Source organism: Antennarius striatus, chromosome 1 (genome assembly GCF_040054535.1).
Source record: "Antennarius striatus isolate MH-2024 chromosome 1, ASM4005453v1, whole genome shotgun sequence".
Taxonomy (NCBI): Eukaryota; Metazoa; Chordata; class Actinopteri; order Lophiiformes; family Antennariidae; genus Antennarius; species Antennarius striatus.
Window position 1 is genome coordinate 31,038,845 of NC_090776.1, and position 60,935 is coordinate 31,099,779.

A 60,935-nucleotide genomic window follows, 5' to 3' on the forward strand; every position below is an offset into this window, starting at 1 on the left:
GGTTCAAGATTTCATGGTGGGTCATAAGAACAATGGAATAAAATAATTTGATTTACTCTGTTGTGGCAGCAATCAAGCAATAAGATCAACTTTTCACAATTCCACTTGACACTGATGATGACAATGAAATAGTTTGATCTCAATCTCTGTCCTGCTTCAAAAAAGAGGACAGAGATTTTGTGACTGATACCAGATATCAGTCAGAGTCGGTCAGTAGGATCAAGAATGAGTATCTTCCTCCGTCCATCCTCTAACAACTGCTGGAACCGATGTGTGAGATGTGACTTACACCTCGGATGGGGACAACCACATTCACACCTGCTTGCTTACAATATATGTGAAGCAATTCATGCATATTACATGTTTTGCATGTTGACAAAACCCAGGCAAACAGGCACCACACAGAGGGGAACGCTGTAGACTACACAAGGGCACACAAACGATAGCTTTAAACCCGCTCAATGTGAGGCAACATGGATCAATAACACGTACAAAGACAATAAACTACTTTTACTGTACATAACAAAACTGATTCTGTTCCTACCTTTACAATATTTATAGATCCTGGCACACACTCACACAGAAACTATGATGAAAACACACAAAGAGGCAGAAACCGTTCTTACCTGACAATCCACGTTGCAGTAGTACGCTTGCTTACATTTGCCACACTTGAAAAGGTCTTCCCTCCTGTAATGACGAACCAAAGAAAGTCATTCTAATCCACCACACCCGTGTCTACAGAACTGATTAACAATGTCTTCACCATCAAACCTTTTGGGTGGAAATCATATTTTCTTGATTCCATTTCCATTTCTAAAAGAATTCATCAGCGCAGCCACCTTTACCTGAACCAACATTTACAAACATGGACACACCTGCCATTAAAATGAAGCCAAGAAGTTTGTGTCAGTCCTGATTTCTCCTTTGTGAAAAACCTTTTCAGTGGAATTTACACACGTGTACCGAGGATCTAAGGTCACCATTACAGAGGGCCATGTTCACCCCATTCATTGCACCCATACCCCCCTGGCCTTCTTACCCTTCGCCCCTCCCCTCTCAGAGCACATGGGCAGCTATATTTAGCCCCCTACCCTTTTACTGCTTGAAACATGTTAACTACATGTGCGTGAAGATAAGAAAGGGCTAAACCTGAAAAGATACCAGTGTACTCCAGCTGAACTGTTACTGACACCTTCAGCCTACACACCTACACACCTACACAGGTACATCAGTAGGACCCTGGTGTTGTAGGCAGTCTGTCTGAACACGTCACTCTGCTCCACTTCTCTTCATCCGTTCATCAGATCATGGAAGCCAAAGGTTTTCCCTCTAGCGCGGAGGTTTGAGACTTTATGGAATAACCAGGCCCAAGTCCCCAGGTGAAGCCCCCAGGTGAAGTCACCAGGTGAAGTCCCCAGGTGAAGCCCCCAGGTGACGTCCCCAGGTGAAGCCCCCAGGTGAAGCCCCCAGGTGACGTCCCCAGGTGAAGCAGCTGCATGGTGTGAGTACGGTAACAAGCTGCAGGTGCAGCTTTTTTTTTACATGCTTTGAGGCTCTTCTCCCTCCGCAGCGCCTCGAACCGATGCTGCGGTGTCAGCCAGGTGGTTCTGCTCTGATCCGGTTCGGCTCGCAGCAGCTAACCGACGGGCTAACCTAGCTAAGATCAGCCCGCACCAGCCTGGACCCACCGGAGCCGGTCGGGCGAACACCCCCCCACCCTGGACCCACCGGAGCCGGTCGGGCGAACGACCCACCGGATCCGGTCGGGCGAACACCCCCCCACCCTGGACCCACCGGGCGAACACCCCCCACCCTGGAGAGCGTCATCCGTACCTGGTGAAGCAGTGCTCGCAGTGCGCTCCTCTCTCGTTCACCGTCAGCACGTAGGAGTAGGCAGGGCAGGCGAACACCAGCTCCCCCACCGCGAACTGCCTCAGCGCCCGCAGGCCTCTGCCCTTTCCCGGGCTCAAGAACCTCTCCGTACCCTCTATTCCCTCGTTCTTCATGGTTTCTACCGTTGCCAGCTCTTCGTCCAGACCACACCGCCGCCACCTGCGCCTGCCTGGATCATCCAGGCTTGAGGATCTTCTTCTTCTTCGGTTCTCCGCGTCCGGCGCGGTGCTCATCGCCATCTGGTGGACAGACGGTGACATCGCTGCACTGCGTGTTAACTTCAGTCCACGATGTTTTCTCCGTACTTCTGACAGTAAGTCTAGATTTCGTTGTTTTGAGTTGAAAATTTGACTGCTAGACGAGTTGCTGTATAAATAATTGTCAGCTTTTTAAATAACATTTGGGGAGACGGAACAGTCCACTAGATCTGGGGGTAATCTGGATCTTTCATGAATACAGTCAGCAGATTTTTTTCTACTAATTTCAGGGATACAATCTGCAGCTGTAGGATAAACATGACATGTAATACAGACAGAAGGTCTTCCATGCATCAAAATATGATGTGGATCAAAGTATTAATCTAGCGAACCAGAATATTTAAATTTGTAAGGATCAAAGATCCACTTTTGTGAGATCACATTACCAAGTAATAAAGTTAGATCTACAACTATGATCAAATCAAAGCTGAAACTGTCCTGGTTTTAGTCATATCCCACATATCCTCTAATGATACTTGGCTAGATGCTTAACTTTTATGGAAATTTAACTTTTGTGAAATACTAATCATGCCAGTATAATTCCAAAACACAGGGATAGGTTTCCAATGTTAAAGACTTATATTATGTATTGTAGGATTTTTAAATTTAGATGCAATGACGTAATTGGTTAAATTAGTTCTCTTGACAAAAGTTATGACTTTATGTTCACCAGCATCTGTTAGTTTTCCTAACTACACTTTGTGTAGTTACACTTTGATGGAACCTGGTGGAAGAGATGACAATGTGACGGGGAAGAACACATGAAAGTTTTGAAGAAAATCCAAATCCAGGGATTGTTTCAGAGTTTTTAAAAATGATTTCAAGATGTACTTCCTGTAACTGTGATGAAATAGATGAATCAATTAACCTTTTATATGCATATTTGAATATCTACTGTCCCATCACTGCAGACCAAAATACTTGACACTGTTTAGTTTATTTACATATACAGTATATAAATGATTTTATTTAAGTTATTTATTCTCATTCAAAAGTGAGTTACTGCAGCATCTATAAAACAGGAAACAGAAGCGCTGTAGAGTCCGACAGCCAAACTCGGAACCGCAGCAGAGCACACAGTGTACATATGTACATACTGTACACACACAGATGTGGGTATATACAAAATATACACTTTTACATGTGTAACTACTTGTGCCATATCACCTCCCACTGTGATTCAATCAAGCCACATCACTTCCCTATTAGCTCGAGTCCGTCCTCATTGATCATCATTTATCAGTCATTATGGATGATGACACTCATACATGTGTAGGCTTTCTTATGCCTTGACTCATCCACTGTCGACACCACTCAGCGCTGAGCTTTGTGTGTCAGCGGGGCTCGTCACGGATCGGAGGGCTCTTCTAGTCAGAGGGGATGTGAGGCGGTTTGACTCTAATCCACCTTCTTGGACCAACAAATCATGACAACTCCTCACCCTGTTTAAGGGAACACTGTGCATGACCTCTGCACCCTTTTTCTTGTTCAACTCCAACCATAATCAATGATTGTTTCCTTCCAAAACCACAATGAAATTCCATTTGCTCAGCAAGGGAGACACTCTTCTTAACTGAGAGGAGTTCAGTTTCACAGCCTTTTTTTTAACACTACAGTAATTAAAACAGTTGACTTCAAGTTTGGCATTATTCTTCTTTACTTGAAATGCTGCGTTTAGCAATGTCCAAAGTGTAACACACAAACACACACAAAGGCAGTTGTTCCTGAATTAAAGTTTTACCAGACAGATTTAAGGATAACAAGAAGTGTGTCCATTACAACACTGACACGGAGTCCGCAGGTGAGGCCATCCCCCCTCTGATGTCCTACAAGTTGAATTCAATACAACACACTGTGGTGACACTGTGCATCCAACGCTGACAGACTGGTTCTCATTCTTCCTCAAATAGAGAAAAAAAAACAGGAAGGAAACTTTGGCACATTGTGCTAAAGATGTAAACATTTAATCATCCTGGACTACTTAATTAATACAGTCATTTCTTTTGTGAACAAAATAAAAAATAATACAAAATAAAATAGAAATAAGTTCATTTGCACAAGAATAAGACTAGTTTTAAAAAGAAGAAGTCTTCCAACAACATGTATGAACTCTTGCAGCAGACAGAACTATCACGGTCACTCAGGTGTGTGCAGCTTGTTCACCTGCATGTTCAGTTTTCACTGCCCGGCTGATTTGATGGCGCTGAACCAAAGGTTCAACGCCAGAAAGACCGGATTTAAAAAAGTGATTATGATTTTTTTTTTTTTAAATGAAGAGAATCTAACTCTCTAGTGTAAGAAGTTTAATAACTGGAGTTCCTTTTTCTGTCAATGATTATCAATTTACTTGCAGAAAGTCTGACAGTAGAGGGCGCTACACACCTGTAAAAATATTATAATTCGTACCCTCACTGACATGGGAATCTTTAGGGTCCCGTTTAAATATTCACCAAACCCACATTAAAGATGTCAACATTAAATGTTAACAGATGTTAATATTTGAGAAATGCTCCACGGCGAACAGCATGTCAGAATTATGCCAATTATGCCATTTTTGACAGAAATGAATGAAATGCCATCTCTTTATACAGATCTTTCTAATCACTAGAGTGAATTTACTCAAAGGTTTGGACCAACCAGTAACAATTAGCAACTTTGAAACATTGAGGATAAGCACTTGGGAAGGTCTTGAGCTTGTGAGAGAAGCAAAGAAATAATTTACAAAAAACATTCCCGCAACCAAATGATCTGAAATATCCCTTTAGTTAGTGTGGAAAGATGTCATGTTATAGTCCTGTGTCCTGTACTGCACTGTACTCCACACCTCTGATCGGATTGCACATTCTGTTTGGATCAACAACTGAGAACTGGAATTTTCATCTACAATTACTGACTTACAACATTCTAGAAACATGAAATTAAGACTCCAATTTATTTTAAAGTTTTTATATCAAATGGCATTAAAGTCCACCTTACGATTTATCAGTAAATCCACCTTGTGATTTAAGTCAAAACGAACTAAAATCCTCACTCACGCACCAATCAAGTCACAGGATAGGCTGCTGTTTCCTCCCCACTTTGCTTTACAGTTGAATTAATGTATATATTAAGGAAAACACTAGGTGCAAGTTACACAACAGCAGAAAACAAAGCAACAGAAGAGGATGGAAAAATGTCAGACATCATGGCACACTTCACCAGCTGTCTTTGTCAGTATCCGCATTTTGGCGAAAATTTAAAAAAAAAACATTTATAAGAAAGCAAGTGTAAAAGAAGTACAAAGAGGGTTTTTGATATTATTTATAATGTCATTATCCTGTCTAGAATGAACTACAATCAGAACATTTTATAGTCCGTTTCTATTGTACAGAATGTACTGTTCAATGCTTTATATTTATGTAGTAGCTTTGAGCCTGCCAAGTGATGACTCACTCCAAGTCTAATAAAAACGTACTGAACAGAACCATCGTTCCCAATCAGCACAGCCGACTGTGGATTCAGGAACATTCTGGGGCAATAACAAAACTGACATAATGTTATTTGGTGACGTTGAATTGCTGTTATACTAATAAAGTTATTCCCATTTGTATTTTCATAACCATAAACTGAGCAGTCCAGCGTATTTCAGAAAATAAACTTGGTAATGATCAATGAAGAACACATTTTCTTGCACGTTTCACACGGTTTCTTTTGCATGACATCAGTTCTGCTGCAGGAATGAGAAAGCAACAACAACACGGACGTTCAGTGACGTTAGCGTGTGATCACTGGTGTCTTCTAATGCTGTGCCGGGGCAGGAATGGATCATCTGAAAGTACAGAGATAAATATTTCATGTCTGTGTAACGTGATCTTTGAAATGTGATCCTTTTGCTTTGTGTCAACACTTGTTTGCTCTAGAGACAAAACTGCAACTCAAAATCCAAGCTGGGTATGATGATAAGAAAGAAATGTCCCTACAGTGAGACGCAGGTGGAGTAAATGATCCATACAGGAAAAGAAGATGTAGAAACTGTACCATACGGAGCAGTTAGAGAGCGTGTGAAGAAAAACTTTCTTAATCACTCCTCTGGTATTCCTGAAACAAAAACATCTGTTTAAAATTTGGTTCCTTTTTTTTTTCTTCTTTTTTTTAACACAAAAGTAAACAAAACGGTGGATGGAGATGTTTTCTTGGTATCGTTTCTTTAAAGACATGATGGTTTAGAAGTGATGATGCTGTAGATTGCTGTAGCAACCAGTGCAACAGCCTGAAGACGAACAGTAAATCCTGAGGGTGGGCTTCAAGACACTTCCTGGTTTCAGGAACTGCACTTGCGACCAAACCAGTCTAAGGCCCCATCCAACTTAGACAAAAAACTCGTCTTTGAACCTTCTTTCCTTCCTGCAAGACCCAACCTGCAGGTGAACCTATAGAAAACAAGCACAAACTGCTGTCTTCTATCCACCCTCCTTTCTCTGTGTGATCCTGTAAACTAATGAGAGTCACATGAGAGGAAAAGCTCAAAGCATCAAGTCCATTTCCTCCCTTCACATCACTCTACATCGAAGCTTCACCAGAAACCACAAAGTCTGTGTGGTTAAACAAAGAGCATCAGAGGGGAGCACCAAAATCCAATTCTCTCCGGCACAAACAAACAAGCAAACAAACAAAAAGAAAACTCCCAGGAACCTCCAGAGAATTACCAGCAAGAAATAAAAAATACATTAACAAAAATAAAATAATTATTAACTAAAACATCAGAAATCCATTTTCACCGGCAAGTAAGACAGAAAAGAAAAATTCACTGATCATTTGCATCTGGAACCATCAATGAGAAACACTGAGGTATGTATTTTGGATGGAAAGCCTCTTCATTGCTTTTATCCTCATCAACATCATCAGTTATGACAAGTCCAACCAAATACAGCCAGGTTCCTTTGAACGCCATCACGGTCTACAAGCCCCTCCCCCAAAGGCCGTGGCTCCTGTTGATTTTTACTTTATTTGAGGAGAGGTGAGATGGGGGAGAGGTGTATAGACGGGACTGACTACATCTCTGAGGAGGAACGAGAGGGATCCAACAATCTTTGAAGTCTTGTCTTTGTCCTCGAGTCTATTTCCATCTCTTTATCCGGTCCTCGAGTCGGTTGGGTCTAGATCCAATAACCACCGCTGTCGGTAGTTGCCCCTATGACTGTAGATTGAGGGTGAATTTCCACTGCTGATTGAGGTTCGGGCTGCAGACCTCCACAGTGAGGCCGCCCATCCGTGCACTGCGGCTGTCCAGACAGAGGTTGCTGCCCACGTGACGAAGCTTCGAATTGGACTCAATCTGCTCCCATTTCTGGAAACACACAATGAAATAGAAAACATAATATGCAGCACACAAAATGATCCACGGCATGCTGACTGAACAAAGCAAACGCACCTTAAGCAATAAGAGCAAAGCGTACCTGTCTGCTGTCGTTCTCTCGACAGCCCTGCAGTTTGATGAGGGAGCCGGCCGTTCGCTCCACCACCGTCAGACACAAATCCATGTGCTTCACAGACTTGTCTTTGGTCAGGGCCCACTCCTTCAAAATAACATGCGCATGTAAAAACACATACGTGTCTTCTATGTAACCTCAGCACTGAGTCATGATGTCATCTTTATCTTTATGACACAATGCTATGTGCAGATGACAGAATCAATGTTATACCCTCATGAGAACTCATGATGGCTGAAGAACCTCGGTGTAATTTACATCTCTAAGTCAATGAGTGTGTTTGATGACGATGACTACATGTGACCTTTAAAACCTGAATCCTTCCACATCACCTTTGTGCTCTCACCAACCAGTGCCACCCAGGTGCTGTTTGAGTAAAGACTGGACAAGCTGACCTGTGTTCGTCGGCGCAGTGACTCTACCTGGTTTCCCCCGGCGTTGTGGCACTCGTAAACGCCCACCACGCCATCAGCAAAATGGCCCAAGGTGTCCAGACAGTTTCCTCCCTGCTGCAAGGCTCCAAAGGCTATGTCCTGATGATCCGGGACCCTGGGCACACAGTGGGGGTACACCGACTGTTTTTTTAAGTCCTTGCAAGGTCGTCTTAGCAGTTGAGTTTTCTGACACGTTATATAACAATATCAAATCATCCTGAGCTTCGTGTCAGATTTCATTGAACGCTCTCGTTTTCTTACCGCAGCTCAGGGTAGACGTTGTCCAGGTACCACTTGAATGGCTGGCAGCCTAATCTCTTCTTCATCTCCAAACGGCTCTGGATGCTGAGACAGACAGGAGGACACACCAAGAGATTTACAGGTTTGATCAACTATGGCTTCCAAAGCATTTCCTCATTTTAAGCGCCTTATAGTTCTCCTGCTCTGAAAAGACAGACGAGGCACAGAGCAGGTGAGACGCAGCATCCGTGGGGAAAAACAACATCTCAACTTGGTATAGAAGGAAGATGAAGGTCACATGATGAACACTTCCTTTGGGAGCTACAAATGTCTACAAAAAATGCCAGGATGTCAATCAACCTGATCAGCATTGATTGCCATTCCCAAATCCCTTCCACCTCCATAACAAGGATGTAATTTGGTCATTTTTTATTTGGTAATCGCTCCAATCTCAAAGTCCTATTTGTGTACATCCTGTTCTCTATGCTGACACAGGTCTCCATCTTCACACTCATCCTTCCAGCGTGTCAAATAATTCTGTAGTCGTTTTAGCAGAGCAAATTGGGCAGACTTTATGTCCTCCTTTGAACCATAGTATTCATTCAATTCATTTCATTTATTCATTTATTTCAGGCAAGACAAGGAAAAAACAAAAAACAAAATGATTAAATAAGCAAATAAATAAGCAAAGATCATAACTCAACTACACAATTCTGCCTGAAAGGGAGTGGGAAGAAGAAAATGTATTTAATCCCACCCCAGCTCCTGATCCAGAGATCAACACACTGAGCTTCACTGCTGCTTCCTTCAAGGACAACCACACAATAATAGCATCATGATGGCGTCACCATGGGCAACATAATTATCACATTGCAATAGCAATTCACACAACAATGTAAGGAAGGCACGATATACCAACAATGGTAATGTACAATATACCAACAGTGGTAATGTACAATATACCAACAATGGTAATGGACAATATACCAACAACGGTAATGTACAATATACCAACAATGGTAATGTACAATATACCAACAATGGTAATGGACAATATACCAACAATGGTAATGTACAATATACCAACAATGGTAATGGACAATATACCAACAATCACATCCATAACCAAACTTCCTTCAGGCTGAGATGCCTATCAATTGCAGTCTAATCAATATGTGCCTGGCGTTTTTATTTTTATGATCTGGCTGCTCTCTGAAGAGCTGACGGTACTTACTTTCCATACGGTACATTTCTCGCTGAAGGGACGGCTGCGTAATAGAAGTTTTTGTACTCATCCATCCACACCTCTGCTGCTCTCCTTGTGTTCCTGAGGAGAGGAAGCAGAGGAAGTGTGAAATCCAACCGGCTGAACTTATTATGTATAGAGAGACATTACACCAAAATGACAGAACACTCTCCTGTTCTCTTCCATACGTTTCTCCTACATCTCTATGGCCAAATAAGGGATCTTTGTGGTCAAAGAGACAAATGTGAGCATTTTTCCAATTACTGTATTCTTTTGTCACATGTGTTGTCAAGCACACAACTGAAGTCCAGTGGAATTTGAGGCATTTCCATTTTGTCCTGTAAAACCTGGACCTGTCAGACCACGTGTCAGCTAGAGGGAAAGACACCTCACATCTCCTACATCAGCTTTTCAAAGTCTGTCACCTCTGTGACAGGAAGGAAACGCTGGGCAGACGTTCGTTTATCCCACTCAGCCTTTAATTTGTCTTTAAAATATGTCCTGTATTAAGCGGTAGAGAACAAACACCCCAGAAACAAGTCGCTATTACCACAGGCCTTTAACAGAGGACTAGGACTCCAGCTATTTCCAATACATTTCAAAATATCAATTTTTAGAATATCCCTGTTTTATATCGACCCATCAGCGCCTCAGCAGACACAATGCATCACACAGAAGTCTAGAGGAGCTTTTGCTCTTTGATTGCACAAGTTGGCCCAATTGTTGGTCCTGTGAACATTATAGCGAAATTACCAGAACAATTCCTATTGTGGGTCAGAGGTTCAGTCTGGTGGCCTCAGGTTTCATCAGCTGCAGAAACAAGAAGAGTGTCTAGAGCTTCATTCAGACTGAAGGTAGAGATGTGGAACTGAAGCAGATATAAAGCATTGATGGAGCGTTTTAAAGTCTGAGGCTGAGAATACATCGGCCCGGTCCATTAATGAGTGATATCTTTATCTATTGAAAAACACTGCAGATTCTTTTGGGTGTTGACTTTTGTGTAACAGACATGGCAGTGAACACCAGGAGAATCCTCAGCTGAATCCCACTCAGAGCTGAGCTCAGACACAGTTTGGTCTAACGCTGTGGTTTCCCTGGAACCTTTCTCAGTTTCATCCAAATCAAGGTTCTTTCACAGTTTTTAAGTGTCAAGATGTGGGATCGTTTTCCTCATTTGCTTCCAGATTTACCTCCACATTCTCAGCTGCTCTATTGAGCAAAGGCATCAAGAGACTTTTGGGTATTTTTAACTGCAGGTGACACACTGCAGTTATCAAAAAAGAAGCACCACTCGACACCTGCAAACGCTTCACAAACAAAGCAATGATAAAAAAACTTCAACGGGGCTCCATGTGTTGGTTGTGATAACTCTTATGAGAGACACACATTCTCTCTTAGGTGGCAGGGCCTGTTTCTAGGGGTTTGAACCTGTAGCTGGAGATAGTTTCAAAGATCTGAATATTACATGAACATCCATGTAATAATTTTTAGTGAGAATATAACGTGTCATGGCTCTAAACGGTTTATTTTGAAATCTTGATACAGTACAATCTATTTTCCCACTTGTGTCCTGGGGCCTGTATTCAAAAAACTATGTGTGTATGACTAACCAAAACATGTAACCACATACAAAGAAAGTGTAAAGAGTGTAAAGATCATTTCCTCACGTGTGGACAATAAAGTGGATTTAATCTTTAATGTTAATATAATATATAATATATATATAGAATTTGAGGAATAAATGAATGGATTCACATAAACATGCTGATGGACATAATGTGTATCTGTGGATCATAATGAAGCCGTTATGTCCAGTCCCATCATGAATGATGTTTGGTCCCATTTCAAACAATCCGATGCTCTGTTAACTCTGTAGAGCGGCTGACCATAGTACGACTAGTTTGTGCATGTGTGTGTGTGTGTGTGTGCATGTGTGTTACCTTGCAAACACAGTCCCGCTGCCCCCAGGGAACGTGTATGGATGTTGCTTTCTGAAAACATGACCAACTCTGCTGCAGGGGATGATCTCCAGACTTCCGCCACACTGCCATACACGAAAAGAGATCTCTGAGACACACACACACACACACACACACACACACACACACACACACACACACACACACACACACACATCATTAAACAAACTGTTTCTGTGATTTACTTCATTAACTGTACAAAGTGCATTGTGTCTTTCACTGAATTTAACTGACAAAATCTGCACCTCATGATTCTTTCCGATGTATTGACATTCATGTTTTTCTGATGTCATATGTTCTCTACCACATTGTTTGTTCTTGCTTCAGTGTTTAGATGAGCAGGGAAGAAAAACCCTGTCGGACGTGTCAACTCAGTTGTGCTTCACTGTTTTTTTCAGACATGAATCATTGTGTTCATTCTCAACAATCCCCCAAATGCATTCAAAGACCACTGGGAGACACAGACGTAATTTGTCTGAACTGCGAGTAAATAACCTCTATTGCTTTCCGCTTCACTTTTTATCTGTTCATTTATGTGAAGTAAATAACACAGATGTTAATTAGAGAGCATCAGAGGTGCTGCTGGCTCTCTGGGCTGAGCTAAGCTAAGCTAACTGCCTGCAGTGTGATGTGAGCTCAGACAGGAGATCTCTGGTATTTTATCCAACTGTCACAACAGGAATACACTTGTATTTCACACAAAGTATTTCCTGTCTCTTCCAGAAGCGCCACATGTTACCGTGTGGAAGTCTAATGACCATAACTGTGGTGAATACACTTTTTGTTTTCCTGAAACGCTTTCCTCTTTATTCCATGTCGTTGACTCATTCCAATCCACACGCCATCTCCTAACCACCATCATCCATTAGCAGTCCTTCGACTGACTTCATGCTCTACTGTGACTCTAGTCAATCTGTATTTGCATCGAAGTGACACTCACCCAGGTTTTCTCCTCCCCATACATCCATCATCATGTCGTACTTTCCCAGCAGCTCAAAGTATTCCTTATCCATGACAAATAGACCTCCTGCTATCATCGGAGTCCTGCGTGGGTGGAGGGACAAAGACAGTGCAGGACTGGTTAGTAGTTGGCAGAAACAGCCGAACTAACATGTGTCAGTTGTGTATGTGTATCGCTGTGTGTGTATCACTGTGTGTGTGTGTCACTGTGTGTGTGTATCACTGGGTGTGTGTATCACTGGGTGTGTATCACTGGGTGTGTATCACTGGGTGTGTATCACTGTATCACTGGATGTGTATCACTGTATCACTGGATGTGTATCACTGTATCACTGGATGTGTATCACTGGATGTGTATCACTGGGTGTGTATCACTGGATGTATATCACTGGGTGTGTATCACTGTATCACTGTATCACTGGATGTGTATCACTGTATCACTGGATGTGTATCACTGGATGTGTATCACTGGATGTGTATCACTGGGTGTGTATCACTGGGTGTGTATCACTGGGTGTGTATCACTGGGTGTGTATCACTGTATGTGTATCACTGTATGTGTATCACTGTATGTGTATCACTATCACTGGGCGTGTATCACTGGGTGTGTATCACTGGGTGTGTATCACTGGGTGTGTATCACTGTATCACTGGGTGTGTATCACTGGATGTGTATCACTGGGTGTGTATCACTGGGTGTGTATCACTGGGTGTGTATCACTGGGTGTGTATCACTGGATGTGTATCACTGTATGTGTATCACTGTATGTGTATCACTGGGTGTGTATCACTGGGTGTGTATCACTGTATGTGTATCACTGAGTGTGTATCACTGGGTGTGTATCACTGGGTGTGTATCACTGGGTGTGTATCACTGTATCACTGGGTGTGTATCACTGGATGTGTATCACTGTATCACTGGATGTGTATCACTGTATCACTGGATGTGTATCACTGGGTGTGTATCACTGGATGTGTATCACTGTATCACTGGGTGTGTATCACTGGGTGTGTATCACTGGGTGTGTATCACTGGGTGTGTATCACTGGGTGTGTATCACTGGAGTGGATCTGTCAGGGGTTAGTCTTGAGGACATAATTATCCAGTTACATACATAATACAATTTCCTCCGGGATTAATAAAGTATCTATCTATCTATCTATCTAGAAATGACAACAGGCCCTGTGGAGAAACACACTTCCACTGTGAACATACTTACTGCTCTCACGCACAGGTGGGGGTTAAGAAATGTCAGGCCTGTGGGGTAGGATGTGGAGGTAATCGAAACATTTCTACGGCCACAGTAGAACACTAAACCAACAAGGCATTTATGGAATAACACATACGCTGTCCTGAAGCAAAGAAGGGAAAAATAAATGAAAGAGAGGAGAACATATTCAACCAAGGGCTGGCCTCTCTTGCTGTTTAATACTTTAAGTGCTGACAGATGTACTTCTGCTGCATTATCATTTTCAGATGACACTCTCCAGATTACAACATGCAGCTTGAAACATCTATCACATCCTGTTTCGACTATTTTTCGGGCTTCTGGAGTGTCTGTCTTACTTTATGGGGGCGATCGGGTTGCCTTGTCTGGCTCGTCTCTGATCCGGAGTCATGTAATCCCATTTAAAGACCAAATTCCAATCAAAACCTGGTAATAGAAGAACACACACACAAGTTTGATGACATTATGTTGGTTAGATTATACTGGTTTTGCAGTTGCTTCACATGTCTCTATGAGCTGGTGACTCATCAAGTTCCAAATCTTAAACCTGATCATGTACGTAGTTACAATTTACACTATTTAAAACACTACAAAGCATAGGACAGGATGGTAAACAGCTCACCGGAAACAAGAACAAACTTATGAGATATACACTAAACAGACGTGGCTTCATTTCCAGCTGCTAACTGGGTCTGTCTGCTAGGCAGTGCTGAGCAGGTAGAGAACAGTCGGTTTGAAAAGCTTTTTAGCTGAAACAGCTGCCTGCTGCGATACAAACTGGTAGGAGAGGAGCGGGCAAACCCAACCCCCAAAAACACAAAAACAAAACACAAAAACTGGGTCAATGAAACCACATGATGAGCTGAAAGAAGGGAGGCAAGCTGCAAAGCCAGGTGTACATGATCCGTTCATTCATAGTGACTGAAATAACACCAATTTAGGAAGTAAATACACAACTTTTTTTTTCTGTGTATCTCGACAAGTGGTTTCAGATATTTCTTCCATCGCAGTTCAGCATTTCTTTGTGAGACGATACCTCTCATCACTCAAAAATGTCATTTAAAATGTGAACTTCTACAAACTTGGAGCTTTGACAACATAACTGACGATGGTTCATAAACTGATTGTAGCCTTTAGAACGAGCATGGGAGGCAAACGAATTGTTGAGGCACTGGAGATGTGTCTAAAAATAGCATTAACAACCTTCAGTGAAGAATATTTATGAAATAGAGCACTGGGTGCCAAAGCAACCATTAAAACACAGCATTGTCAATAGATTATAATGGAATTGTCTAAAAATATTCCTAACACACACCCTGTTGTTGAGCTGCACTTGCTGACCCGTGCAGAACATCTTTTGTGTGCCAAAGTGCTCGTGTACTTGTGTACTGTACCTCCTTTCAGATCAGCTGAGGCTCCAACATACTGGAAGTTGTCCATGTTGATGACATCAATGATTGGAGAAACTACCCTGGTCTTGTCCTAAAGACAAAATATTTAATTAGAAGTCATTTTTGGCTCCAGACAAACTCAGAATTAGAATAACAGGAAATGTGGTTCATTAATAAATATGCGCCACATGTCTGGTTAAACAAAAGGACCAAAGTCAAAGAAAAAAAAGCTGCAAGCTCACAGAAACTCCATTTAATCAAGAAGCAAGTCACACTCAGTTACAGCGTACAGATTGTCATCTTGATGCTTACAGTGGTTTGAAAATGAGGAAACAAATCTGTGAGAGGTCCAAACCAGGTGTAATAGAACTGTCTCACTGGGAAAAGATCTGTGCTCTTATTACCGGCAAAGGAAAAACTGACTTCTCATCAAACTAGGATACAAGAAATCTGTCCAAGTGTACTTTTATAACGACAGAATCCAAACGTTGCTGCTGTATTGTTGTGATGAGCTTCTGTGAACCACGTGATTGTTAACAGAAAAAACAATCTAAAAACTGGTCTGGCTGCAACAAATTAGCAGCAATATGAATAAAGCAGTTTTTAGAAAGAATGAGGATAAATTAATATTTAAAGAAGGATTGTGACCTTTGAAATGCACAAATCTTGTGTCTTTCTTATTAGCACAACAAAAAATATATGTACTGTTCTATTAGCATTGTTCTGTTGGATTAGCTCATCTGTTATGTTTGTGTGCATGACGTTTTACCTCAGCCACTCTCTCCAGTAAAGGCTCCAGCCAGTGGTCGTTACATTCACAGTGAGAGTCTAAGAAGGTGAGAACTGGTGCCGTGGCAGCATCTGCACCACGAACCCTTGAACGCATCAGTCCTGAGGCAGACGAGAGGAAGGAAGTCACATGTTAGTTCCAACAGACGGGCTAAAACCCAAACCAGAAATTCTGAAAATTATATTAAATGTTCTCCGGTTCTAATTACCTTCTCTGCGGTCATTTCTCAAGACACGTACTTTTTCAATTTTCCCCAGCAGGGCTCCATCCTCAGCTGAAACACAACGCACACGCCACACACATGACATCAGACATGCCACATTCAGACACTGACCAGCGCTGCGTTGTTTGCTGCTGGTACTCACAGTTATCACTGTAGTCGTCAACCAGGATGATCTCTTTGACCAAATGAGGAGGACTTTTCTTCAAAACACTGACAAGAGTGTAAGACATTCAAAAAATGACAGACAGATAAAAACATCATCCTGCAGATCCAAGTAGAAATGCTTTCAGGTGGGGGGGACACACGTTTAACCTACCTCACCACCGTCCGCAGCAAAGCAGAGCGAGCTTCATTGTGGAAGGTGATGACAACGCTGGAGGCCGGCAAGTCTGACTTCCACTGTTTATGTCTGCAGCTGAACACACACAAAAACACCATTAGGAAAAAAGACCTGCAGGCTGACAAAGGTCATTCCCACCGTGTGCACAAACACCCCTACCCTCCTACAAACAAACACCCCTACCCTCCTACAAACAAACACCCCTACCCTCCTACAAACAAACACCCCTACCCTCCTACAAACAAACACCCCTACCCTCCTACAAACACCCCTACCCTCCTACAAACACCCCTACCCTCCTACAAACACCCCTACCCTCCTACAAACACCCCTACCCTCCTACAAACACCCCTACCCTCCTACAAACACCCCTACCCTCCTACAAACACCCCTACAGAAATGCACAGATGAACTGTGTGAGAGGGAACCGTTCCCTGAACAGATGCTGAGCACAATCAAAAGGATTCAGTACACACACACACACACACACACACACACACACACACACACACACACACACACACACACACGCACACACACACACACACACACAGGTATACCAATAACACTCTGCTGGAGCCAAATCAACAGTGAGCTTTTTAGAAGGAGGGGTAAAAAGCCCAGGAGATGTGATATATTGTGATATGTTGTGATATGTTGTGATATGTTGTGATATGTTGTGATATGTTGTGATATGACGTGAAATGTGTAACGATAGTGCCGACATGATGTGAGGTGAGGAGGTGAGGGGAGGGACGACAGCCTCTGTAAATCAGAAACCTACAGGCAGATTTCCCTTAGATGATATTTAGAATACCCCAAGCAGGAGCAGAAGATGTATATCAAAACATACAAAAATAAAAAGCTTGTTTTCTCTTAATAGGAGGGTTATACAATTACCAGATGTATAGCATGTACTACTCCGATTCCATTCTGTGTGTAACAATGCACGGTAGGCATCCATTGAACTGTCAGAGGGGATGATGCATGTGAGCCATTTGCCCCTGTGCCTCATCTGACAACCCAGTTTTCCCGGTCAATACGCAGCTGCATCAATCTACAATGGATGCATACATTTCCTCTACAGGCAAATAAGGCAGCCATTGTCAAAGTTCATGTGCTGAAAGAAGCACAATTTATTTTAATATTTTATTACCAAAGCCTTCATAGACACAAACAATCATCATTGCTGCAGGCTGCAGAAACGACGCATCACTACCCGATCAATAGGACACGCCTCTCTGCACTTGTAGTTGGCACACAGTTCTGTTATGTTGTATAAGTTATGTCGATATGTCGGCAGGGCCTCCATCAGACCAGTCTCTGAAACACGGGGAAACCATCGTCTACACAATAAACACAATGAAACAGTGTCGATAAAAGACTCTTCGCTTCTTTGGGACGCAAACTGATTTACAGCTGATCATACTGAACCCCTCTGCAAGATGCATCACTCCCTTCTCACCCCCCCCCCCCCACACACACACACAGATTCACAAAACTCACTCAACTGGAATATTATTCTACACACTACATCTGTTTAATTAGCATCATGGATGTCTCCAAGAATCGCCTTTAGGATTTAAGGATTGTCTACATAAAAATAAACGCAGAATTATTTGGTCGTACGTGTCACTTAACAAACTCACCTGATGTTTACATGAGACCCAGTGTGGACCTGGATTATTTGAAAAATATAATCACATGAACAAAAATCACTTGAAATAAAGACCCGAAATGGGACTGCTGTCCCAAACCCCCCTCTTCAAACACGAAGTAATGAACACTAATTCTAAAGAAGATCCACATTTTTCCAGAACACTCACGTCTCTTGAGGAAAGGCCAGGAAATAAAAGCAAACTACAGTGAGGATGAGTTCTTCTTAGTCAGAGCATGAAAATAAATATATGTTTCCTCAAAGTTCATGATGTTTTAGGAGGTTCCTGCTCAGCTAAACAGTTTGGATCAGACGCCGTCACCTGGAACCAGGAGAGCAGCAGCTCGACCACACGGGTGAAACACTCAGACCTGGGTCACACACCGGCTTACGCAAGGAAGTCACTTCAACAAAGATGTTGAACTGTTAACCAGGATGAACACTAAATGAATACTAATTGTGTTTTATTAAAAGGAACCAGTCCATTCATGCACTGAACAACAGGCGCAGACTAAAAGCGTTCTCAGTGGAAAACATCAAGGAGCCTTGAAGCCAAATCATTTAAACTTGATGTCTTTGGGTTTAAGGAGTGAGATCAAATCAGAAATTAAAATTAGTAGGTTGTCTTCTGCATATGAAGAACATCCTGCATAAAGAGAGGGCAAATTTGGGCAATCAGAAGAATCAGGTCTACTAAAACATCCAAATAAATAGCATCAGACATCGTGCCATGTCTTAATTTTGACTGCTCTATCTAACAAGAGAACAATCAAGAGAAGTGTTTGTGTTGCGAGTACAGCAGACAATGACCAGTGAGCGTCTGCTCTGCTCCCACTTCCTGGTTTCATCAAATACATCACGATAGGGGGGTTTTCAAAAGATGATATCTAGCCTTGTGTCTATTAGTCACCGACAGAAAACAAAGAACAGCATGAATACAAAATACAAAAGCCATAAAGGACAAAATCTCCTCAGTCCATGTGGCAATGGCCCTGACAGTCAGAGGATACGTACTGGTCATGTCTCGTGTCGGGCACCGCTCTGTCCATACGGAGTTTATCGCTCTCCACCTGGTTGAACTTGTTCCTGGCGTATGGATCCTGACCGGGTCGGACCACTGTGGCTCCAACATACAGATCCTGGTCAAAATCCTGCCAGCGCACCTTACCTGGACACAAACAGGCACAAACCCAATAAGCATCTGTAGAAGTTTCCAGGATTCACCATTCTGTTTGTACCATTCACCACTTTTGTGTTTTACCTGAAACTGTGGGTAGAAAAATGGAGAGCGGAGGGGTTATTTCTAAATCTAGAAGTAAAATAGAGCCTCTAAAAGTCCTGCATGCTATTCTGGGAAAAACAAACAGTGAACTGGATGGAAAACCCCCCACCCTCCTTTGTTACCAGGGTTGATCTCTGCAGCTTTGATGTTACATAGGTGTGTGCTACAATGAGCTAACAGGGTGGGAAATATATTACTTCTCATCATCTAAACCCCCAGAGAGACACTGCATGTCCATCATTTGACTAGAAAAACATTCTAAATGTTGTCTTCCCAACATCCAAAAATAAATAAAAGATTAGTTTGAACATTTAAAAAATGGCTGACAATGTGTTTCAGGAATGAATAAGATTATAGAAATATAACTGGGAAATTTTAATTTAGGGAGCAACCTTAATGATGTAAGACTGTGTTAGACCTGACATGCAGGGAGCCTCTCTGCGTTCAGCTGCAGCTGGAGGACGACACGGAATCATGACATGACATTTACTCATGTTAGAAAGCACTCAGTGAATTCCTCTGCCGTCACTCAGTCCTGACAAACTGGAGGGTAGTTCAAGGCTATATCAAGACACAATCATTATTGACGCGTCATCGCACAGGGGGGTAGAATACACTATGCTGATGTCACCATGATGGGCCTGCTTGGCTCATGAAATAATATTTATCCAACTCATTCCTTTATCCTGGAATCTGTCTTCTAATTTTGGGATCATGTGTTCATCATCAGTAGTTTATGACTCCTCAACAGAAAAATGACGACATGGTGACAGATCTGGCTCTATTTTACGTCCACTAGTGTTTTTTTCTTTCACAGATTCAGATGAAATCCCTTTTTGCCATGTCTACCCCTCCCCATGACCCACAGCATAGTGCACCCTTCTAAATATAGCTCTTATTATTTTTTAATGGTATTGGCAAAGGTTAAAAAAAGGGTCCCATAATATGCAGAAGGGGAAATATCTGGTCCTTTATTTGTCTCAGATATGAATCTCTTCTTTGTTGGACCGAGATCCGAGTCGAGACTACTTTAGCAAAACCAAACCCCCAAAACATATCAGAATAAAACATTTATTATGACGTGACAAAGATGGTCTTTTTTCATTTACGCAGTATCTCCAACATTAGGTCCTCTCTATCGATGTCTGATGCAGAGACTCTGAATCATGCCTTTGTGTCCTCCAGACTATTGCGTTGTGCTATCGGGGTTGCCTCGGTCTACTCTAAGAAGCCACAGGAAAGGGGCCCGACAGGAGGAGGCCCTCAGGCCAGCTGACTTCCTTTTAACTCTGAACACACAAGAGACCTGTATCCTGAGAGCAGAGAGCCCCCATCGGAGGTTTGACCAGATCAGACATGTAGGTGTGAGCAGGCCCATGAACGCTGTTATACGTCCTTAAAACTACTTTAAGGTCAGTTGTGACGTGAATCGGGAGCCGAGGTAGGGCAGCTCATTCTGGGGGGAGGTGGTCAGATATCTGGTTTTAGTTGAGATTCTTGCTGCTGTGTTCTGAACCATCTGAAGGAATAACCTCCCTGTAGATGTTAGGAGGTCTGAATCTGTAGATATCTCTAAAGCTGTTCTCTCCAACATATAACTAATATGGGGGGGGGGTCCCTCAATGTTTAGGTTTAGCCTAGTCCTGCCGACGAGCCGGAGTTTTCTTTTTTGGCCCCTGCCTCCCATTAATACTCATTCTGGTCCCTCTAGCACCACTCTCCCCCTGCCCCCCTCCCCTCTCCTGTCCCCCCCCCCCTGTTCTCTCTCTCAGGCCTTTGTGTGGTGGATCATTCAGCAATCGGCTACCTCTGTCTGCTTCCCTGGCTGGTGATATCAAAAGCTACACATTGGAGCTGCGTCACCATCCACTGGGGGGTCTGGTTCATCTCACTGGGTTCTGCTGTGGTTTTTGGGTTTTGGGGGTAATCTTTTTTGAGATCAATGACTTAGACACTGTTTGGTCTGTCCTCAGAGGGGTGGATCCTCTGATCGGTGACCTCTGTGTGCTTCATGGGCTGGTGGTGACTCTACTGGATGGATCAGCGTGTCTTTGTCATACATGTATTATTGTTACTAATATTACTGTGTTGTTAATCTGTACATGTCATATCTATTGCTTCGTCTGTCGACTCCTGGAGGACGGGTCCCTCCTCTAGTCTTCCTGAGGTTTCTCCCATACATTTTTTCCCCTGTTAAAGGGCTTTGTGGGGAGTTGTTCCTTATCCGACGTGGGGGTCGTGCTGCTACAGGACACAAAGGTCAGAGCACAAAGTAAGAAAACAATGTTAGCATTTGAACAATTTAACACTTAAAGGTGATAAACGCATACAGAGCATGTTGGATCCATCTCGTCACATTTTTATTATGTTGTGTGCTGACATCACATTTCACCACGAACCACCGCACTGACTCTCTGCAGACGTCCTTCCTGCATTACATGTGTTCAGGATCAAGCTGACATGAAAGTATTAGTAAAAGCACTGCGTGACTTGATCCCGCGGTGGCATCAGGACCACCGTCTGGGTTTAACGTTCAGCAGTGACGACTGACACACAAACAATGATGCAGCCAATTAGCCTGGGCAGCTGCTATGCTGATGACTTGTGTTTGAATATGACAGCTTGAGATTGCATCTCCCAGTATGGATGAGTGTTTGCGTGACACATACTCGTGTGTGTGTGTGTGTGTGTGTGTGTGTGTGTGTGTGTGTGTGTGTGTGTGTGTGTGTGTGTGTGTGTGGGGGGAGGGGTTCTGTTAGCATAAGCTGGCAGTGATTCTGCTGTGACTGGATAACGGAGCCTCTGACACATTTGTGCGATCCCCTTGCTGGTACCTCCCTTTAGTTGTAGCAAGTAATGAATTCAATGAAATTAATTTCATCCTCTCACAATCAGTTTTGAGTTCAGACTGAGAAAAGCCTTTTCTTTGCAATCTCTCCTTCGGACCTTGTTTGTTTTCTGAACGCTGAACTAGTTAAAATCAGAGGCCTTCCTTGTTGACGTCAGTCTGAAATGCATTCTCAGGTGTCCTCCTCCAGCACACCCCCACAGCCACTGAGTCGCTGCCTCTGGGTGTGACGAGTGGACGGTCTGCTGGATTTTCACCTCTGCCTGGCTTCACTGAGCTGCTTCCACCCACTGCTCCCGCTGACGGGGTGTGTGTGTTTGGTGCAACATTTTCTGAAAAGCCCTTTAAGCCAATTCATTTGTTTTTCGCCTGATGAAAAGTGGCAGGGAGGACTTGTCCTCAGAACCACTCCCGTGATGTGAACCTACAACATGGAACCCATCATCTACCAGCTGAGAGAACGCTGATGCTCAACGTTCACACACACACATTAGAAGAACTCGTCTGCAACTCAGGAGAGAACTGCACCAGGGCACCAGTAGTGATGACGCGGTACACTCCCAAATCAGTCACACAGCAGATACGGCTGTTTCCTTTACCGAGTGGGCACCATCCCACAGTGGAAAATCACTTGACAGAAAAGTGTCCAATACCGAGTCAAGCTGAGACGAGTCAAGTCCTCAGTGGGACGTGGTGGTCTATGATGGAGATCCATACGCAGCAGTATCTGTCTACACCTACAACTGAGCGCTGAACCTGGAGCTGTTATCCGTTTGTGCTGATTTCAAGTAACTTCACTGGAGATTTTTAATGTCTTTCAGATTCTACAGAATAAATGACCATTGATTCATCAATAAGATCGATAGACAAATGTACAGACAAAAACAAACTCCGGTTCAGGAGGATTAGCTACTTCCTCTTGGAAGTCTTCATCAACAAACTTCAGCCAGGGATGAAAATGGTGGATGGAAGCGAGGAAGCTGCCCTTCCCTTCCCCTCCCTTATTGAGGTCTGAACTCCTGACTTCATCATCTTCATCATTTAATTTTCCTGTCCTCATCTCCTTCATCTTTCCCATCACATTTAGTTTCTTTCATTTTCATATTGCTCCTGCATCTTCTTCATCCAAATGTTTTTGTTGATATTGCAATACACTGCCATCCTTTTAATCACACGAAGTCACCTTGAATTTTACGTCTCATTCATATTTGACTCTACTGATGGATCTGACTGAACAGAGTTTTTACAGGTCACAGGCTTTGGAAGGAGGGGCAGCTACTTTGAGTGAAAGCTGAAGATTAGAGCTGAATGAGAAATCTCTGCTCCTCTCCACCCGGTTGCAGCCTGACTAGTGATGCCCAGTTTGGTCTGTGGCGAGATTACAGTGTTTGAAGCATGAATCACACCACAAAAGTTGTATATACATGTTTATTCTTTCTGTGTGGTTGTTTCAGTTTAGGTTCAGGGAGGATGTTCATGTTCCAGTGGTGTAAAATGCCAAAACTACGACACTGTGTTGCCACATGTCAAATTGGATTTGGTGGGAGCATATTCTGGAATACGTTCCTGGTGCATGACCACGGCGCTCAGTATCTGCCATGCATGTGTTTTCCAGATGGATTCGTCCTGCATCTTCCTTCAACAATGAGATATTCAACACAACAAAGATCCTGAGGAAAACAACCAAACAAAGAAAAGCTCACGCTTCCTCGTCGATGTAATAAACACCATCAATTGCAATATCTCACTTTCGTTTTTTAATTTTATATACTTGATTAATCCCTGAAGGGAAATTAGTGGCACACTAAGCTAGTTAAATCACATGATTATATGTGTGTGTGTCGAGGCCTGTGACACACACACAGTGTCGGGCAGCTCCATCACGGCCCATCTGAGCAACATGTGAAGGGGGACGGCGCCTTGCTCAAGGACGCTTCGGCAGTGCTCGAGAGGTGAACCGACACCTCCCACTGTCAGCTCATCCTCCGCGTGTTTTTTTGGGCGGGAGCGGGAATCGAACCGCCGATATTGTGAACATGGGACGACCCGCTCTACGGCTGAGCCACTGCCTTCCTAAAACTTTCTAACATCTTGGCCCTAATTTCGCCCAAATACCTGGGTCGTTTTACCGTCGTCACGCAGTCATGACATCATGGCCCCTTGTTCTTTTAGTGTGTGACGGGTAGGGAAGTTTCCTACCTGGTGGCAGAGTCTCTATGCTGTGAGACTCGTCAGAGTTGTGGCCTCTTCGACTGGACAAGTCACTGGAGCCCCAATCATCCTGAAACAAACAGAAACACACACCTATTATGCACACAAAGTAAAATCATAATATAATAAGTGTACATAATTACATGTTAAGTGACCCAACTCACTTGCAGTGCCTCTGTACATATCACATATATAGGTGCACTATAAGAGACAGCTCTTTCATACCCTTAATTTACTTCAAGGTCAGAAAATGTTTTCAACACTTGAATCTTTAAATGATTGAAATCAAATTCAGAGTGATTTAAGTTAATCTGGTGGGTTTGAGTCCATTTAGACAAGGAGATGTTCAACAATGTGGTCATATTGGTACGAGATCAAAACTGTCTTCTAGCAGAGCACTCAGTGATAAATCGATTCTTACATGTTTCATCCCACTTGATCACCAACAATAAACCCCATCAGTGCTTGATGAATCATGATCACATCATGTAGTCACCATTTACACGACACAAAGGACAGATGACAGCATATACACTTTTTGTCCATCGTTATAAGCATTAAAAGCCACCGGATCAATGCACTGCAGACCAAGCAATTAGCACCATACATCCTCTGTCAGACCTTTGCCCTGGACTTTAGAAAATATTGTCCAACTGTCATCATTGCTCTATGGTTCCTGTTCACATTCAGCCTCTCCAGAAGGATGTATTGATCTGCTTTCATTGCTGCCTACAGACAATGACTGTGATGTTCAAGATAACCACGAGGAACACTCAATATCTTTATACACCTGAGAGAAGTGGTTAAGTGTAGGAAAAAGGATTTCCACACAATTCTTCCATATTTCTATGCGCCGCATGAACAATAGCAGGACCTTGAAACTGAAGAAGCTTTCATGCACCAGTAATTTTAAAACTGACTCCAGTCTGTGTGAAAATGCCTTCCATAATAAAGGCCAACATTAGCAAAGCCTCAGTGTGATGCAGACCTGTGTTAGACGAGTCAATATAGTGTCTGAATCAACAGTCTGTCTAAGGTGCGTTTCAACTTGTAAATGCAGCATTGCTGTTTAAGTTAATTTGCCATGCTATTATCCCATCAATGGGAAGTAGATCATAAACCTAAATGTTTAGTGCAGTCACATCTTCCTCAAATCTCACTTTGAGTCATTCTTTTGAATCTGGTGTGTTTATTTGGTTTAAAGTTACCCTGTAGAACAAATATGTCAACTTTTTGTCTGTGGTTTGTTGCTGCACCCTGAAACCACTCCTTTGTTGATTCATTTGTTATCAGGTTAGCTTTCTTACTCGGTCACCTTTACCTGGGCAGTAAGCTCACAATGTAATGATGTATCTTAGATCACAAGAACCTTGTTATTTGATATGTAAGTCAACATTTTCTCACCCTCAACCAAACATTTACTTTCCTCTGTGATGTTTCCGTACCCATTATGTCAAAGTCAGGAAGTTGTAAAAGAAAAAATCCTTCACAGAGTTCCCAAATTACTGCTCCAACTGGAAGCTGTGTTAATGTGAATTGTCCCCACTCAGGAATATTTTTACAAAATTTTCCAGAGCCACATTAATGCACCATTGCATCAAATGTACCAGGTGTGTGAACCTCCAAGCTGCTGACAGACTACCATCTGGTTCATGATGGGTGTTAAGCTGAGCTGCTCTCAGATTTAATGTATTAATAGACATGTGAATGAGGGACAGTTGGTTAAAAAAGTAACAGTCGTATTCTATGTGTTAATTTCCCATTGCACTATTTTAAATACATTATAGACATAATTACAGGAGGTCATTGTACCTTAACCATTTGTAAATATCAAATGTCTGCAATGCTTAATGCCTACCTGTCTTCATTGCAGAATTGTTTTATTCTATTTAAACAGGTGAACAAGGCAGTAGAAAGAGAAAAGGGAGCTCAAGAGAGAGAGAAAATCCAAAGGATGAAAAGAAAGTAAATGTCATAGTAGATAAAGCCTCGCGCCCCAGCAGTATGTGTATAGCCTGTAAAACACCCGCTGCTATTTATGGGGACTGCAGTCCATGGCAAATGCACCAAGTATTGAGAGATGATGAGCACAATGCATTACTTTAAGAACTTGTACGCTTGACTTATCTACAAATGATTGCAATAAATCTGCCTCACCACCGATTGAAACATGATTTAAAAGGCTAAGTAAGGAGCAGATGCTGGTGGAGCTATCTTTATAACTCACATCACATGAATAGCCTTAAGCTGTTAGTGGAAATGGCCCAACCTCTGTCTTCCGCTCTTCTGACTGAAAGCAGGGCTGTATGAAACTAATCACACACAGAAAAACCACCTCAGTGAAGCAGCTACAGAGAGACGTACTATAAACAGAATTAAAGCGGCTGTAAGCACCTTCTGGTACACTGAAAGCTGATCAATTAACCTTATTCTAATTTATCTGACAGTATCATACATTCTGCATCACATCTTCTAACTCCTAAGTCAGGGCTCGAAATAGCGCCCATTTTGGTCGCATATGCGCCCAAATTTTTTATCAGTGCGACTATTAAATATATTTGGGAGCACCGGTGCGACGAGGGAAACAAATCTGGTGCGCCTTTTTTTGTGAGACGGCGCTCCTGCGGTCCTGCCAGGAACCAATGAGAGCGCAGCTGCGGCTGCTCTCCTGGGGGAGGGACAGAGGAGGAACGGAGATGGACGGAGCGTCTCTATCGCTCCGTCACTGCCTTGCTTTTGGGGGGTGCTCCTGAAGTCTTTGCTGGTGCTACTAACTTCTACATCTGGGAGCACCAGTGCTACCAAGAAAAAAAGCTAATTTCGAGCCCTGCAAGTAAAGAGTGATGAGTTAATGTTAAAACTTAAACCCCATGGCTACACTATTCTAGTTATTATTACACTATTCTGGTATTCTAGTTGTTTCATTTCATCCCTTTGGCCTCAGTAATGTGCTGTAAGTTAGACAAGTGTCTGCACCGCATGATTCTATGATGACATGTCTATCATCAGGTCAGTGGCGTCTAAGTATCTTTTGGGAAATACAGAGTGTTAGATGAAGAGATGGATAATGCATGTCTGCATGTTCAGAATGAATTACAGGTGCTGCATAGCCCATTAATTTATCATAAAACCTGGAGTTAATCTTTGTACTATAAAGTGAGGGATCAATAGATAAATTTGATGCATTGCCTCCTCCAAGTTTGGTTTGAATTCCAAATATTATCCACAGTGGTGCTGAGAATGATCCAAGGTGTGATATCAATAGCTCATGGAAAAATTAAGAGAGAAGCAATGGAGATAAAAAAAAGTCAGTGGTGCTAAACAGCCAAATAATTCTCCTCTCAGAATAAACACAACCAGATGATGTCATTAATGAATGGCAGTCAGGGGAAAACAACATAGAAAGCATGATGCCAATGCGACACATGTATTTTTTACAGATGAGTAGAAGTGATTCAGGCAATCCTGAAAAAATAATTATGATAAGAAAGCAACAGTTTTCAATCTGTTTGTTCCAACTATGATCCCGTCCCATTTCACTGCTTTTCTCCTTTTCATATAACTCTGATTGTAAGGAGTAGTTGGACACCTCCGACACCTTCACTCTCCCTGACTTTATCCTTCACCTCCTTTCATTTTTCTTTCACATCTTTTTGACTTCATCTGTCCTTGTCTGCTGTCACCCTGGGATGGTCATGGGACTTCAAAGAAAAAAAACACACACACACACACACACACACACACACACACACACACACACACACACACACACACACACACACACACTCACACATATGCACACACAGAAAGAACGGTTACGTCGAGCTCAATCTGATCAGTGAAAGTACAGCTTCACAAAATAGCATAAATACTTCATTAAATGAAAATAACCCTGATTAACACTTGAAATTATTTCACACCGGTTATGAAATTATCCTTGTTTTCCTAGTTTGAGCCCTGGGGTGCACATTTAATGATCTTATTCCACATGCAGTGGTAAAGACTTGACATTCATTATTTAAACAGTTAGCAACATCGTGCGATGCTGCTGAACTGGATGACATGATATTAAACATGACAGCGACCCGTGTGGAATGCGACAAGTACAAACTGCACGTCAAAGTGTGTGAGGTTAAACAACCAGGAGCAGAGTGGGGTGGAACAAATACTCAATATTCAAATTCCTGTCACATGTCAAACAAGTGATGGAAGCTGTTTGAGCCTGAAGTAATAAAAACAAAACTCTCAAAAGAAAATGCAAGTCAAGTGAAAAATAAAGTGTTCAGGTCCCTGGAGGGAGGTCCCAGAGGATCCCCACACAGACAAAGACATGTTTTCTGCTGTTATAATTGCACCAATGAATAACAAAATGACAGAATAAAAGACTATTTTGGTCATGAGTCTCATACACTTCCTGCAATTAAACATCTGAGACCAAATTTCCAATCCGATCAGGGACCGTGGGAGTCAGAAGTGACCCACAGTGCATTTGCACGAATACAAGCTCAGCTCTGAAGCCCGTTAGAAAGCAAAGACGGATTCTGACTAACTTCCTCGCTCTCATGGGACGACTTCATCGGAACTCTGGGAAGAGTCCTCCTCTTCACTCCTCCTCCTGGAAATGTCCAACAGATACCTGAATTCTCTTCACGTGATGGCCAGAACACAAACACTTCATGAATTTTAAATACTGTACATGAGAAACCCACGTGACGTCAACAGCAAGACCTCAGACCCATGTTGGTCTATTTCTAGTTAATTCATACAGATACATTCTATTTCCAGGAGCTATTACCAGACCTCTTAACCCTTTTAATCTGGGGCGCAGCAGAGTGCTCACACCTGCCTGTCTGGTAATGAGATGGGCTGCAGGCCCCCACAGACAAAGTGTGCCCGTGTGTAAACGTGTGTGTAAACGTGTGTGTAAAGTTTAAACATGTGTGTAAACGTGTGTGTAAACTGGGGCACAAGTGTGTCAGTCTGGTTATATGCATGGTTATCTGCCTGCAAATGTGTGGCTGTGTGTGTGTGTGTGTGTGTGTGTGTGTGTGTGTGTGTGTGTGTGTGTGTGTGTGTGTGTGTGTGTGTGTGTGTGTGTGTGTGTGTGTGTGTGTGTGTGTGTGTGTTTGTGTGTGTCAGTCTTGGTTGAGCCTCTAAAAATCAGAGTATAATCCACATAATCTGATCACAACCACTGATAGATTATCTCAGATAGGAGCACGGAGCTGACAGATGCAGAACCCCTCAAGGCACAACCTGAAACCCCCCCCCCCCCCCCATACACACACACACGAACTGGACGCACGAGGACATTTTTGCTGTTGTCTACCTCTGGAAAACAAAACAGTGTTGATCCCGATTAAACTGTACGTCTGGAAGAAGAAGCGGTGACACCAGCGAACAGAGTTCACAACATGCTAAACCACAGTAGTCTACGTCCAGAGAAGAATGAGACCTCTTCACACAGGCTGTTGGAGGCCTCATGAGAGCTTCTTCCACCTCTCTCAGCAGAGCAGGACTGATGTTATATCCAATGCTCTACTTTACATTTCTGTCCAGAACTTTTCTCATGCAGCAGCCACCACAACCCTTCCTCTCCTTCCTCTCCTCCCGACATCAGAAACCTTCTTCCTTCAATTAGCTGCTAACTTCTGGTATTTGCTTCTTAAATCACCGGATGTGAGCGCATACACGATTTATGGGTCGTAGCAAGACGAGTGGCTCTGTGAGGTTGTGCTCAGCCTTTTAAATGCTGATGACCTTGATGAAGGCTACAAACCAAAATGGGTTAATTACCAGAGCAGGCGTGTGTAAACACGAACGTTCATCTGTGCATCCAAACACCACAAAACAAAGATTGTTGTGTTCCTAGAAGAAAACCTGCTGCAGCCTTAAATACAACCCTCCTCCTCCCAATGCATTAGCAGGGAAACAGAATTAGGAACCGGCTATTAATTTTGCAAACATGTGACATCGGGCATGAGGCTGCACTCGTCCTACATGATCACGTTAACGTTCCTCCTTCAGGCCTCGTGGGTTTAGCTGTCACTTCCAGCAGAGCCAGGAGCTCCAGCTGAAAGGTTCTCACTTTGATGGAGAAAGAATGCAGAAGCAACATTTTTTCCTCCACTTTGACCACGACACTGTCTCCTCTGCCCAATCACAGTAGCCTATGGCGGAAGGCAGTTCTTAAACAGCAGAGCTTGGATGGAGCTATACCCAGGAGCAGTCAGGTGTGATGGGTACTGCTCGTAGTGTTCCCCATTAGATCCAGGAATATGTGTTTTAAGTTCAACCTGCTGAATCTTTGTTTTTGTGTCTCACTAGCAGCAAACTTTAGAGACAAGAATGAACTTTTCACCTGCAAGTACTCCCAGCTCCCCAACTTCGTTTCATTTTAATGCATTTCATTGTCCTTTCCCTCCTTTGTCATGTGGAGGCATCGTCTCCCATCTCCTCCCCCTCTCATTTCTCCTCTCCACTGATCAGTACCCTTCTCATCTTTTTTACACTCCTTCCTCATTTTTCTTTGTGTCAGAAACGTTTCATTGCAAATTTCAGTCTAATATTCTCAGTGCTGCAGTACCCAAGTTCCAACCTGAAAATATTGCAAGGTAACACATGGAAATAAGGCTGCCATGATTAGTCGGTTAAAATAATCGACAGCTAATTTAATAATCAACGTGTCTTACTTTTCTGGTCTTGCCCCAGGAGCTAGTGTGACTACCCCACTGTGGCTCAGTGTAACACAACTGAGTAAGACACAAGAAGACACGTTCTGTGTCCAAGACAGCGGCTTGTTGTAACAGCAAGGAAAACGTACAAGTAATCATTGAGTAATATTTTGTATGACTGTATCTTCACAGAGTGAATGCAAGTTTTCAATGGTTGGGGGGTGTTAAACCACACTTGTCGTGGGGGTGTGTGGGGGGGGGATACCCCCCCACAAGGGGGGTCCAGACGGCCTCCCCCGGGAAACCTTTTAGAAAACGGGGTTGTTTTCCTGCATTCTGAGGACAAAACCTTCTGTTCAGTTTACCTCCAAAAACCCCCTAAAGCCAGCAGCTGGAGCTGAACTCTCTTTATTTCTGTCCTACTTTATGCAGGAATGAATGTGAGATTCAACCATTGAAAACTTCATTCACTCTGAAGATACAGTCAGACTAAATATTACTCAGTGTTTACTGGTAGTTTACTGAGACTAGGAGACATTTTAACTTTGACTGAGACACTTTGATTTTAATAAGTTTGATTCCTGGTATTACTCAATGTTTACTTGTTAGTTTTACTTACTATTATAGCAGAGGTGAAAACACATTTACATCATCGCTGGTTATTCCTGCTGGTCAGAGGGAACACAAGTCTAAGACTACAAACAAGTATTGATAATATCTGTCATTGACCTTCTGATCGGTCTGTCTCCACTCCCCCCTCCCCCCTCTCAGCATTAGCCATTTGCTGATTAATTAGTATTTTTACACAAACTCTACTGTATGACACTGGATTCTTAATTTATTTAGATCGATTGTCCTCACCTTGTCGTCACCAATTCACGGGTTTAGCTTGTAAAAAAAGAATTTTTGTTTTTCATTGGACGAGAGGAGGTCATGACCCGAGTACATATTTAATGATTGGGAGCGTTCGGGTCAGTTGGCTATTTCCATCGGCATGCGGAAATAGTGGCGCCGGTGGAAACAGCGGGGCTAGCAATCGAAAAAGTTGTAAGTTTTAGTCTTTTTTCCTAAAAATAAGAAATCCACTGTGGCTACACAGGTTAAACACCTTGTAGCCACTCTGGAATTTACTTCGCCTATGGCGAAGAGGCGAATGGCTAGAGCAAGACCAGCTTTTTGGGGTTTTTTTGTCTCTCAAAACTGCTGCTGCGCCTTCCACTGCTGCTTGTCTTTCTGTCCTTGACACACACGCATGGTAGTGGTAATTTATGACGTCACCAGAAGTTGTACCAGACGGGCTGTGGCATCACGTCTGCTCGGCAGCAACGGATCTCAAATTAGCTGCTAATATCAGTGTAAACAGAGAGAGACGTGCCCTAACCACAACCCAACATCACATGACGATTTGATTCATTAGCCGCCCTCAGCAGACATTTTTTTTTGTAATGTTAGTAATAATGATGATTCCTTAGTAACAGGTGCCTACCTGATTGTTGCTATGTTTGATCCCAACGACAAATTAAGGAAAGAAAAAACCTACAAAATAAAAAGTGTTTATTTTTATGCTGTTTAGAAAAGTGCCTTTTTCTTTATTTTTCTCAGCTATTTGCACTTTGATACACAGTTTAACAAATGTTTGTCACTGCAAGCATATTTCTTTGAAAGTTTAATGAGCTATCATCTTAGTTGTTAGCGTTAGTGTTAGCATTAGTGTTAGCATTAGTGTTAACATTAGTGTTGTTAGTTACCATAAACACTTTGAGAAGAAAACTAATGATGGTTATATCAGAGCAACTTCATGTTGGTGCAATGAGGTTTTACATTCACACTGAGTAGAGCAGAGGATGTGATGTTGGACAATCCTGATCCATTAAATCCACAGTCTATACCCACTGCAGGAAATGACCTTGTGATCTCCATCATTAAGATTACCCTTCATGCTTGTATTCTCTATCACCACCAGGAGAGTTTAACAGACTGAGGTGGAGGATAACCAGGAGGTCAGCTCCTAACTTCATTATTACTGTCAGATAACGGATCTTTGAGACTGTACTTCATGTCTGTGTGTGTGTGTGTGTGTGTGTGTGTGTGTGTGTGTGTGTGTGTGTGTGTGTGTGTGTGTGTGTGTGTGTGTGTGTGTGTGTGTGTGTGTGTGTGTGTGTGTGTGTGTGTGTGTGTGTGTGTGTGTGTGAAAGAGACTTGTGGGTCTGAGTTTGCTGAATGGAGCAATTGTGTGTGTGCCCTTCTCCAAACCCCATCTGCATCTCAGACCCACACACACACACAGACCCACACACACACACACACACACACACACAGACCCACACACACACACACACACACACCCACACACAGACACGACGAGGAGAGTGCTGACTCAGCACACATGAAGATGTCCAATAAGTGAGTTCTTGTTTCAAACCGACGTCCAGAAACAATCTTTCATGCTGACATCACAGCTAAAGCATTGAGAAGAGGTTAAAACCTCCCATCATGCAACACTGCTCACTGTTGTTCTGACAGACTGACGGCTCGTTGGACCTCCTTCCACAGCTGATGATGGTTCCACCTGGTGAACCATCATCATCGATGGTTGACAACACGACAGCAGACAGGCTACCCATTTCCCTGTTGAAGGGTTAGTTTCCCCTTGTTTCACAGCTCATTGGTTGGTTGAGCAGTTTGTTTTTGAAGCTTTGTGGAAGAATGTCTGGTCTTGCTCTAGCCAATCGCCCCGTCGCCACAGGTGAAGTCTATTCCAGATTGGCTACAAGGTTTTTAGCCTGTGTAGCCACAGTGGAGTTCTTATTTTTACGGAAAAAAGGCTAAAACTTACAACTTTTTCACTCGCTAGCGCCGCTAGCTATTGCCGCTAGCAAGCAGCGCTAGCGCCTCTATTTCCGCATACCGACGGAAATAGCCGAAGTGACCTGAACGCTCCCGATCATTAAATATGCACTGGGGTCATGACCTCCTCTCGTCCAATGAAAAACAAAAATATTGTTTTTTCCAAGCTGAACCCGTGAATTGGTGTAAGACAAGGGGAGGACCATCGATCAAAAGAATCCAGTGTTTCCAGTAGAGTTTGTGTTAAAGTCCTCATTAATAAAGAAATGGTGAATGCTGGGGGGGGGGGAGTGGAGACAGACCGATCAGAAGGTCAATGAAAGATATTATCAATACTTGTTTGTAGTCTTAGACTTTTGTTCCCTCTGACCAGCAGGAATAACCAGCGATGATGTAAATGTGTTTTCACCTCGCTTGATGTTTTATGTCTTTTTAAATTGAAATGAAAAATCATGTTATTGGATTAAAAAAAATAAATAAAATAAACTCTGTCATACCAATGGTGTTGGTGGAGGTCAGAGTTCAAATGTCTCCTAGTCTCAGTAAACTACCAGTAAACACTGAGTAATATTTAGTCTGACTGTATCTTCAGAGTGAATGAAGTTTTCAATGGTTGAATCTCACATTCATTCCTGCATCAAGTAGGACAGAAATAAAGAGAGTTCAGCTTCAGCTGCTGGCTTTAGTGGGTTTTTGGAGGGAAACTGAACACAAGATTTTGTCCTCAGAATGTAGGAAAAAAAACAACAACCACATTTTCTAAAACATTTCCTGGGGGAGGCCCCCGGATCTCCCCCCCCCCCCCGCTGTCTTGGACACAGAACGTGGCTTTTTGTGGCTTGCTCGACTCTCTTACACTGAGCCACAGTGGGTTAGTCACACTAGCTCCTGGTGCAGACCAGAATGTGGTGATTTGGTGTGAGAAGACGAGGTGGACAAACAGAGGATGAACAACAAGATGTCTGGAGACGTCAGTTCACATGAATGGACATCGTTACAGTAATGTTTCCTCATCCTTCAACATGTGATGGACCAAATGATGATTAAGATGGGGATGTTTGATTTAAAAGTGCCTGGACCAACATGAGACGTGAGAAACCATTTGGAGACATTTAGATTCAACTGATCTGGATCAGCGCCGAAATCTATCAGAATGGTCCTCAGGTCATACCTGACTTCTCTGAGAAATATCATCAAAATCTGTGCATACGTTTCTGATTTACCCTCCTCACGTCCAAAGAAAGAAAGGGAAGCGAACCGCTCTAAGCTCACATTTGAATCGAGGAGCACTGACTCGGACTCAGAGCCAGACTCAGACTCAGATGCACTCTTCTGACCGTTCTCACATTCAGGGGTCAGTACACCTCCAGAGACAGGCCCTCTCCCTGAACACTGGGTTTCCTGTGGAATATGTTGCACAGTAACTGCTGTGAATGTCAACACTGCACGTATCAATGACATCCATTAGCAGGTGAAATTGGCAGCGCATTGAGAACCCTTGAGGCATGTGTCTCGTCTGTCCCCCAGCGCGTCAGCGACGCTCCGACAGACACAATCACAGCTCCCGTTCACAGTGCTGCAGCGTCTGTCACGTCTGGGTCTGGAGCGCAGTGGTACATCTGTGAGGACACACAAACACAACTGTCTTTGTGCTGCGTGAGACGAGAACGTTTGAGAGGACCTGGGTTTCTGTCCGAGGACACAGAAGGACCTGACAGAGCTGCAGCCACAAGAAAAGAGTGACACGCAGAAAGCTCAGCGTACAGCGGGTCGTCCAGCGTTTCAGGATCAGCGCTTTGATTCCCGCTCCCGCCCAGTCACTTCAGGGTGTCAGCTGACAGGGGGAGGTGTCAGCTGACAGGGGGAGGTGTCAGCTGACAGGGGGAGGTGTCAGCTGACAGGGGGAGGTGTCAGCTGACAGGGGGAGGTGTCAGTTCACCCCCTCAGCACTGCCGAGGCGCCCTTGAGCGAGGCGCCCTTGAGCAAGGCGCCGTCCCCTTTACAAGTTGCTACCTCCCCCTCACCTGCATGCCTCCAGTCCCTGTGTGTGTGTTATGGGCCTGTACACACTATACAGTGCCTTGTGAAAGTAATGCGTCCCCCCCCCCCCAGACACTGTATGTGCATGGACCTACTAACCTGTGTGTAGAGTGGATTCTTAACTTCCCTTCTGAGATGAAAACAGTTCATAAAGTCACCAGTGCAGCTGATGTTCAGACGCTGACAGAAGCAGCAGAGATGTGACGTGAGAGATGAGAGGGGACAGAAGACAGAGGAGCAGTGGTGACTCAGCGTCACTATTAGCACCTAAATCTGTACGACCTTTCTCACAGAGTTCACCAAGAACTCTCCTTCTACCTCCGCTCCAATGTGTGCTTTTAGACACGTAACAGTAGCCTTTAGCGTGTCATTTGACATGTGTTGGGCTTTCCTTCGTTAACAAGGAGACGCCGCAGCAGCAACTTCTTCCCTGTTCCGTCACGTCACGCGTGATGTCCTCCTCAGCCCGGACAACTAGCATGAGTTAGCTGCTACCGCTGATGGCAGTCGGCATACAGACGTGGATTCTGCTCGTTTCTGTCACTGCTGATTGGTGTGGGGGGGTCGGCTTTGTGGGGATGTTATGTATGTTGTTAAGTATTCACAACTGTGAGGTGCATTAAAGGCACAGTAGCCCCACCTTGAACAGTGGATTTCATCCATCTAGTGGTTAATGATCCTGTGGGGGCTGAGAAGCCCCCCAGGGGGTCAACTATTAATTCAACAGCGTTGTGGAATCACAGTCTGACAGCCAGACTAACAAGAAACCCTTGTCTTTTGTGCATGCTGGTAATGATTGCTCATGATGCTGAAAGCTCCCGATCGCCACCGTGTGACTGAATCCATCGGGACAAAGGCCTCCTGCTAACGGGCAACTTCACGGTCCATTTTCACAAAACAGGGAAGGCACTGCTGGAGACTGGCAGAGGGGCGTTTGGGGGAGGGACGCGGCTCGGAGACAGATCCAGTGAATAGCAGAAACATCCCAGTGTCAGCAGAGGAGGAAAAGTAGGCCAGGGAGGGGGGGCACCCTGGGTGGGGATGTTAAAAACCCAATTCAGTTGTACTCACTCTCCCATCAACCACTTGCTTCCTCCCTTTTCTTTCCCCACACCCCCCCTCCCACCCTGCCTTCTTTGATGCCCCTCCTCTGCCTCCTCGTTCCTGCTAACAGTAAATGATTGTCCCCCCTCCTCGGTCACAGCAATGGTCTGTGATTACAACCGTCACACAGAACCCTTCTTGGTTTATGATGATCTGCATGTTGGGGCAGCAGGAGGCGTGTTGCTGGAACGACAGCCACAAAACCAGAAGCAGAAGGACCAGAGACTCAGAGAGAGGATGAGGACAGCATGTTCACACTGCACTGTCAACGCAAGAGGACCGGACACACAACACACGTTTCCTCATTTCAGAAGTGTGTGTGTGTGTGTGTGTGTGTGTGTGTGTGTGTGTGTGTGTGTGTGTGTGTGTGTGTGTAACAGGAGGGATCTATACCGGCCATTAAATATTTTCTTTCCCATATAAGGAAAAACGTTTTCTCTCAGCAAACAGGAGAATGTGTGTTTTTCTCAGGGATATGAGAAGAGTTGTGTAGTGTGTGTGTTTTATATACAGCACCATGCTGTCCTATGTTCCTGTTACATAAATGCGGTAACACAATAACACAATAACACAGTAACACAACGGATAAGTTACTTTTGCGCCAAAATGAAAAAAAGTCTCTTTATACATTTTTCCATGTCTCTTTCACACACACACACACACACACACACACACACACACACACACACACACACACACACACACACACACACACACACACACACACACACACACACACACACACACACACACACACACACACACACACACACACACACACACACAGGAGCTGGACTCCCACTCCCACCTGTAATGCATTAAAGGATGCTGACACACTCCAGTTTGGATATAAAGCAGACTCTTTCTGTCCTTGGCTTGACACCAATAACATTCTCTGAAAGTATTAAGGCAGCTATTCTATCATTGCACAGTCATTACACAACACTATGGACTGAGCGCCTAATGACATCAGCAGGTTAAATCCGATGGGTGTTATTCCAACATTAATGTACTATGTAAATGTTACGACGGCTGAAGCCTTCTCTGCGATGTCCCGAAAAAATCAAGACTTGAAATCTAAAGGGGATGTTACACAACACCTTAAAACCTTACATTTTATTGCACCTCGACTGTTTCTTTATGAAACAATGGAGTTATTGGTAAAATAGGCCAGCATGCAACTCCTCACACAGCAGTAACACAGAGCCCTATTCCACACATGCCTATGATGGCTGCAGCCTAATCTACACACACAGCAATAAGGAAAGAACAGCAATGTCACATTTTGTTTGTGCTGCAGACTGTTGGGTTTATTCACGCTCCTCCAGTGACAATTTGTTGAATTATGACTATGACTTATTCACTATGTGGTGTTGATTCTTCAACCAATTTTTGCAGATGTGTTAGGATGGCGACAGTTGCCAAGCTCATGTGAATGCTGGTTTTTTTAAACACAAATGTGTAACAGAACCATTGAAAATCCATGTACCGTCCTCCAGTTAACTCCCTCCATTTACAATATTCTCATTTATCCAGCAGATTCTGGTGAGGACGTATTCTGTAATCACTAAAATACAAATCAAACAAGATGCTAACGTGAATGCAGTAATAAAAAGTGGCTAATCAAAAACTTGTTTACATATTTTTTCCAGAATTGTCTCTAATCCTTGGCTGTTGCTGCTTGCAGACATTTGAAGCAAATGAAAACTACTTCATGCCATCCGCAGTGCTGCAACAACAAAATGCTTCGCTTGACCTTTCTTTAGCTGCATAGGTCAATTCAGCATAGATAGCACATATTATCATAGTCACTCCAACAACTCCAGTCTTTTTTATTCTTGATCAAACCAATAAAAATTGCATAAACAAAGACGAAGTAACTTGAATCATGTCACAAACAAAAAAGAAAGTAATAAGTAAAAATAAGTGGCTTGGATCATCACGATGCACATCTAGTGGATGAACTAATCAAAAATCTAATTTGGGTTTAATCTTCATCTCTAACAAACCATTACATGCAACTGGCCATCGCTGTATCTAAAATGAGTCCTGTGGGCCACATGTTCGTGGTTTATTTCCCTTCTTGAGCGAGCATTTTTCTTACCTGTGCTCATTAGAGAGAAGAATCACTCCAGTCAGACTGAAACCGTGACAGGATTTGGCACAATCACCACATCAGAAGGGTCGGCTGTCTGACTTATTCAGTGAAGGGAATAGTCACTAAGTCACTCAGACTCTACAAACATCGGCCTTCAGCTCCAAGGAAATGGCTTGATTTGATTTTCCGGTATACTGCTCTTCCATGACCTGTGATGTCAGCGAGTAATAAACAGAGAGCTCAGAAACATGCCAGCGATAAAAACAGTAGTGACATCAGTCCATCCAGAATACAAATTCTCTGGTGCAACAATTGGTGTCACTCCTGCATTATCAATCTGAAAGTGCGATTTCATTTAGCTGCATTCATGCATTTTAATTATCAGCTGAGAAGATCAACACATTCAGCCATTTCTGCTCATCTTTTATAGCTGTGGAACCTTGAGCTGCTGCACTTACACACCGTTGGATCAATTATTCACCGGCAGGGTGGGACGCTAACCTTTGTCAACTCACACTGAACATCTGCTACAGGATGTTGTTAATGTTCAGAAACAGTTAAGAGTGGCACACAGAAGGTGTTCAAAAAATCAGTTATGAACCAACCAAAGCTGAAGCATCAGCTGTTATAGTTGCCCTTAGCCCCGTGTTAACAGGTTATGAAACCTTCAAAACCTCTACACCCCCACTAAGGGTGGAGTGGCAAATCAAAAGTTTGAAGGATGCTCTGATATGTACCTCCTCTAGGTGCTTTCTAAAGCTGCACATCTGTGAAAATGACAATAATTTGGTGGCTTCCTAATCAGCGTCAACGTTCCCAACTAAATATCTGCCCTACATCAAGAGAGCGAACCAAGTGTCAGAGTGCAAAAACAAACAACAGGGAAAAAATCACCTTTCTTACATTAGTACATTACCACAAATTCTCCTGTAGACAAACTGAACTTCACGCCAAATAAAAACCGTTGCCTGAATGACGGTAACAAGCATAACTTAACACAGATAGCATCAGAACCACCATCATATCTGAACAAGGACCTCCAGGTAAGCCTCACTGCCCTCACTGCTAGAGTCAACAATGAATGTCAAGTGTCCATCATGACACCAAGAGGCAAACTGATAAGAAAATAGCCTCCTCTAACTCCTATTGGTAGATGTACAGGTGCTGAGACTTGGAAATAATGTTACTGTGAGTTGGGTTATAGTTCCCCAGACATGTTAACATGGCAGCAAAAGCAGAGCAGAAAAACATCCTATTCACGGCTTAGCTCTTTTTTCATAGGGGTGGGTTTAGGCATTATTCAGCTCAGAAACTGACAGGGAACCTAAAAACCTGGGAAGCTTTCTGAACAAACAATAAAACGAGAACAAAGAGGAGAATCTAAAATCTGTTGTATTGTTGCCACAAAGCGACAAAAAAACTGCCAGCAGTGCTGATCAGCCCTATTCCTGGAACTGATGGGTATAGCAGCTTATTTGGAGTAACAAAGAATTTCCGCCTATAAATCATAGAAGGTACATGAACTCATGCAATTACAACTGGCACAGGCAGTATAGTGCTGAAGCAGCAGAATGGGTCTGTGTCAAGGAAACACAATACACATAAACCTCTGCTGATAGGAGCCTGAGTTTATGTCAAAACGAAGGGTTTGTGTTAAAATAGCAGTATAACTTATAATTATGTCAGATGTAGAAATGCATGTGGCAACGTTTCAACATCTGTCCGCTGAGACACCAGACCAGCTTCATGGCCTCGTGAGTCATTTGTTTGTAAGAGCTAAGTTTTTAGGCTTTTTCCTCCAGGATTCCAAAGACAGACGACTCTTGTACAAGATGCATTCAAGCTACTGTTTTATTTCTTTTTTTGATCCATACAAGTCAGACACAACCAGTGAATTTGAAGAGATGAGTGGAAAAAATGTTTCTGTTTCACCAACTTGAGTAATAAGTTGGTGAACAGACACAAAAGACTTCAGTCTGCTGACGTGTCGCTGAGGAGAGACGAACCCACAGGAAGAGACAGCAAGAAGGGAGAACATGTGCTTGATTGCACACACACACACACACACACACACACACACACACACACACACACACACACACACACACACGGCTTACTAATTATTCAATTATTATCTTTTCCATGTACATGACTCTTGATGTACAAATAAGGCTGCTACACTAAAGAAAACCCATTTGTTTTTTGATATCCCTGATTTTTCATTATAAAAAAAAAAAGGTCAGAGCTGAATAAGCTCCTCTGCTTCCTTAAAACTATTTCAACATAGCATAAAAATGAAGACACCAAGTTGATTCTTTCCTGGTGATGACCACGAACATTACGGTGAGCTCGTTTAAAGTACCATACCAGTGTCCTTGATCAATGAAATGCAAACATTATAGGAATATTGTTTCAGAACATAAATGTTGTTATTTGCCAGTCTCTTTTCCAGAGCCCGCTATTCTTCTTTGCTGATTTTACCTTTTTCCTACATAACCCTGAGCTCCTAGAAGATACCCCTACAGAGACTGCCTGGGAGTTGGTCGACTGTGGTGATAGCAACAGACATTCTATAGTTAAAGACACCTGTCGATTACACACCTATAAAATCAATGCCTTCTGGCTCTATTACATCCTGGTCTAGGATCCTGTTCAACTGATAAGTGTAAAACACACACGTGAAACCAAGAGAATAAACTGAGGACACTTGTGGAAGACCAAGTACATGACGATTTAGTGTTCATATAATCACACACAGTTCTGTGCTTCTTACAGGAAATTTTACTGTGTGAGTGAAACAAATGTTGGTTCATTATTGAATGGCCATGATGTGATGGAGAGTGAGAAATTAACACTTCCCACAGGGCGAGTGTTGAAAAATCTATCTGCCCACCACCTTGGAAAATAGCCAGAGATTTAGACATTTCTCCCACTTTTAAAAAGAGCTGAAGCTGCAGAGTTTCAGGACAGAAGGGCTTTTGTTGAGCAACTGCTGAAGTGCTCATAAAACACATTTTATGATACAGATCTAGTCAAGCCTTCTCCTTACAATGCTTACTGACTAACTAAATCCCTGTTACATGCTGGCTGATCTCCACTCCAGGGGGGTAAGGAGCTCCTGACCTCAGGCTGTCTCCTCCGTTTGATGATATTTCTCAGTAGAGGTAGCTGGTAGGTGTGGAGGTAGCTGCTCGCTGCCACAAGCCACTTTTGACACCTTCCAGTTGTGCACTGCCTCAGATAAAATTTCACACCCCTGCCATTTCAAATCCCCTCCAATGCTCAGTCTATTTGTACAGATGCTGATCCAGCGCTGTTACCTCTTCTCCGCTACGGCACTTTGTCTTTCAGGCAGTTGGAAATCTAAATTTAAATTGTGACTTCATAATATGAAATCAGTTGATCTGAAAAGCAGCAAAAGTCAAATGTAATACATGTATATCAGATTTTTTTCTCATAATTTGTTCTCAAATATTGTGCTCATCCTTTTCATATCTCTGGTCCAACAAGCCTGATTTCACTTAGAAGCATCATACGTTCCAGTAGCAGTGACTGGAAGTGCACCAACTTTCAAAGGAGTCTGTTGCAATCCAATGCGTAATAGTTGTCCTTTATTTATTTTAATGTCCTTCCAGCAAATAGGCACAGGCAAATCATCGTGGCCAACCACCATCCTTATCAAATCATCGTGGCCAACTGCCTTCCTTATCAGGCCTATTTCAGTAAGTTATCCTGATAACAGGACACAGATTACTACTAACAAGACTGAAGCCAGTGTTCTAACACATAAAATGCAGTTCAGTCTAAGTAGTAGAAAAAATAAGAAAAAGTAAGTTCAGCTCTGGTCCCATGAACAATAAATGTCTCAATCACTTTCATCTGTCTGTTCAAAGCTTGTTGTATGCCAAGGATGACAAATGATCATAAGACAATCTTCCAGTATTGAACACACTCCCAGGTGCAACACGATATTGTGTTTATCCAAGAAAAGCCTAACAATGACCAACCAGTGAAGATTAAAAGAAAGAAGAGGAAATTAAAAAAACACTAGATGAAACTGCAGGAGGAACAAACAGTCTGACAATAACAGAGTATATTAACACTTCTTTTTGTGGTGCTATAACTATTCATCTCCTTGGTAATGTCTGAAGTTGTGAGTGTGTGTGAAGTTTTTATCTTCACAGCTGTCTTTTCTGTTCTTGCAGCCAGTCAGTCAATGGCTTTCCAGGTTGGCAGGTCAGGAACACATTCTGACTGGTGGAAAGAAAAAAAGCTGCCAAATCTGACACACATTCTCCTGTTTGGGATCCAGTCTTTTTATTCATCACTGTTTTCCACCTGTCATCATGAAGGCATTTTTCTTTTTTCGGCATATAAATTACATATATACGGTATATGTTTTATAAATTACATATATACGGTATATATAAATCAAGTGGTTTTACTGACCATTTGCCATGTGCTACCGCATTAGTAACTGCTACGCTGGTCAAAAATTACATTTTCATAATGCGCTATTAACTTATGCTTAACTTTTAGACAGCATTTTATTTTAGGCCAGTAAGTTCATTAAAATCACTTTTTAATGTTTTCAGACAAATTGCAGCAAACCAAATCCTTTCTAAAATATTTTACTTCTAATAGTAGCACGTAGTACTGTACTTTAACACAGAAGATGCACAAACCAGGTTTTTTAAAGTCCACAATACTCTATCAATGTAAGACAGGTAAAAAGGTTTGCTGGGGTTGCTGAATGGGAAACTTTCAGATAGAAAGTTGGAGTGGCCGAATGGCCAAATTGAGCTCATATTCTAATATCATATCAGGCTTCTATATAGTTTGAAAAATATAGTTATTAACTTTGACTGCACTGTTTAATTGGTTTTCCTTGACTTACACAAGCATATTAAATCATGTGTTACACTCTAGTAAGCTGTTTATCCAAACATACTAACAAAAGCATCTTGAAATAGTACAGAGACACTCCTTCAGTTCATTGGCAACACTCTGAATTGTTATTTTCGAGAGGTTGACAAACCTGACATGACCTAAGCTATTTAAAAGCTGTTATGACTGTTGTTAAAACTCATACAAAGGAAGGAGTTTTACAAATGTCAGTGTAACAAATGCCAGGATTGCCTGGAAGAGCCCCGAGAAACAGTAGGTCTCCTTTTACATGTCACAGTGGGATTATTGTGCCTTAATCCCACCTCACTGTTCTATTAAAATGGTAGAATATTCTAAAAGGAAAAACTTCTGAGTCGGCACGGAATCAAATGTTGTATAAATATGGGAATCCAACTGGGAAATTGTGGAAGCCACACCCAGAAAATTCCAAAAGCAACTAGTAACCGTTCACAGCTACCTCAAAGATGACAAAAAACACCAGTAATGTCTTCACAACTTGCAAAGTAGAACACATGGATGTCGCCAACTGTCCCCACCTGACAAAAAATGTCTTCGGCCTCAATCAACCAATTAAGATCAGTTGCTTGCGACAAACCTCTACAGGTCAACAAGGACACAATGGTCTTGTTTGTTGACACTGTTTAGGTACTCTCAACTGGGTTCTTTTGGACTGTTTTTTTGCTTTGTAATCCGAGTTACCACATCTCAACTATTTGTACTAGGCCATCATAGCACACATGATTCGTACTTCAAACAAAAGTGGTACATATCTCTGAGAGGGATTTCATGTTCAGGGATCTCAGCTCAATTTTAGCCTTTCATTAATTCGGTGTTTGCTTTGTAGAACCAATTTTATACACAGCAATAATGGATATTCTCCCTGGTTTAAATTGCATTGGACTCTATCATTACACAGCAGCAGGGTTTTTTTTACACAATATGGGTGCAGGAAACAGAGGTGATGAGGAGGTGATGGGCACGTTTGGTATCCAGGAGAGGAACGCAGAAGGACAGATGGTAGTTGACTTTGCAAAAAGGATGTAAATGGCTGTAGTGAATACTTTCTTCAAGAAGAGGCAGGAACATAGGGTGACCTATAAGAGTGGAGGTAGGAGCACACAGGTAGACTACATCTTGTGTATACGGTGTAACCTGAAGGAGATCAGTGACTGTAAAGTAGTGGTAGGTGAGAGTGTAGCCAAACAGCATAGGATGGTGGTGTGTAGGATGACTCTGGTGGTGAGGAAGATGAAGAGGATAAACGCAGAGCAGAAGACGAAATGGTGGAAACTGAAAAAGGAAGAGTGTTGCATGACTTTTAGGAAGGAGTTAAGACAGGCTCTGGGTGGTCAGGAGGTGCTTCCAGATGACTGGACAACTACAGCTAATGTGATCAGGGAGACAGGTAGGAGAGTACTTGTTGTGTCATCTGGAAGGAAAGTAGATAAGGAGACTTGGTGGTGGAATGAGGGGGTACAGGAGTGTATACAGAGAAAGAGGTTAGCCAAGAAGAAGTGGCTCTGACCATTTAAAAAATGGTCAGAGCTACTGAAGTCATACTATGTATAATGAGAAACAGATGTGTTGACAAACCCTAAGTTCCTGGCATACACAGACAGAAGGAAGCTGAGCACCTTGAGCTGCAGATAATAGACAATGTAATGTCACTCAAGAGGCCCTGTTCATCAGAGCCATGTGCACTCCCCTCCTCTCTGCAGTGTGTGAGTTACTGTGGCAACGATGTTTTTACTACATAGATCTAGAATTACTCTTCTCCTGCCCCAAGTCTTAGTCAAAGTTGACTGTAACTCAGGATATTGCATGAAATATTTGTGCTGACCCACACTTTTACAAGAGACACATAACACAGTTTGAACTGAACTGTTAAAATGTCATATATTCATTGGTGTGCAGATGACACAACTGTCCTTATCAACAAAATCAGGTGAAACTATACTATTAAAACTCAATTTTGATTATTGTTCAATGATATTACATCTGGTACAACCTGTAATTGTGCAACTGTTTGATATATAATTCAGAAAAAAGTTACTGTGCCAGACCCTAAAAACGTCAAAAACCCATAATTTAAGTACTGTATATAACTAGCTTGAAGGTCATCATCTTGGCTTCCAGCTCCACCATTACAATCAGAGCTATTTCTAGTCAAGAAATGTCTTAACTCCCACATAAGACATTTGCATTATATGTTAAAAAAAATCATGCACATTCCGTCTCAAAAAAGCTGAAGAAAATCAGTCCATGCATTTGTTACTTCCAGGCTGGTTTACTGTAATTTCCTGTTATCAAACTGTCCCAAAAAAGTTACTGACTGTCCCGCTTACCCAGAATTCTGCTGTGTATGAACTGTCCAGAACTGCCATATTCACTCAATAAAGTGTGAAGTCCTCTCCACATACGTAGTTTCTGTCTCTTCTCTTCCTCAAACAGACCGGTCAAAGAAGAAGCTGAGCACCTTGAGTCAGGGAGCTGACTAATAAAAGACAGTTTTTTTTGTGCTCATTGGAAATTGTTAGCTGTTTGGAAGATTAAAAACCAGTCAAGCCACGCTCTTTTCAGAAAGTGCCTTGAAATAACTTCTGTCGTGACATTAGATTAGGCAAACAAATTTACTTAGTTTGGAAAAAAAACACTTTTTACCACTTGAATTAGCATCCATCTACAGTTTGCAACAGCTGGTAACGTTCTTAATGCCTGTGTTTGTTGATTTTACCTGTGCCTCAGTACCAGCCTCCTCTTTTTCCCACTTGGCTCCCCTCTTCCTCTGCTGAAAGCAGAAGAGTAGACTCAACAGTTGGTCCTTCTCAAGAGCTGGCAGAAAATATGTGTGCAACAAGGAAGACTTTAATGAAGCGTCCTGGAGAGCAGGCTCATGTATGCAGCATTATCTCTCTGTGTATAACAATACACTGAAAGATAAATCCTTGGACTAAAATTTAACTGTTGGTTGAAACTTCTCCTTTCAACTTTTCCCTTCAGTGTCCTCCATCTAACCCTGTCTTCTCATCCTCTTCTCTCACACCAACTACCTTCATGTCCTCTTTCACTACATCCATAAACCTCCTCCTCTGGTCTTCCTCTAGGCCTCCTGCCTGGCAGTTCAGAACTCAGCATCCTTCTACCAATATATTCACTCTCTCTCCTCTGGACATGTCCAAACCATCTCAGTCTGGCCTCTCTGACTTTATCTCCAGAACCTCTAACATGTGCTGTCCCTCTGATGGACTCATTCCTGATCCTATCCATCCAGGTCACTCCCAGAGAGAACCTCAGCATCTTCATCTCTGCTACCTCCAGCTCTGTCTCCTGTCTTTTCCTCAGGGACACTGTCTCTAGACCAAACAACATCGCTGGTCTCACCACAGTTTTGTACACCTTTCCTTTCATTGTAGCTGAAACTCTTCTATCACACATCACACCTGACACTTTCCTCCACCCGTTCCATCCTGCCTGGACACGCTTCTTCACCTCTTTTCCACACTCTCCATTGCTCTGGACTGTTGACCCTAAGTACTTCAAATCCTCCACCTTCTTGATCTCTTCTCCCTGTAACCTCACTCTTCCACTTGGGTCCCTCTCATTCACACACATGTACTCTGTCTTACTGCGGCTAACCTTCATTCCTCTCCTTTCCAGGACAAACCTCCACCTCTCTAGCTTCTCCTCCACCTGTTCCCTGCTCTCACTGCAGATCACAATGTCATCTGCAAACATCATAGTCCATGGAGATTCCTGTCTAACCTCGTCTGTCGGCCTGTCCATCACCATAGCAACAAGAAGGGGCTCAGAGCTGATCCCTGATGCAGTCCCACCTCCACCTTGAACTCCTCTGTCACACCTACACACACCTCACCACTGTCTTACAGTCCTCATACATGTCCTGCACCGCTCTAACATACTTCTCTGCCACTCCAGACTTCCTCATACAATACCACAGTTCCTCTCTGGACACCCTGTCATCAGCTTTCTCCAGATCTACAAAAACACAATGCAGCTCCCTCTGGCCTTCTCTGTACTTCTCTATCAACATCCTCAAAGCAAATACTGCATCTGTAGTACTCTGTTTTGGCATAAAACCATACTGCTGCTCACAAATGCTCACTTCTGCCCTTAGTCTAGCTTCCACTACTCTCTCCCATAACTTCATTGTATGGCTCATCAGCTTTATTCCTCTGTAGTTGCCACAACTTTGCACATCTCCTTTGTTCTTAAAAATCGGCACCAGCACACTTCTCCTCCATTCCTCAGGCATCTTCTCACTATCTAAGATCCTGTTGAACAACCCAGTCAGAAACTCTACTGCCACCTCTCCTAGACACTTCCATACCTCTACAGGTATATCATCAGGACCGACTGCCTTTCCACTCTTCAAAGTACTCTTTCCATCTTCCCATCACACTACTGGCACCTGTCAATAGACTTCCATCCCTATCCTTACTCACCCTAACCTGCTGCACGTCCTTCCCATCTCTGTCTCTCTGTCTTGCCAACCGGTATAGATCAGTCTCTCCCTCCTTACTGTCCAACCTAGCATACAAGTCATCATAAGCCCCTTGTTTGGCCTTTGCTACCTCTACCTTCACCTTACGCTGCATCTCCCTGTACTCCTGTCTACTCTCCTCAGTCCTCTCAGTGTCCCACTTCTTCTTAGCTAACCTCTTTCTCTGTGTACGCTCCTGTACCTCCTCATTCCACCACCAAGTCTCCTTATCTACTTTCATTCCAGATGACACACCAAGTACTCTCCTACCTGTCTCCCTGATCACATTAGCTGTAGTTGTCCAGTCATCTGGAAGCACCTCCTGACCACCCAGAGCCTGTCTTAACTCCTTCCTAAAAGTCATGCAACACTCTTCCTTTTTCCGTTTCCACCATTTTGTCTTCTGCTCTGCCTTTGTCCTCTTCATCTTCCTCACCACCAGAGTCATCCTACACACCACCATCCTATGCTGTTTGGCTACACTCTCACCTACCACTACTTTACAGTCACTGATCTCCTTCAGGTTACACCGTCTACACCAGATGTAGTCTACCTGTGTGCTCCGACCTCCACTCTTATAGGTCACCCTATGTTCCTGCCTCTTGTGGAAGAAAGTATTCACTACAGCCATTTCCATTTGCAAAGTCAACTACCATCTGTCCTTCTGCGTTCCTCTCCTGGATACCAAACCTGCCCATCACCTCCTCATCACCTCTGTTTCCTGCACCAACATGTCCATTGAAGTCTGCACCAATGACAACTCTCTCACTTCTAGGCATGCTCTGCATCACTTCATCAAAGTCCAACCAGAATTTCTCCTTCTCCTCCAGCTCACATCCTACCTGTGGAACATACCAACTATGCTCCACAGGTAGGTAACATACCTCCACAAGTGCTCAAGTGCTCAACACCAAACATTGAACATCACATAATTTTTATTAGAACCTATGTGCCTTTATTGCAAATATAATGTACATGAATATATTTCCATATCTGTGTATTCCACAAATTTATAAATGCATGATTGAATTAATTTAGCCTTCGAACCATTAAAATGAGACTGCAGATAGTGGTGGGAAACTAAATGTCAGGCATGTCTCGCCTCCTCTCTCTTTAAAGTTTGTGTGCTTGAGGTCACCAAACCTGAGATACCTTCAAAAATCCTCTACATTAATGTGTACACTAAAAATGAACGATAAACTTTGATAATGGTGCAGCTCTATTTGTTCAAATGTTTGCTTTTGACCTCTAAAGGCAGAATAACATTTCAGTTCTTGTTTAATGTCTGGATAAAAAAAGGCTTGTCAGAAAACTTGTTTTTTTACAAACAAAACTGTGATAATATAAAGGCACTGCTACTGTGTACAGCAATGTCTTTAAATTAATAAGAGTGGCAGTCGTAAAAAAGGGTTTGCTTGACTTGTTTTTTCAATTTGTTGTATCTTAAAAGCCAGAGTGTTACGGGTGTATGGCAAAGCTGGAGGCTCAAGTTGAACTGATTCCTCTGGCTGAGACCAAAAAGGGCATTAGCCGTCATGATAGTGTGAGCACTGGCACAGAGCTGCTTGTCACTGTATTTACAACAGACCTCCCAAGCAGTGACGACACAATGACACACAGGTTCATGAGGTGCATAGCTAGCTGCAGGTACTATCCACAATAGTAAGATTGAGGGACTGTTGAATCTGCCTTATACTGTATATATATACACACGCACACACACACACACACACAGTATTTTCTGCACTATAAAGCGCACTGGACTATAGGGCGCACCCTTAATGATTTGTTTTATAATTTATTCCATATATAAGGCGTACCGCATTATAAGGCGCGCACAATAAAAAAATAAATAAAATGTATTTGATAAACTGCAGCGGCTGTAGTTGCGCAATCTGTCCACTAGGTAGAGCAGCGCTGCTCAGACAGTCCTGATTGCATTCATGACTTCCTGACTACCTCTGAATGGCCCCTATTGTTATGTCAATGAGCCATTCTGAGCCTCATCAAGGAAAGTTGATCACTTGATCACTTTGCCATCTTAGAAAGAAGTCAACACGCATATTAAAAACCTGACATTAAAACAGTTTAAATTCATTACGAGTGCAGTCAGTGCGAACAGAGCGGATTATTTCCTGATCTGAAGTTCGAAGCAGATATTTAAGCTCCGACGTTCGTCTTCGTTTATTAATTAAATATTGTTTCGATCGATCGGTAGTCCAGTCGGAGCTGAGGTGCAGCTATTTGCTGCTGTGTGTCCTAAACAATTTTTAACTAGTTTTTAATGTCAGGCTGATAATTTACTGTCAAACGTGACGCTGTTTTACTCCTAGAACTGACTTTAACGTCGGTGTCTCACCGCCGTGAATCTCACCGCACGTCGCTGCAGACAGAATACACAACCTGAATGTCCCCCCGCCCCCCCAGAGCTATCAACTACATTTGTAAATCAATGCAGCACACCTGACACCTTTGTCTAGCAGTGACTCTGCTCTTGGTATTTCAGAAAAGGCTGTAAGTTCATCTTTGAGGGTCTTTATTCACCTTTAGTCCAGTTTCTCCGTGTGTTTCCACAGACTAATAGAATGGACCGTCACTAGATTCCAGATGACAGCACAATGGGGTTTTTAGACCAATTCAGTTTAAAGTGGGTTATTTCTGACGCCAAATAGTTAGAAATACTGAGATCAGTCAGTCAGTCAGACTTTATTCATAGAATTGTTGAAAGTTCCTCATGTTTTCCTACGTAACCACCGGTGCTCCTACAGTCTGCTCTACCGTCTGAGAGCAGCTCAGTCAGAGCCGGGACTTCGGTGACGCCCCTTGACTACCGTTGTTAGGGGGCGTGGGCCCGAGTGCCTTGTGAGGGGGCGCCTCTGGTGGCGGAGTGCGGCATGACTGGCGGCCAGAGTGCCGGCTTTTTTTCAGCGATAATGTTTTTAACCAATATTAATATTAATCCATATATAAGACGCACTGGATTATAATGCACACTGCGGGTTTATGAGAAAATTTTAGGATTTTAGGTGCGCCTTATAGTCTGGAAAATACTATACAGTGATACCTCTGTACTCGACCGCCTCTATACTCGACCAAATCGGTGCTCGACCAAAAAATTCGAGTACAAAATGTATCGGACCCCGAACAGATTTTCGGTACTCGACTAGCCGAGTCGACCCGAACGCGCTCCTCGGCTGCGCTCCTCGGCCAGCGGGTAAGCGTCAGTTCGACTCAGACCGCCAGCGGAGTAACACGTACGCAAATTACGTACGCAAAGACGTACGGAAATTATAGCAAAATATGAAAGTGGTGTACGAGTGTCCGACCTCGCGTCGCAGTACGAAATGGCAAAGTCAACCATTTCCACTATCTTGAAGCAGAAGCAACTGACAATGGACAGGTTCCTTCTTAAAGAAAAGAGGAAGGCTACTGCCCAGCCAGATTCACCTCCACGGAAGAGAGAGAGAAGGGAGAAAAGCCCTGGAGGCGCGTTACCTAGCGTCATCATGGAAGGGATTCCCCTTCCATGATGACGCTAGTGCCATCAACCACTCTCTAAAACGTAAAGTAAATTATACAAAATGGTTTATAATGCTTTATCTTTATCATGTACTGCTTGTGCACATTTACGTATTCATTGTTGTTTAGATACACGTTCTTATAATATTGTAGGTATTTTTCTAAATGGTAATAACGGATTAAAATACTTTCCATTATTTCTTATGGGAAAATTGGTTTTGGTGGTCGAACAAATCGGTGCTCAACCACCACCTCAGAACGGATTATGGTCGAGTACAGAGGTATCACTGTATATGTCTGTGTGTGTGTCACTATTTTTTTCAAAAATTTGTTGATTTGAAAGTGTCAGATTTTCTTTTCAGCATTGAAAACTCTTCAGACGTCTGCAAGTCACAATTATCTTTAAGTAATGAATGCATAACTGTGCGTACTTGTGAATCACACTTTGAACACTCCCAATGACAATTTAAATACTGTGAAATCTTTCACGACTGTTACATAATTAAATTCACAGCTTTTCCATTTCACCTATCTGTAGCCTAGAGAAAAAAAGTTAATAAACTGTAGGGAAACACCAAGAAACATCACATTACATTATAATGATGAGAAGTGCAATAATATGATTGGGTCACATTCAAACCCACTAAAGTGTCACAAAATTGTTGGTCCTTGAATTAATTTGAGGATAGGTAGAGCATTTTCATTGCATTACTTTGGACCGTTGCAGCAATGACACAAAAAAAGGAGAACCGCAACTGCAGAGATCCACAGCTCATGTGGGGGATCTGTCCACAGGACAACTATTAGTCGTGCGCTGCTCAAATCTGGCCTTTATGGAAGAGTTGCTAAAAGAAAACCATAAGAAGTCCAGTTTAGTTTGCCAGAAGCCATATGGGAGACAGAGCAAACATGTGGAGGAAGGTGCTCTGGTCAGAAGAGACCAAAATTGAACTTTTTGGCCTCAATGCAAATCGCTATGTGTGGCGGAAAACTAACACTGCACATAAATCTAAACACACCATCCCCACTGTCAAACATGGTGGTGGCAGCATCATGCTCTGGGGGGGGGGGGGGCTTCTCTTCAGCAAGGACAGGGAAGATGGTCAGAGTTGACTGGAAGATCGATGGAGCCAAATACAGGGCAATCTTGGAAGAAAACCTGTTGGAGTCTGCAAAAGTCTTGAGGCCGGGGCGGAGGTTCATGTTCCAGCAGGACAACGACCCTAAACATAAAGCCAGGGCTACAATGGAATGGTTTAAAACAAAACATATTCATGTGTTAGAATGGCCCAGTCAAAGTCCTGACCTAAATCCAATCGAGAATCTGTGGCAAGATCTGAAAACTGCCGTTCACAAACGCTTTCCATCTAATCTGACTGAGCTTGAGCTGTTTTGCAAGGAAGAATGGGCACAAATTTCAGCCTCTCGATGTGCAAAGCTGGTAGGGACATACCCCAAAAAACTTGCTGCTGTAATTGCAGCAAAAGGCGGTTCCACAAAGTATTGACTCGGGGGCCTGAATACTTTTGCAAACCGTTTCTTCATTTTTTTATTTGTAATTTTTTTTTAATCATGTATAATTTTCTTTCTACTTCACAATTGTGTGCCACTTTGTGTTGGTCTTTCACATAAAATTCCAATAAAATATATTTCTGTTTTTGGTCGTAATGTGACAAAATGTAGAAAAGTTCAAGGGGGCTGAATACTTTTGCAAGCCACTGTACACACAAACACACACACACACAATGGAGCTACTGCCACAGCTCCACGAGTTAACATGAAGCATCTCGCCTCATTTCTTAATATAATAAGGCACACACACAAACACACACACAGACACACACACACACACACACACACACACACACATACACACACAACACACACTACAATGTATTTGTGGTACTGCTTCCATAGCTTCAACAGTTTTCATTACTTAAACTTTACTCCAAGTAATATTACAAGTATTAGACAACAACTTTTAATCCTCCTTTGACGAGACAGCTTCAACAGCAACAGCTTTAACAATGTCTACCAATTAAGATGTCTGTAGGTTCTCAGTCATCCAGGTCATGGTTATCCAAAAGCTGTTGAGTCGATCCACTGGACGTTAAGAAAGTTCTGAAGACGTTTCGTCTCTCATCCAAGAGACTTCTTCAGGACTGAAGAACTTTCTTAACATCCAGTGGATCGACTCAACAGCTTTTGGGTCTACCAATTAAGTACTCAACCCGTCATTAGTGTTGCTATGAAATTCTAAATAGGCCAGTATGTCTTATTTAATACCCCCCATGGATATGAGGAGGGATACCATCTCCCTGTTGAGACAGCTTTCAAATCTGCCACAGCATCTTAGTTTGAACTAAGTCATCACTGGAAAGATAGCAGGTGTGGCAAATAATCCAGCTCCCGTATTAATCTGTCTGCGATCACACTCCACAGAAAGTTGTTTGTCACGGGAGTTTCACTTTGACCCCTCGATGACTTCAAATCTGTACAGATATACACTTACACAGTGTACTATCAGTCTAATGGAAAAGACAGTTGATCTGGTTGACTGGCACAAGGCAAACAGAGAGGCAGATAGCACAAGAGACAGGTGTAATACACACAGATGTTCACACGCACTAATACACACACTCCAGAGGGGTAATAAAGGCAGCATACTGGGCACGCCAACCACGCACAGCATATTATCATACATAAACACAGTTTGATGGTTTATACACACGAAACACCTGAAGGATATTTTCCTTAGCTTCCACGAATGACATACTACTGCATGTACAGACCTGGTATATCATGAATGGAATCCCTGCCTCCATACACACAATTTAACCAGCTATGGCTATATTGAGTAAGTTCTGCGAAGTATTATGAAAAGAGCTGCAACTTGGATTGATAATACAGAATGACATTCTCCCATTCCTCCATGTCAGAGCAACATAGCTTTAGCTCACACAAAAGTTGTGGAGAGTAAAAGTGAGCACTCCGGCTCTAAACACCATTACATCCGCATCCTTGCAAAGTTACAGGATTCATCAAGCTATGCATCAAAGTTTCAAATTTGGTATAGCAAAATGATGGAATTAAAAAGAAGTCTTAAATATTAAAATGGATGTTTTCATTTTAAAACAAGGTAACTGATAAAGCAAAGGGATTTTCAAATTTGTCAGATGTAAAATTCTCACTGATTACATGGATTTATGGAGGATATAGACTGAAATGGTATTTAGAAATAACCCTGCTGACAACTAATATTATTTAAGAAATGTTAAAAGCAGATGGTAAGATTAATCGTAAATAAATCGTATACCACAAAAACCTCTAGAGTGAGCACAATAGTATGATGAAGTAAATCGTATTGTATACATTCCACATAAACAGCAGGAGCTAAAACAACTAATCAATGTGATTAGAATAATGGGGACTGGGTCCCAGGTACTGATTTATGTGCAGCTGTAACAGTTTCAAAAAACTGAACATAATTTAGTCTTTTAATCTCCCAGATTAAACCAACACTTATTTTAGAGAATAAAAATGTTTTATCACAGCAGGAACCAATGTGGACGTGATTACGTCGAGAAATGTTTCCGGCTGCCCTTCAAATGGCTTCATCCAAAAAGTCTGTTGCCCCAGTGCTGTCCCAACTGTCCCACTGTTGCCCCAGTACTGTCCCACCTGTCCCACTGTTGCCCCAGTGCTGTCTCAACTGTCCCACTGTTGCCCCAGTACTGTCTCAACTGTCCCACTGTTGCCCCAGTGCTGTCCCAACTGTTCCTCTGTTGCCCCAGTGCTGTCCATAAAGTTCCTCTGTTGCCCCAGTGCTGTCCCAACTGTTCCTCTGTTGCCCCAGTGCTGTCCTAACTGTTCCTCTGTTGCCCCAGTGCTGTCACAACTGTCCCACTTTTGCCCCAGTGCTGTCCTAACTGTTCCTCTGTTGCCCCAGTGCTGTCCTAACTGTTCCTCTGTTGCCCCAGTGCTGTCCTAACTGTTCCTCTGTTACCCCAGTGCTGTCCTAACTGTTCCTCTGTTGCCCCAGTGCAGTCCTAACTGTTCCTCTGTTGCCCCAGTGCAGTCCTAACTGTTCCTTTGTTGCCCCAGTGTTGCCCCAGTGCTGTCACAACTGTCCCACTTTTGCCCCAGTGGTGTCCTAACTGTTCCTCTGTTGCCCCAGTGTTGCCCCAGTACTGTCTCAACTGTCCCACTGTTGCCCCAGTGCTGTCCCAACTGTTCCTCTGTTGCCCCAGTGCTGTCCCAAAAGTTCCTCTGTTGCCCCAGTGCTGTCCCAACTGTTCCTCTGTTGCCCCAGTGCTGTCCTAACTGTTCCTCTGTTGCCCCAGTGCTGTCACAACTGTCCCACTTTTGCCCCAGTGCTGTCCTAACTGTTCCTCTGTTGCCCCAGTGCTGTCCTAACTGTTCCTCTGTTGCCCCAGTGCTGTCCTAACTGTTCCTCTGTTACCCCAGTGCTGTCCTAACTGTTCCTCTGTTGCCCCAGTGCAGTCCTAACTGTTCCTCTGTTGCCCCAGTGCAGTCCTAACTGTTCCTTTGTTGCCCCAGTGTTGCCCCAGTGCTGTCACAACTGTCCCACTTTTGCCCCAGTGGTGTCCTAACTGTTCCTCTGTTGCCCCAGTGTTGCCCCAGTGCTGTCCTAACTGTTCCTCTGTTGCCCCAGTGTTGCCCCAGTGCTGTCCTAACTGTTCCTCTGTTGCCCCAGTGCTGTCCTAACTGTTCCTCTGTTGCCCCAGTGCTGTCACAACTGTCCCACTTTTGCCCCAGTGCTGTCCTAACTGTTCCTCTGTTGCCCCAGTGCTGTCCTAACTGTTCCTCTGTTGCCCAAGTGTTGCCCCAGTGCTGTCCTAACTGTTCCTCTGTTGCCCCAGTGCTGTCCTAACTGTTCCTCTGTTGCCCCAGCCCTTGGACCAGCCTGAACTCTGCTGGCCCCGGAGCAGCAGCTTGTGCTGACGTGCTCCACAGGCTGACTGTCCTCCCGCCCCCACCACCACCACCACCCGGCCCTGAAGCGGGCCAGCCACCTCACATCGGTAACAACCCTCTTCTTCCGCTCACATTACCCACCGCTGTGACGTTAAAGTCGGTAACACGCTCACCGGCGTGGACGTGCTTCGGCTCCCACTGCCACGGAAAGGCAATCACCGGCACCGCAGGAGGTAATGCCCACCCAGCCGGTCAGACCCGCTGCCCCGCTGCCCCCTTTCCACGCTCATCTCCTGCCTGCCCACGGACACTAGCAGGCCCTTTACCACATTCCTCAAAGCATCGATGCAGCGCCGACACGGAGACCCCGACAAGAGGCTCGTCAGCGCCCCATCACAGCGCCCCATCTCCGCTTTGTCCCAAAGGAAAACCCGCAGACACCGAGAAGACCCACGTAGCCAGAAAAAAGCAACGGAGGACTGAAAGCCTACCTTTCGACTCAACGCTGTCCCCGAGTAGAAGTAGTAGGCTATCCCCAGCACCCAGAGCACCGCGAAGCACAGCATGATCCTGGATTTCCTCCGCATAGCTGCCGCGTCTCTTCCGCCCGTCTCGGTTCAGCTACGGTCTGCTCTCTTTGTCGCGACTCGTCCCAGTCGGCTGCGTCCGCGTTTGGCGCTTCGCCGTGCGGCTTCGGCAAGCTTCGTCAGTCGGTGAGGGGGAGCGGAGAGAGCAGGAAGCAGCCAGGCAACATCAGCGGGGTGAGAGGGCAAAGGCTAGGCGGCTCTAATCCAATCAAACGCCGTGTCGGGCAGCCCTGGAGGAGGAAGGGCTTCGACTGGCAGCGGTTCGGTCCGTGTCCGGCGGTCAGGCGCCGCGGCGGTGTGACCGGCGGGTGTGGAAACTCTGAGCGACTGGGGAGAAATTTCAGTTGCGTGATTGTGGGAGAGGAGGATTTAGGATCATCGTGGAACATGTCTGCTGTGGAGCTGCGTGTGCTCCTGGGAGACGCTAGGGGCGCCAGAGGCGCAATCAAATGGGTTAGACGTGATTAGACAAAAACGTTTTCTTTATCTGGTCTGGATGAGAAATATGATATGAAATTAATTTTTTTAAATAATCACATTCATCTAGTTTTTCATTTCCTCAGTTCCTTCCCATCATTCTCCTCTGTCCTTAAAGGAGTTCATTCTGTTTACAAAGAATTAGATTTTGTGCTGAAAGAAACAAATTCAAAATGAGAAAAAAAATTTGAACCCATACCTAAAAATGGTGTAACTAAAAACACTAGTTCATGATTGGAGTTCAATCTCTCACTTCCTCTATTTTAATGGTGAAAAAAAGTAATTTTGACGAGAGAGAGAAAAACCCCTGCAGTTACAGTCAAAAATGTGATCAATACACACTTTGTGCGAAGTCTCTGGGGAGCGTCCCTCTAGTATCACACACACACACACACACACACACACACACACACACACACACACACACACACACACACACACACACACAGTACTGGAGTATGAAGACAGTGTGTGTTTATATTACCTACAGTCGTGCTGTACATTGGTCCTGCTTGTGGAACTGAATGAACTGCTGCAAAACAAAAATGTTTCCTTTAGGCGTGAAACATCAAATGTTAGAAATAGTCCAGAACAATTTAATTGTAGAATTCAGAGATCCTGAATTGTTGACTCTCAATTCCCATTCTATCTACTGATGTTCTTCCTCATTGAGTTTGTGAAATTTCTTCCCTGCTAAGTGTTTCTCATTCAAATGTTGGCTGGTATTACTGAAAAAGTGGAAATTTTTAGATACCACATTATTTCAGAACACATAAATCCACAGAGAGTAGTCATAGAGTACTGAGGGACATAGTAAAACCAATGCAATTTCTGTTGACTGTAGAGTTCAAAACTTCCTGCCTGGCAGTAACATCAGAACAACAATTGTGCAACTGGAACTTCACGGAAAGGATTTCCTTGGGTGAGCAGCAGCATGTAAGCCTTACGTCACCAAACACAATGCCAAGAGTCATGTAAAGGGATGTAAAGTACACTACAACTGTACTCTGGATTAGTGGAAACACGTTCTGTGGAGTGACAAAACCCTCCTCTGTCAGACACCGATGGATGAGTCTCTTTGGCAGTTGCTAGGAGAACGTTAGTTATGTGACTACATCGGGTTGAAGTTAGTTTAGGGATGATGGTAAGGGGTTGTTTTTCAACTCTATGCCTCCAACTTTGTAGGACCTTTCCAGGTCAGGCTGTTTGGTGTTCCAACAAGACTAGGTCCTAGTGCTTAAAGTCCAGTCCATAAAGACATGCTTTGGTGAGTTTGGTGTGGAAGAGCCTTTAAAGAGCCGTGACCTCAGACCCATGAAACACTTTTGGGATGAACTGGAATAGACATTTTGAGCCAGAGCGTCTCACCAAATATTAGTACCTGACCTCACAAATGCTCTTTGGGGAAAAAATAGTAATAAAAAAAAAATCCCACAGACACAAAATCATGTAGAAAGCCTTTTCTGAATAGTTGAAGCTATTATAGTCGCAACTTTAACCCCATGAATTTAGAAGAGGGCAGCATGGCTGCCGAGTGGGCAGTCTTGCCGCCTTATAGCAAAAACGACCTGTAACTTTTCTGAGTGGTTTTTGCATGTTCCGTGTCCGTGTGTGCTTCCTCTGGGATCTCCAGCTTCCTCCCACCAAAAACATTCAACATGGCTGAAATGGTGACTCAAACTAACAGTTCGCATGATAGAATTACAGTGGCTCCGATAAACTGGCGACTTGGTCAAGGTAAACCCCTCCAGTGGGCATAATCATTCTGCAGTGACCAAACACAGGATAAGCAAATACAGGAAAATGGCAAGGTGTCCTAACACTTACAGTAAGTCCATATAATGTCAATAATGTTGGTGAGCTGGTTCAATGTGACCAGTCGATTAATACGAAATACCAAAAGACCTTACAAAAAGGGTTACAGTACTTCAAAGCCTAAGAAATAAAAGCAAGAGTTTATTCTTCAACTAGAGGACGCTCGAGCACAAATAGCATAAAAAACAAAGTTGGGTTTCGAGAAGAGTTCTCTGCAGATGATGTTACCACCCTAGCAGGTGTCAGCTCTCACCTCTATAGGGAATACAAGTCAGGTCAACTACAGGTCCGTCTTACTCATTTATACACCTTAGACCTGCTAGGTTTTTGAGGTACCGATGGAAGATGAGAATAAAAATATCCAACCGTTCTGAAAAAAGCTGTGAGAGGCCTTTAAAGATGTGTTCAAGCTATTTACTGTCAAAACTGTTAAATGCCTCATATGTTAAGCCTTACCTGAGGCAAGAGGCACTTTAAAGTTTTTATAGACATTTAATTTTCTCAAGTTGGGCTTTGATACTAACTAAACTAGAATTTTACATTTCCAAGTTTTTCCAAAATTCTTGAGGTTAAATATTGTCACCTGTAAATGGAGTGTTTTCATCCCATCTGATCAAACTCTTATAACAGAAAGAGGAGGAAATGTTGCACATGCAGGTACAGCAGAGAGCTCATTTTATTCATTTTAGTATTTTCTACTCCGCTATCTGACAGCTACATCTACCTTATCAGGTTCAAGTAAAAGCAACTGTCAACACAGGTTCTCAAACCTTTTAATGTTTAAATGACTCTCCTTTTACAACAGTGAGGATTTAACAAACAATGAAATGGAAACTGACTTGTTAAATGTGGACTTCTGTTTTACTGACTTCAATACATCAAAGCTCTATATCATTTTGTCAAGTAAAGCACTAATACGAATACCTGTGGATTTTCAAAGTGCTGTTCTTGATCTTCACTTTGTCATGGGTCTGGT

General features: G+C 43.2%; 2 protein-coding genes across 2 annotated transcripts in view; both read right to left on the reverse strand.

Moving 5' to 3' along the window:
• The window catches only part of smyd2a (SET and MYND domain containing 2a), a 9,287-nt gene extending 7,137 nt beyond the window's left edge, over positions 1-2,150 (reverse strand). Inside the window, exons 1-2 of the mRNA XM_068320947.1 lie at positions 1,837-2,150; positions 627-690 (exon numbers count right to left, since the gene is read on the reverse strand). Coding sequence (XP_068177048.1) covers positions 627-690; positions 1,837-2,135 — 363 coding nt within the window. The 5' untranslated portion in view covers positions 2,136-2,150. The remainder of the gene's footprint in view (positions 1-626; positions 691-1,836) is intronic.
• Positions 2,151-4,095: 1,945 nt separating this feature from the next.
• galnt2 (UDP-N-acetyl-alpha-D-galactosamine:polypeptide N-acetylgalactosaminyltransferase 2) lies at positions 4,096-58,042 on the reverse strand. Its single transcript, XM_068320830.1, has 16 exons — positions 57,572-58,042; positions 24,440-24,521; positions 19,125-19,278; positions 16,430-16,528; positions 16,256-16,323; positions 16,099-16,164; positions 15,870-15,991; positions 15,104-15,191; positions 14,048-14,135; positions 12,461-12,564; positions 11,482-11,608; positions 9,530-9,622; positions 8,317-8,400; positions 8,044-8,170; positions 7,589-7,708; positions 4,096-7,479 (listed from the first exon to the last, which is right to left on the reverse strand). The coding sequence occupies exons 1-16, from the start codon at positions 57,665-57,667 to the stop codon at positions 7,324-7,326; spliced, it is 1,674 nt and encodes a 557-aa protein (XP_068176931.1). The 5' UTR covers positions 57,668-58,042; the 3' UTR covers positions 4,096-7,323.
• Between the last annotated feature and the right edge of the window lie 2,893 nt (positions 58,043-60,935).

What these genes read in the sequence shown, in the direction of transcription:
- galnt2 (XM_068320830.1), bottom strand. Translation starts at nt 57,667, where the DNA reads ATGCGGAGGAAATCCAGGATCATGCTGTGCTTCGCGGTGCTCTGGGTG. An exon ending in AACGTCTACCCTGAGCTGCG is followed by an intron (nt 8,171 to 8,316) that starts GTAAGAAAACGA and finishes CTGTGTGCCCAG; the next exon opens with GGTCCCGGATCATCAGGACA. An exon ending in GAGAGAACGACAGCAGACAG is followed by an intron (nt 7,480 to 7,588) that starts GTACGCTTTGCT and finishes GTGTGTTTCCAG; the next exon opens with AAATGGGAGCAGATTGAGTC.